The 72089-nt window shown below is 33.8% G+C and overlaps 1 protein-coding gene and 6 pseudogenes across 1 annotated transcript; 6 read left to right on the top strand and 1 right to left on the bottom strand.

The window, feature by feature from the left end:
* Positions 1–13519: 13519 nt before the first annotated feature.
* On the top strand, positions 13520–14419 carry LOC120216997 (annotated as a pseudogene).
* A 570-nt stretch (positions 14420–14989) lies between these two features.
* Positions 14990–16489, top strand: LOC120216824 (annotated as a pseudogene).
* Positions 16490–35354: 18865 nt separating this feature from the next.
* Positions 35355–43961, top strand: LOC120216996 (annotated as a pseudogene).
* Positions 43962–45128: 1167 nt separating this feature from the next.
* Positions 45129–46039, bottom strand: LOC120216892 (17.4 kDa class III heat shock protein-like). The gene is made up of 2 exons (XM_039214169.1): positions 45764–46039; positions 45129–45670 (listed from the first exon to the last, which is right to left on the bottom strand). The coding sequence occupies exons 1-2, from the start codon at positions 45962–45964 to the stop codon at positions 45413–45415; spliced, it is 459 nt and encodes a 152-aa protein (XP_039070100.1). The 5' UTR covers positions 45965–46039; the 3' UTR covers positions 45129–45412.
* Positions 46040–51853: 5814 nt separating this feature from the next.
* On the top strand, positions 51854–53035 carry LOC120216994 (annotated as a pseudogene).
* A 9518-nt stretch (positions 53036–62553) lies between these two features.
* On the top strand, positions 62554–63078 carry LOC120216993 (annotated as a pseudogene).
* A 1299-nt stretch (positions 63079–64377) lies between these two features.
* Positions 64378–67024, top strand: LOC120216818 (annotated as a pseudogene).
* The last annotated feature ends 5065 nt before the right edge of the window (positions 67025–72089 follow it).

Raw genomic sequence — 72089 nt, 5'->3', positions numbered from 1 at the left:
TGGGTGTCACGTCTTCTAATAATTAGGAAACTTAAGGAAAATAAAAGAAATACACGATATACAATTATGCCGACGTCTTTTAACGCCGTTCACTTGAAGAATCAACGAGATGAATCATTTGCGTTGGGCAATGGACAAGCTAACTTTATCCTGTATGGTGGGAGGTCGATAAGTTAGTGTTTATTTTAGATTGAGTTTAAAGGTATTCATAAATAAGTGCGCAAATGAATGAATTATTACTTATGATTGCAGGTGTTTATCCCTGTTTTGGAACGTAAACATTGGCTTCTCGTTGAGCTTCAGATCCCATCCCTTAAGGCAATAGTATATGACAGCATGATAAATTACATATCATTGGCTGATTTAAGAGATATTATTAAGGGATGGAGCTCTTATTTGGCTAAATTCTTGGATGCGATAAATTATTGGACTCGTTCTGGAAACAAGAAGCCAAAGAAGCTCAATATTACAGTTAGCAGAGACGAGACCGCACCACAACAAACGAAAGGACCCATAGGGGATTGTGGTCCTCTCGTATGCTTGGCGTTGGACCGTTTGATCACAGGAAGTATAAAGTATCTACCTCCCACCGATAGAGATAGAGCTGCAGTAGGCTTGTAGTTTCGGCATTATATGGGTAGATCGATATATACGAGACGCTGCCTACCTGCATCCGCGTTATAAAAATGTCCATAAACAATTGGTATGTTTATAGGCTTGTGGTTTGAAAATGTTTGGTTAAGTACCTAGAATTCAATAATTTTGCTGTTTGTAGGTTTTAGATGTGTAGAAAGTGTTGTTTGAGCAAATGTTTGGTTTATGCAGGTTAATCTCAGAAGTGAGCTGCATGAAAATGATGTATGGCTGCAAAAGTTGATTCAATAGTAGATGAGGAAATAAGAATTATTGCTTATTTTTTGATTGTTTAATTGATTTGTAAAAGGTGATTTGTAAAAAGTTGATTTGTTTAATTGATGTTAACATAATATTTGTGCTTGTTTAATTGATTGAAATGTAATGGTTGATTTTGTTGATTTCAATTTGCATTATGTTAAAGGCAAAAATTACTATCGCAATGCGAAATGAAGATCGCAACGAGAGAATCGCAACGCGAAATGAAAATCGCAACGCGAAATTAAATTCGCGTTGCGATTTTCATTTCGCATTGCGATTCCCTCGTTGCGATTTTCATTTCGCATTACGAAATTCGCGTTGCGATTTTCATTTCGTATTGCGATTCTCTCGTTGCGATAGTAATTTCCGCGTTGCGATAGACATTAAGATGATTGCCTATTAAGTAATAACAACTGAACAGATCATAGCAATTTTCAAACTCAAGTTACTAATACATGCCTAACTGAAAATGTTAAAAGTTCACACATAAAATCTACATAATACAACGTTTGCATTTAAAAATCACCTAAGTTAACAGTCCCAAAAGGTGAAGCCAGTTGTGATTGGGATTTTAAAGATGATTGCGATTTTGATTGCCTTTTTCTTGACACCATATGAGCTTTGGATTTTAATGATGATCCATATTTTGGTAGAGGAAAAGATGATTGTGATGGCACTGGTGATCCACATGTCAACCTTGTATGACCACTTTCCTTGCACCGACTACATGTTGATCTCTTCTTCTCTTCACCCTTATACGGTATACGATCGTGACTTTTTGGTCGGCCAGGTAGCCTTCTGTCCATGGCTGGTGGCAAAACTGTTTGTAAGTCATCTGGTATGTCCCACTCAGAAGGATGTGGAATAGGGTAGACAATCTCGGCATAAGTCTGTCGATATACTTCTGTAGTGTAGCAATCCATAGCGTATGTGCTTGAATCATCTTGGTTTAGATGAAGAGCAACTTTTATAACATGGCCACACGGATAACCAGATGTTTTCCATTTCATACAACTACACGTCCTTGCATTTAGATCGACAAGCCCATTTAAGTTATTATCCAGTACTTCAAACAAAGTGTTTGAACATGGTTCAACTCTCCATTACGTTGACTTCACAACACGTTTCGTTATCTTTTTTTCAGTCCATGGTGTAACACGATGTTCCAATGTTCCTGTAAATTTAAATAAATAATACTTAGTAAAATATATGATAAGTTACGAATTCAAAGAAATAATACCTGCATGGTTTCTTTTCTTGTAGTACCATTGTTGAATAGAGGCTCGAAAAAACTCCATTAACATAGTAATGGGTAATTTTCGGGAATGACGACTTAGAGCGTTGATTGATTCTGCACTATTAGACGTCATGAAACCATATCTTGCTCCAAGTTGATGTACTCTTGACCATCTTTCAAACCCGACATCTTCTAGTGTTTGAGCACACTGAGGCAAAACACGTCTTAAACAGTTTATATGCTTATTGAAATCCACTTCCCGATAAGCTTTTACAGCCTTCCAGTATGTCCATTTATGCTTTTTTATACCAGCAGACCTTGATTTTAGATTTCTATACAAATGAACACCACAAAGTCCATGAAAAGCATCTGGGAAACACCTTCTAACAGCATTGTCAATTGAGTTTGCCCTATCGGATATGATTGTCAGATTGCTAATAGAACCTATGCAATCCATAAGATGCCCCATAAACCATGTCCATGAATCAGAGGTTTCAGATTTGCCAACCCCGTAAGCTATTGGCAATATCCCATTGTTAGCATCCATGGCTACTGCTAATAAGTTTACTCCAAGGTATCGACCTTTCAAATGTGCTCCGTCAACTATAATAACTGGGCGCATGCAAGTAATAAACGAACAAATCTACAAAATAATATATACAAGAAATATAATCATTTAAATGTGAAATGCATGTAACTAACAGAAATGAGTCAACAGAATTATATTGATTTACTAACCGTAGCACCAATGGCGATAAACAGCAACTCAAAGCGTCCATCTCTATCTGTTTTGATATGAGTTACCGACCCAGGATTTTTCAGCTTTAAATTGTGACAATAAGCCGGCAGTTGGGCAAACGATGCTTCTGGCGACCCCCTCAACAATTCCAAGGCATAACATTTGGCTCTCCAAGCTTGAGAATATGATATACTAATCTTGAACCGAGCATTCATGTCAGTCATAATTTCATGTCCCTGATATACCATGCCATTCAAAAACATTAACTCAGCCAGAAAACCACCCAACACCTTTTTGTTTGCCTGTCTATGGTGAGGAAAAACTTGGGTTCTTGAACATGTATGTTTATCAATAAAAGTCCTAACTTGAAACATTTCACAATCTTTTATCCTCTTTGCAATCATACAGTTTTTGTCAATCATACACCTTGTTTCGAAACGATCTTTGCTTGATTTGTTAACTTTTAGTTGATAGACATCTTCCACACATTTCGTATACAAAGCTATCTTCAAGTCTTCATTTGTATCAAAACAATCATCTTTCTTGATACGAATAACTTTTGTGTAACAATCAACTGCTTTCTTTACCAACTCTTCTTCTGGTATCTGAAGTAATTCTGGCATATTCCAGTTATACTCCCGTGGCATTTTCTTTTCTTCGGGGACTTTTTCTTCTTCTTTTTCTTCTTCTTTTTCTTCTTCAGGATTATATGAATTACAGAATGGATGTTCAACATGTTCATTCACAGCCTCCACTTCATCCTCATTATCATCAACAACATCTTCCTCAGCAACGGTTGTTTCATCATCAAAATTCGGGTATTGACCAATATCAAAATCATTACACGCAGGGTCTGTTTCTTCTTCTGAAACATCATCAAAATCCGAGTATTGACCAATATCAAAGTCCGGGTATTGACCAAGATCAAATTTCGAATACTGACTAGTACTCACAATTTTTTCTGTTGGCTCATCATTGTCTAATTGGTCAATACGAAAACCGGAATTTGGTGCTGAAAGTTGATTGGGATTTGGATTAGAGAAAGGTTGTGGGTTTTGAGAGAAAAACTTAGTTGATTACTACCCGCTACTGACCCAACAATACTACTTCTAGGTTCAACAACATACAATGTAACATCATCACTTGAAACACTAATATAAGCAATGAATCGTTTAACATCTTCATTGTCGGTTAACAAATAAACTTTACCATTCCTCTGATAAGATAGCCTAAATCCACTTAGGGGCTCTAAATTCAATTTCTTTGAAACACGTAACATTAGAGTTTCATAAGTTAACTTTTTTAATGACAGTTTTAGTTGAAGATTCATGGGTAAAGGCATATATTGTAAAACACCATGAACATTCTCCCATGACCCTCCAAAACACAAATCTATCCAAACATGATCAACATAAGATGATTTCATGGTTACAAATTAATTTACTAAACAAACGAGCTGCGAAACTAAGACCTGTTGCCGGATGGGGAAGGATGTAGGAACGGATATAGGAACGGATGTCGCCGGAGAGAGTGATAGATGGAGATGGAATGAGTTGCGATTTAGGGATTTAGGTTATGAGTTGTTGCTTCTGCGTAGATATATACACAAAAAATTTGTGTTGCGAAACTAAAACCTGTTGCGAACTTTGAAAATCGCATTGCGATTCTGTATTATCTCGTTGCGAAAGTAAGTATCGCGTTGCGATTTTCCTAATTCGCAATGCGAATAAGTAAATCGCAATGCGAATTTGGAAAATCGCAATGCGATACTGACTATCGCAACGAGATAATACAAAAAATCGCAACGAGATTCTGACTTTCGCAACGAGATTCTAAAAATCGCAATCATCTTCAAAATCCTAATCACAACCGGCTTCACCTTTTGGGACTGTTAACTTAGGTGATTTTTAAATGCAAACGTTGTATTATGTGTATTTTATGTGTGCACTTTTAACATTTTCAGTTAGGCATGTATTAGTAACTTGAGTTTGAACATTGCTATGATCTGTTCAGTTGTTATCACTTATTAGACATTCATTTGACTATCGCAACGGGGAAATCGCAACGCGAAAATGGCTATCGCAATTTGAAATGAAAATCCGCAACGCGAAAATGGCTATCGCAACTAGAAAATCGCAATGCGAAATAAAAATCGCATTGCGATTTTCTCGTTGCGATTTTCATTTCGCATTGCGATTTTCTCATTGCGATAGTCAGTTTCGTGTTGCGATAGTCTGTTTTGCCTTCAACATAATACATATTGAAAATCAACAAATCAATTATTACATTTCAATCAATTAAACAAGCACAAATAAGAATTATGTACACACCAATTAAACAAATCAACATTTACAAATCATTTTTTACAAATCAATTAAAACAATCAAAAAATAATAATAATTCTTATTTCCTCATCAATTATTGAATCAATGAATCAACTTTTGCACCCGTACATCCATTTCACGCAGCTCACTTAAGGATTAACCTACAAAAACCAAACATTTGCTCAAACAAGACTTCCTACACATCTAAAACCTACAAACAGCAAATTATTGAATTATAGGTACTTAAACAAACATTTTCAAACCAAAAGGAGTATATATGTTAACAAAACTTGCATTTGACTTACCAATTAACAATGGATACTTTCATAACGCGGATGCATGTAGGCAGCGTCTAGAATATATCGCTCTAGCCATATAATGCCGAAACCACAAGCCTACTGCAGCTCTATCTCTATCGGTGGGAGGTAGAAACTCTGTGCTTCCCATCGTCAAACGCGCCAAGCACATGCATACGAGAGGACCATAATCCCCTCTGCCTCCCGACGATTGTTGTGGCACGGTCTCGTCTCTGACAACTGTGACATTGAACTTCTTTGGCTTCTTGTGTCCATAATGAGTCCAATAATTAATCCCATCCAAGAATTTAGCCAAATGAGAGCTCCATCCCTTGATAATATCTCTCAAATCAGACAGTGATATGTAATTTATCATGCTGTCATATACTATTATCTTCAGGGATGGGAGCTGAAGTTGGACGAGAAGCCAATGACGACGTTCCAAAACAGGGATAAACACCTGCAATCATAAGTAATAATTCATTTATTTGCGCACTTATTTATGAACACCTTTAAAAAATTTAAAAAATAAACACTAACCTTATCGACCTCCCACCATGCAGGATGAAGTTTAGCTTGTCCGTTGTCCAACGAAAATGATTCATCTCGTTGATTCTTCAAGTGAACTGCGTGAAAAGCTGCCGGCATTATTGTATATCGCGAATTTTTTTTATTTTTCCTAAGCTTCCTTATTATTAGAAGACGTGACACCCACGCATCGATATGCTGTTTTAAAAAAAAAGACATATATTAGTGAATTACATTAATTTTTTAAAAAATTAATCAAAATCATATATAAGTCAAATATAAGACTTACCTCCCCATCGAAATAGCCACTGTCTTCAACCCCTAATAGCACACCCCACCAAGACCGATCAAGCAACAAAAATATTTCATCGTTGAGTTTGCTTATGTCAGTGTAACACCCTTGGCTCCGCTTATGTAGATAAAAATCAACTGCGGTCTTAGCCCAAAGGGTATTATCCACAATTGTTTCCGGTAGTTGTCTCCTCTCCACTTCAGATACTTCAATATATTACCCCATGTGAATCGGGCTCTTGAATGGTGGGAGGGACCTCTTCAACGATGACAGTGGCCTCTTGAACGGTGGGGGGGACTCTTGAGGGAGGATAGGGGCCTCTTGAACGATTGGAGGGGACTCTTGAGGGATGACAGGTGAGTCGGGCTTCTTCTTGCGGAGTCTTCGCACCATTGGGGTGAACGGAGACGTAATAGCACGTCCACGCCGTCTGATGCGTGAACTCCGTCGTGCAAGGAAAACCCGACGTAAAGCATCCACCTTATCGGGCCGCTAAAAAAAATTAATACATAAATCAGTAAATAAACAGACATGATATTAAACAAAGACAAATATGTTTCAAACTAGCATTGTATTCACCCAAGTCATTATTCTATCATAGTTCACAAAATGCTCAGATAACATTCCAGAAGTAAGCACTTATATAAACATTTAAAAGGACAACATATATAAACATTCCAGAAGAAGAATAGTTTACTTTCGCAACACGAAACTTAAAATCGCAACGCGAAAATGACTATCGCAACGCGGAAATGGCTATCGCAATGCGAAATGAAAATCGCAACGACAAAATCGCAATGCGAAATGAAAATCACAACGACAAAATCGTAATGCGAAATGAAATCGCAATGACAAAATCGCAACGCGAAACACAAATCGCATTGCGATTTTCATTTCGCGTTGCGATTTTGTCGTTGCGATTTTCATTTCGCATTGCGATAGCCATTTCCGCGTTGTGATAGTCATTTTCGTGTTGCGAAAGTAAACTATTCTTCTTCTGCAAATTGAAACTTGAATGGATTCCATTACTTCAACCAAAAGACAAAAACAAAACCAAAAACAAATACTAACAAAAACAGTTTAGCAGTATTGGCAGCAACCGAATGAATTACGAGAATGAAAAATCTTAAACTTACCTCGTTGCGTAGAGTATGAACCTCATTCTGCAATGATGCTACCATCTTACGTAGAGCGGCTACCTCACCGTGTAATGTTGGCCTCCTAACAATATAAAAGCTCAAACAAAGTTAAACGTGTACTAGTAATAACTTGTTTATAAACATATGGTAGTATTTATGTTAACTTACATTATTTATTATCGTATACCGTAGTAAATCTTCCCATTGCAAGGTCCGTTTCTTCTTCCAGGAAATAGCCCTGGGAATATCATTTGAAGTTTTTATTGCATATGTCTTCATGGCGGGAAAGGCCTCAAATATCCAAATCTACAAACAATATAATAACAAACATTAGTAATTGTTAAATAATTACTTATAATTTTGGAAACATTATATAAAAATTCTTACCTTAAAGGCCCAAATAAAGCCTGTCAAAGTGTATTTTGAACCATCGCCATGCAAACTTTTTCGATCATCCAAGGCAGACGATAACTTATTCCATGTAGCTTTCCATAAATACGAGCCCCACGGAAATAGGTTCCACGCATTTAGGTCTTCTACCAATTTGATTAGATCATTTGGAATAGGTTGTCTGGCCTCTCTGCCTAAAAAGCCGGCATGCAAAAGAATTAGAAGGCATACTCGGACAACGTCGACGTCATCCATCCGAGTAAAACCATCTTTCTTATTCAACAATCTTGTCAGGTCTTCTACGTGTAGATTCGGCCTCTCCAGCTCAAGAAAAACCCGGGATAGCCATGATGGGCGGGTAATGTGTCTAGTGTACCGACCTACATCATCGTGTCCGAAGCGTAGACCGGTGATTAAGCAAAACTCCTCCCGCCCAAAACACGTATACGCCGGTGGAAAATTAAACCATATCTCTTCATCACGACGTTGTGTAGTCTCTGGTAGATCACTAGTCATGGTTTGAAGAAACAGGTGTGTCAACATCGCATCTCCACTGGGATGTTATACTTTCAGCCATGGCCCGAAGCATGTATCCTCAAACATTTTTCTTTGTGCAGGTGAAAGCTTCGACGCAATTATTTTGGCCATGCTGACTTTACTTCTTAAGGTCAATTGAGCCGAATAAAAGTTCTACAAAAACAATAAACATACTAAGTTAGATATACCAAAAACTACACTGTGAAGATATACCAAAAACAATAATAAACATAAAGAGTAGTAGTTTATTCTTCAAACTTAAATTTGCAACACTGTGAATTTCGTATTTGTCTTTGTTTTTTGGTTGAAGTAATGCAATTCATTCAAGTTTCAATTTGCAGAAGAAGAATAGTTTCTGAAAATGAAAATCGCAACACGAAAATGACTATCACAACGTGAATTTGACTATCGCAACGAGAGAGAATCGCAACGCGAAACTAAAATCGCGTTGCGATTTTCATTTCGCGTTGCGATTCTCGGTTGATTTAATAAGCAATCTAAGTGAAATGGTTAATCTATTATTGAAATTACCAGTAAACTTATCATCAATTTCAATATGAAAAACCTAATAATAATGCAAAATTTTCAAAAAGAAAATAATTAAAAAAACTAACCCTCGTTGGTTGATTTGGTTGATTTTCCATTTCTGATTGTGAGGGTGGCTCTGAGAGATGGAGATAGATGGATTTCGCCAGAGATGGGGACGGATTTCGTCGGAGATGGGTGAGAGAGTAGAGATGGAGATGGGACTGAGTTATGATTTTAGGGTTTAGGTTATGAGTTGCGATTACGGGATATACTATGGACAGTTCAGCGTTCCAATATATTAATATTTCATGTTTGGAATTTAAAAATAAAATACTTGGCCATGATACTAATGGCGCTTTGAAAATCGCATTGCGATTATGTATTATCGCGTTGCGAAAGTCAACATCGCGTTGCGAAAGTCAGTATCTCGTTGTGATTTTGTATTATCGCATTGCGATATTAAGTATCGCATTGCGATAGTCAGTATCGCATTGCGATTTTCCCAATTCGCGTTGCGATTTACTTATTCGCATTACGAATTGGGAAAATCGCAACGACACTGTAGACCATCGCAACGCGATTTTCAACTATCGCAACGCGAAATGCAACACGAATTTGCGATAATGGAGATCGCGTTGCGAATTAGCGATCGCATTGCGATTTTGTTGGTCATTTTGGCAAATCCGGAAAAAGTTGGTTAAAATCGTATATTATATGGGATTTTTGGTCACTGAGGTTATTTTCTCTTTTGCTAACTGCGCAGAGAAATAAGGTGGGTGTAATAAATTATCCCAAAAAAAAAGGTGGGTGTAATAACTAATAGATCTGACACATCATAAACTCATCTGGCGGAAAAACTGCTCAGATAATGCATGTGGGAAAGTTTATTTCCCAAAATAATGCATTCAGGCGATTATTTCCTCAAATGGGGTGAATACTATAGAAAACATGTATAGCTTAGGATCTCTCGGCGTCTTGTGACAAAGGGAACCGATTTCTCGACGTCTTTAGCTTTGCTGTGAATTCTCCAGTGTTGCATTCATTTAATGGATCTTTCGGCGTCTTCAACACAAAAATTTTCATGCAAACGTGGATCTCTCGGCGTCTTTCATGCATTTGTTTGGGGAATGCTAGGCGTCTTCAAGCATTCAAATATTATGGAGATTGCATTAAATTAACTAGATGCGTTAATTTCAGGGTTTGTTTGCTACTCCAGCTTTTACCAGTCCAAACTATAATAAAGAAAGAACAAAAATGTTAAGTGATATTAGTTCATTTATTTTATCATAGATATTTATAAGAAATGAGGAAACTATTCGATTCAAACAAATTTATATTATTTCGATTCAATTATTCGAATATATATATATTTATTACTTAAAGTTTAAAACGTCAATTTAACTTCTTGCTGAATGAATTTTTTTTACTAAAGGTTTCGAAATTTAATAAAAAACTCAATTTAATAGTAATGATATTCGATTTAATTACTTAATTTTGATACTAATAATTTAATAATGATTACTAATATGATTAGTAATAATGATTACTAATAATGATTTACTAATATTATTAATTTAATGATTTGATATTTAATGATTTAATAATTATATGATTTAGTAATATTACTATAATATTTTATTATTAATATTAATAATTACTAATAATGATTTTATAATTATTACTAATAATGATTTAATATTATTAAATAACATAAATTTATCTTTATATTTTAAAAAAATTTACTAAAGGTTTTGAACTTTAATAGTAAAAAACTCAATTTAATAGTAATGATATTCGATTTAATTACTTATATTTGATACTAATAATTTAATAATGGTTACTAATGCATAATATGATTAGTAATAATAATTACTAATAGTGATTTACTAATAATGATTACTAATATTGACGTTCTTGTATCTCAAGATGTGCAAGACGTCATTACTTGTAAATAATGCGTATACGACTGAAATAGGTGGATGCGCACGATGTTATTACAATCGTGGGCATGGCACAGAATTCCATGGTTAATACCGATTAACCGAATTGCAGTTGATTTTCCTCTTACCGGAAGATAATTTTTTCGATTTAAAATTTTTATCTTAAATTAATTAAAGAATATTTTGTAAAGGAAAAATAATTACAGAATTTTATTTTGGTTGATATACAGATGGAGTCGTAAAATAGAAAGAACGGGGTTGATGCACAATAACGTGAAAGAGTTTAGATTTAATATTGACATCAAATGCAAAGTTGAGGTATATATAAAATTAATTAGCGAATTTATTTTTTATTATGTTTATATTATAATATTGTTGTTTATTTATTTATTTGAATTTTATAATTATTTAATTAAATAAGAACTATATAATTTTGTTTTATAGTTAATTTGGAGGTTGTACGATGATGGATAAATTATGCCGTGCGTACCACAACATGTCTGGGAGGGTTGTCAATATTGGTGTGTTGTTACACCATTAATCCATTTCGCATTTGTGGAGTTCCAATTTTCCAATAGAGTGTTGAGGCAGTTCGACTTCCACCAACTTATTCCAGGAATTCTAGAGAATCATGACGCTCTCCATAAATTAGCTGCGGGATATGGCCGGTGAGGCATGCCAATCATATCAATCATTGGAACAATAGGGATTCATACTTGCCAACGCTCACTCCCATACAAGCGGACGACTTTGACTTCTAGAGTTCGGATTACCTAAATTATTTTGGGAACATGAAAGTCGTTCTTGACAACGAACAAAGAAATACGACAATTTATAGAGTATAAGAAAAAATTTGGTAAACCGAGAACCAATAAGGACTGTGAGTGAGAGTAAGAGTGGGAGTTCTTCTCACCGGAGCAGAACAAGAGGCAATGTATAATATCCTACCAGAATCTTTTGATCACACAAGATCATTTAATCAAGTGTTTGGTGATTTTGGTGTTACGCCCTACACTCCTCACCTTGTTCCTTATCAATCACCCATGTTCTCTCTCATTTGGGGCAACAAATGATTTTGATCAGATGACATCTGATGATATACGAGTATTTTTCCTCAATGGGAGCATAGTGGTGGTGGGTATATATACAACACCAAAACCTATGCCCTCGATAAAGCAGGTTGGTTGTGATGAACAAACTCCTGAACAAGTGCAACGACCACAATGAAACTGATGTGCGCCTCGACATTATTCAAAACACTGACACCGTCAAGAGTTGTAAACACTTTATATGTTTGAAATTATTATTAAATAAATGAATATATTTATATATTCATGGTATGCTTGATAATAATTATTATAATTGATAATAATTAGTAAATCATTACTAAACCATTAAATATCAAATTAATTAATAATAATTAGTAAATCATTATTACTAATCATTATTACTAATCATATTAGTAATCATTATTAAATTAGTATCAAATTTAAATAATTGAATCGAATATCATTACATCAAATTGAGTTTTACTATTAAAGTTCGAAACTTTAGTAAAAAAATTCATTTCAGTAAGAAGTTAATTAATGTTTTAAACTTTAACTAATATATATATATATTTGAATATAATCTGCAAATTTTTGAATCGAATTGTTTCCTCATTTCTTATAAATATCTATGATAAAATAAATGAACTAATATCATTTAACATTTCTGGTTCTTCTTTATTATATGTTTGGACTGGTAAAAGCTGGAGTATCAGACAGACCCTGGAATTGACGTATCTGGTTAATTTAATACAATCTCCATAATCTTTGAATGCTTGAAGACGCCTAGCATTCCCCAAACAATTACATGAAAGACGTCGAGGGATCCACGTTTGCATGGAATTTTTTTTGTTGAAGACGTCAAGAGATCCCTTGAACGAATGTAACATTGGAGAATTCACAAAACGAAAGACGTCGAGAAATCTGCTCCCTTTATCATAACCCTGAAGACACAAAATATCCCAAACTATGCATTTTTTTCTGTAGCATTTTACCCATTTGAGGAAATAATGAAATACATTATTTTAGGAAATAAACTTTCTCACATGCATTATCTGACCAGTTTTGCCCCCTCTGGTAAGCAATGATTTCAGGTAGGACCCATTTTCCCAAGAGCTTAAGGCTTTATAAGGTCTGTTTGGAACGGGGAAAACATTTTACGGAAAATGTTTTCCCCGTTTTCCTGTGTTTGGTTCCTGGAAAACACTCAGGTCAATGTATTTGGTTTTACGGTCAATGAAAAGTGAGAGGAAAACACGGTATTTCACTTACCGTTTGGAAAAGGGTAAGTTTTCCATTTTTTCGCTTCTCTCACACAGAAAATAACTTTGTTCTCCCGTCCCTTGCTCACACTGGAAATCGATCGACTGTTGGAATCTTTGTCACCGCGAGGCGGACGGTCGTCTTCTCAGGTATCTCTCTTTTCATCTTCTCCCTTTTTATCTTGCTTGACCTCTTTTCGTCACCGCGTTAGAGCTGCCATTAGTAACCTTCTGGCTCAGATTCTGGTCCCGGACTCGATGGTTACCACAATTCCTTTCTTTTCACCTTTGTGGGTATTTCCTGTTTGTTTGCTTTACAAGTATTTAGGTAGCTCTGAGGGTTCTGGGAATGGGAATTTGATTTCGGTTTCTGGCATTCATTAGTTTAACCAAATCATTTTTAGCTCTTGCGAAGATATCGTTTGAGAATTCTGCTTCTAAGAGGTCGGAGAAGCAATTTAGTGTGATTTTTGGTGTTTTAGGGTTTGTTATAGGATTATGATTTGTTCTGGAATAGGACCCTCGGTTTTCAATTTCCATTTCAATTCGATCGAAAGGTCTTGGAGGATTCTTATTGCCATCTTCATGGGACTGATTGTTGGGTTTCTGTATATGCCTGTTGGGAAAAATGCAAGGTTCTTTTGGCTTGGGACTGATCAGATTAGATGTAATTTGTCCATAATTTCTTGTGGATGGTTTGCTAGAATGATTCTATAAACCAATTACATGTTAACAGTTTTCATTGCTTTACTTTGGATCAATCCATTTGCTGAAATCCTTGTTAACAAGAATAGTTTCCATGGTGGATCAGCTGCGGAGGAACTTGTTAGAAATGTGGGGTTTTCGAATTCAGAATTCACCAGGTTTAGGCTTCTCTGCTTATTGCTTTCTGAAATTGCACAAATCATCGTAGTACGTTCGAACCTGTAGATGTTTTTGAACGAAGCAGTTTTGACTTGGTATCAAAGATTGCATGCTAGCAAGGTTCCAGATTTGGATTTCAGCCGAGCCAAGGTTTTCATGCACAATCACTACCTATGCCTTGCAGTTCTGCAATTCTTTGCACCATCACTGTTGGTACTTCTCTTCCTTGGCTTATCTCAAATAGACATTGATTCATTTGATAGATACAACCTCGTTTGTGGTTTACTGCCTTGCTCTGCTTTTGTTAAAGAAGTGGTCGTGTTCATGGCTTGGTGGATTGTATTCGTCTGGTCGGTTATCAAATCTGGTGTTCTACCGACGTGGTGTTTTGTATGTTTTCTGATAAAACTCAGTTTTTTGTACTTGCCTTTTGTTGTTAGCGTTGAATTTTTGCCTAATTTTGGATACATATTGTTTTGCTTGAAACAAATGATTGCATATGTTTTCTGAGATGTTGTAATGGAATACACATGCAGCAAGAAAACTCAAATGTTGTTTTGTTTCAGTTTAGTTAACTAATAGGTTCTATAATCATGCATGTCTAAAGATGTAGTTCGAGATTTTCAAAATGTACTTGTGTTCCGATCTCTGGATCAATCGATAACCGTTTTACAAAATATAATTATATATAAAAATGAACCTTTAAAAAATAATAAATTATAAAACTTTAAAAAAATAAAAAAAAACATATTCAATATGTACAGTTTTTTTTATTAAAAACATATTCTGAAAATAGTTTTCAGGAAATTTACACAAACAATGTAAAATATTTTACAATGTACCATCTAAATACTGAAAAATATTTTTTAAAAAATGATTTACATTTCTGTAAAATATTTTCTAAATTTGATTTTTCAAAAAATATTTTCAGAAAATCAAACGGACCCTAAGTTGCTTGTAAATATTCTCTCTCAAATCATCATCGTCCGCGTTACTACTCTCTCGGTTGAGGGCGTGGATTTTGGCTTTCATTACTCTCTCTTTCCTCTGGCAGCCACCAACAACCCATCAATGAAAATGTCTGCTTTGAGCCATAAAAAAAGTAGAGAAAGTGAGAGAGGGGGAGCCAGTTTTTGTCTTCAAAATGTCTCTCCTTGCTTCCTTCACATGATTAATCATGTCCACCAATAATCTCTTTCTCTTTCACCTTCCTGACATCCTCTGAACCAGACAATATCATTCAAATCCTACTGATCTATTCTCTAAATTTTCTCTCTATAAAGCCATATGGATATGTGGGTTAAATCGCCAGAGCAGCATCGGTACAAGAGAGAAAACCCATCTTTCTCTTCAACTCTTCTCGATTCTGTCTACCGTTCTATTGATGAACCCAACGGTGGTAAAGCAAAAGAAGAGCTGATTTTCTACAGAGAGGCTACCATGGCGAAGAAGCATTCCTTCAAGGAAGAAGAAATGACCAGCCTTCAACGTGCTTGCATGATCGAGAAATGGATGGAAGAAGGCTTATGATAATAATGTTCTCATTAGAAGAAAACCCGTGGCGGATTCTCAAAGAAACTTCCGAAATTACTTTGATCCCGTGTTTTTAAATTCCAGTTCCAGCTCTTCTGATTCTAGCTCCGGTGGTGGGTTTTCACCCCGAGACAGATTCATTTTACGGTGCAAAATCAAGGTCATCTTCTTCAGCATCAAGCCATTACACCTCTCGATGCCTAAGCCTATTCGGACCGGCGTCTCAGCTCGGCAGCCTGAAGTCGAAAACATTTTCCGCGGCGCCACACGGCAAAAGCAGAAGCAAGGTGGTTCCGTGAGAACAAAATCCAAGGCCTCGAAGATTTACAGTGACCTCAAAAAGGTCAAGCAGCCGATCTCTCCAGGTGGTAAACTTGCAAGCTTCCTCAACTTGCTTTCACCGCAGGGAATACGAAGAAGACAAATTTTCATCGTCAAATCCGACCAGGCAACATCGACGTGTTCTTCGGCTTCCTCGTTCTCAAGATCTTGTCTGAGCAAGACTCCATCTTCCAGAGGGAACGGAACCAAAGGTCGGTCAGGTTTTGTCCAGTTAACGAAGTCATTCTCGACGACGAGAACATCCTCCGTGAAAATGATCGTCAAATTCAATCGTTGGTCGGATCAAAACCGACAAGCAAAGAGTTTGAGTTCCGAATCATGGAAGAAAACCGCCGAGTTGTAGAAGCTGCAAAGGAGCTTTTAAATAGTTACCATAAAAGAAGGAAGAGTATGATATGGGAGATATCTGCAACGTCAATGTAGTATCTACCGATGACGACGAGGACGACGAAGACACCGCTAGTTATGCAAGTTCCGATCTCTTTGAATTGAATAATCTGTCAGCTATCGGTATCGAAAGGTATCGAGAAGAGCTGCCCGTCTACGAAACAACACGTTCGATACTAATCGAACCATTGCCAATGGTTTGTTTGTGTAAATTTAGCAGTAATTAACTAGTTGTATCACTGTTTGGGGGGTTTACATCAAAAATAATAATAATCATTAATTTTCTCTTCAGTTTGATTAAACGATTTGAACTGAACAAATGATGATCATTGTCTAAACATAAAGAAATCAAATAAAGCGTTTGAAGAATGTGAAACCGGTGGTTCACACGCGAGACAGAAAATGAAATGAATAATAAGTAAAGAGTAGTGAAAAGTAAAGGCAGATTTTCTACATTGATGACTTACCATCATCCAACTAAAGCTTTTTTTTTTCTTTTTGCTGTCAAATTTGTGGGTCCTTTTCTTATTCCTTCAAAATGACACAAGAAGCTTTAACCATTTTTTATGTAAAAATTTCATGTAAATAGTGCCGGTGATGGCATTGGTCGATAGAGTTTTGTTGTAGGGCTAAAAATGGAGGGGTATTGGAAAAGAAAGGGAAGATATATATGTAAATATGGTCTCAAAAGCAGTGGACAAAAGGGATCTAATCTTGATGTCAAATTTGGTTGGCTTCATTTCTCCTAAACTACTGCCCTTATTTTCAAGCCAAGATATCATCCGTATCTATTTATTTCGGCTCTTAACTTTTGCTAATTAATTAAATCTTCCCATTGAATTAAGCTCATGCAACTGCAGTTAGATGAATACGTGAGTAACGTGCTACTTTTTCAGACCTAGGAAGTTCAAATTTTATGAATTTGGCTAAAGAAGAGGACAATAGTTTCTTATATCATCTATTTTTTTTATATATGTTATCTATTTCATAAGAAATGGATGGAAGCTTTAGTAAATTTTGTGCCCCTAACATAAACATTTAGAAATATTATTATAAACCAACCAAGTAATTTCAGTGATTAAGGGAGTTGTTGTCCCTAGAAGTTCGGGTTTGAGTACATCGTCTATAGTGATGTTTAAGTATTTATTGTCAAATGTTAATGTAATAAGTTATTTATTAGAGAAAGGGTCTTCAAATTACATATAAATAGTAAAATTATTTCTAAAATACTTGTGTATTAATTTAAAAAAATAAAAATCTAAAGTTAAGTTTTTAACATATCAATAGTTTCATATACATTTTCATGTTTAATTATTTAATTATTATTTATTATTAGGGTAAAGTATAGTAATGGTCACTGAACTTTCCTAAAGCTTTCATTTAGGTCCCCAACTTTTAAAACTTGCAATACAATCCCCCAACATTTAGTCCGTTTGCAATATGATCCCCAACGTAACCGGTCGTTTGACGCCGTTACACTATCGTTAGTACGTTTGCAATATGGTCACTGAACTTTTCAAGCCCTTACATTTAAGTCCCCCAACTTTTAAAACTTGCAACACCCAAAATTCATTCTAAACCCCAAATTCCTTTTCGATCTCAAATTTTCTTTTTCGATTCTCTCTTCTCATTTCCAAGGTAACTTTTCAGTCGGGATGTATGGGAAATTCTAATCGAACTTTGAATTATGTGGATGTGTTGACTTGAATAATGGTCCATTGAGAGAAGACCCGAAGACCCGACCAAGGGACTATTGGGACCATCAACGATTCAAGGTGTAATGTTAGATACATGTCATCTCAGGTGAAGCATAGATGTTCGATGAAATGCTTGTGAGAAAAAACGAGGTTAGAAATGCAGAGTTGACAAATACTACTAAGATGAATTAAGTATCATTGTTGAAAGTCACCAACAAAGCTAGAATTATTTTGTATAAATGGCATATAATAATTTCTTCGTTTAATCCTTGTGGTTAAAGATTTACCAACATATGATCAAATATAATGAAATCCCAAACAGCGCATTCACCTCTCAGTCTCTTTCGCTCACAAGTCTTTGATTGGCTCATGGACAAAGGGTTTTCGTCTTCAATTTTCCACCATGTACAATTTACATGAGAACCTAGTGAACCTAAAAGAGACTAGTGAACCTAAAAGAAATTTAATCTCACAAGTCTTTGATTGACTCATGGACAAAGGGGGTTGTATATTTCCGTATAGTTTTTAATTTATTATATTTATTTTAACCTTGGACTTTGTTTTATGTTTCAATTAAGGTATTTATCAGTTAAATTGTCAATAGCTTGATGATCCGATTATTTCTTCTTCCATTTTTTAAAAAGAATTATTAAATCCTTAAATCTTCGTTTCCCATCATTGATCGTCATTCGCAGCAAGATTAATATCAAAATGTTTATCACTCCTCTTTCTTTCTCATCAGATTTATTTTTGATAAAATCCACTCAAAATCGATGAAAATTGAAGAAGAAAAATCAAATGAGAGTGCATGTGAGCGAAAGAGACTAGGAGGTGAATGAGTTGTTTGAGATTTCATTATATTTGATCATCAGTTGGAAAATCTTTAAGCACAAGGATTAAACGAAGAAATTATTATATGCTATTTATACAAAATAATTCCAGCTTTGTTGGTAACTTTTAACAATGATACTTAGTTCATCTTAGTAATATTTGTCAACTCTGCATTTCTAACCCCATTTTTTTCTCTTCATCGAACATCTATGCTTCATCTGAGATGACATGTATCTAACATTACACCTTGAATCGTTGATGGTCTCGATAGTCCCTTGGTTGGGTCTTCTCTCAATGGACCCTTATTCAAGTCAACACCTACACATAATTCAAAGTTATATTAGAATTTCTCATGCATCCCCGAATGAAAAATTACGTTGGAAATGAGAAGAGAGAAGCAGAAAAGGAAATTCGAGATCGAAAAGGAATTTGGGGTTTAGAATGAAATTTAGGACTGTGTTACAAGTTTTAAAAGTTGGGGGACCTAAATGCAAGCGCCTGAAAAGTTCAGTGACCATATTGCAAACGTACTAACGGCAGTGTAACAGCGTCAGACGGCCGGTTACATTGGGGACCATATTGCAAATAGACTAAATGTTGGGGGACCATATTACAAACGAATTAAATATTAGGGGACTGTATTGCAAGTTTTAATAATTGGGGGACCTAAATGAAAATTTTTAAAAAGTTCAATGACCATTACTATACTTTACCCTTATTATTATTATTATTATTTTAATATAATACATTAAATTTTATATTGTATTAATTTCGTTTTGGATTCTACCACAATTAACCCAAAAATGTTAAAAAATTAATAAAACCGTAACATCAGTTTAAAAAAATTAAACTATCATAATCAAGAGTCGAAAAGAGATTTCAGCCGTATAATGCAATGGAGAATAATAATAAACAATAATGGTATTTTCTAGGACAAGACTCTCGTTTCAGTGCTCAAGAAATGACATTGTCAGTGCAACCAACGATACGCTGGATATTCAAAGAACATCAATTAATTACTCTCCTCGCATAGTTTCACACTTTAAGATTATTAATCATCTAATCAATATTTAATAATTTTCTATAAATTATCTAACCAACGTTAATCACTTTCCTCGTTCCTTTCAATTTTTTTTACATTTTTTTTACTATAATGAATCTGTTGTTCTCTTTTTGAGATTTTTTTAATCAAGAATCTTTTATTACGTTTAATGTCACGATTTCTTACCATTATCTTAACTAATTTCGTAACATGTCAAAAGTTAAATAATGGATTTTATTCCAGTTTTATAAAAATGTTGGAGTCCTAATTTAATTATTAACGATGAAGGTTTGAAAATTTTGAAATCGGAGTTTCAAGTCTCAATGATATTTTACGTTGATTAAAATAGTCAACTTTCTTTGTAAATGAAGAAGAAAAAAACAAAGTGTTTATAAAACCTCAAGGTCCAGGCAGAGCAAGGAGTATGAAATTTGAGAGATTCATAGGCGTTGATTGCAGTTTTTGATCCCGGGACAATGACTAATAAATAAAAGGAATTGTAAGTATCAACAGCTTAATTGCGAATCTAGACGATGCGTATACATGTCACTTAACAACCGTGCAAACCAGGACTGATTAAACGTACAGAAAACCCCCAACCAGATCATATCAGTTATGGATTAGGGTGTGAGCTCACCTCACCACAAATGCCTTCCAAATTGAGTCCACAATCTTTATATAGCTGTCCCTTCAGAAGGGTACATGCCGGGTCAACATAATATGTATGCATGAGTTGTGCAGATCAAACCTTTTGTCTACAGCCAAATATAGATACCTGATTTAACAATGGCAATAAGATGGGACGGATCGAGTCTCAACTTTAATTCGAATTTTATATGATTTAATTTGATCCCAATATGTTCCAAACTAAAGGGGTAAAAGTATTTTTCGATTCCAAATTGACTCAGTTATATATTTTTTCCCTAATTATTTATATTTTTGTAAACCAAACCAAGTCATTTAACCAGAATTAGATACGAGTATGGAGCATAAATTTGTCTTAAAAATTAAGTCTTTAGTACTTTTTTTCAAGAAGTTTTGTATGTTATTAATCAAGATCACATATAAAATAAGATACAAACATAAACCTCATTGAAAAATCTCCCTACATCTAATGGAGGAAAAAGAGTGCATCATATCGATGCCAAAGATGTAGCCAACCATTACACAAAGAACCATACACACAAATAACATTCCCATCAAAGAGTTGGTCCGAGCTTCAACTCTACCACACCACAAGACACTCATTAGAAAAATGAGAATCAAAATATAGTCAATAAACCCAAAACACAACGGACTCCAGACTAACAACAAGTATGGTTCCACGTACAACCCTCACAAGAAGTAATCCTGCAACATTTAAAACAACCCAACACCAGCTCGGAAAATATAGTTTAATGAGGAGTATTCGACAAGCGAAACGACACACTACTTCGAATAAGCTAACCTACAAGGCAGAAATGCAAGGGTGTAACGTCCCGATTTTCGGGTTAGTATTTTCAGGCTAATCTGAGAGAGTTGAGTGGACCATTTGGCTTGCAAGAAGTCTTTGTCAAATGATAGAATTACTTGGGCTTGATTTGAGCCCACTAAGGAGTAAAGAGAGCATTTTTTATTTGGGGTTACACTAGGGAGGACCAAAACTGTAAATTCCTCTCAAGGATTACAAAGATTGAATTTCCTTTATGGGAGGGTGAGGTCATGACAGAGAGAAACACAAAAGGGGAGGGGGTACTATTCCATATCTCTTTTTCCTCATCATTGTCTCTTTCCCTATCCAAATTTCCTTCTTCTTTCTTGGTTGCTATAATAAAAGGTGAAGAGTTTGCTAGCATCAATCCTTAGTTCAAAATTGTGAAAATAAATTTGAAACATCTCATCTAGAGCTTTAAATTAAGCTCTCCACCTTAAAGTTTGGCCATGGTATCCATGTAAGAGGTTTAGTGGGGGTTTTATGTTTTGGAGACCTTGGGTGATTCTAACTCGTTTTAATGTTTAGAATCATGTTCCCACCCTTCCTAAGTCTTAGAGACAAAATAATAATTCTTCCCCCTTATTGTTTTAATGAGAAAGGTGACTGAAAGCTCAAAGGTGAAGGGCAAGGAGAAAAAAGTCCTTGGGTGAGCTTGAGGTTGTTTTTACAACTTCTAAGTGTAAGGTAACACACTCCTAACCCTTCTTTACTGCTTGTAAATAAACATGTGTAGTCATGATGCATGCTTGAGTATATGAGCCATTTGTGTGCACTTGGGGGGTTTAAAGCATGAAAATGGAGGTTTATTGTTATTCATGTGTAAAGTAATGACTTTTCATGCTCCTCAGGCACTAAATAAGCTTTAAAAAAAATTTGGGGGCTTTGAGGGCACTATAGGAGCATTTTAGAATTTTTAGACGAGTGAAACAGAGTGTTCTAGCCAAAAGGTATTGGTGCTATAACAATAGTACAAAAACTGCCTATCGTGAAAGGGAAAAATCAAAGGGATTATGAGAAAGGTATCGACACTCCATCAAGAAGTATTGATACTGATGAGGTAGTATGGATACACAAGACCTAATATCGATACTTGAGGTTTCAATTAGATTCTCGTATTCTATTTTGATATTGGTACTCATAGAGTATCGATACTACCATATGGAAGTATCACTGCCGAGACATTTTTCTATACATCAAATCAAATTTTGGTACTGATACTCGGGAAGGTATCGATCCCACGCGAGGGGAGTATTAATACCCAATAAGGAGTATCGATACCCTCGTATAATTTTAGGCTATAAGTCTAGCTTGGATTAGAAGGACGAAACAGGGGTTTTGGTAATGGAAACCTTCTAATATGATTCAAAGTGAAACCTTAATAAATTGTGTAATAACATAAGATCTTAATGAGGTAATATTCCATAAGACTTATGCCTTGCTTGATGCTCGGGAAATATTGAGGACACTCGAGTTACTTGTGTATGATGTTGGTATAGTTGAGTAAAAGATTATCAATATATATCCAATTCAGTGCTTAGCAATATAAATACTAGTTGTATGGGGTGCCGATATTAAGTGACTTGCAGCTTGAGGCTTAGGGAAATGCTGATATTGTGTGACCCAAGTCTCACCTAAGGTTCTTTAATAGGTAAACAGGGGTGTGAGTTACGTGATGCTAAGTGACCTTGGGTTATACCATGATGCTTACTCTTGTTGTTGTGTTAATGTATGCAATGTTCATAACCATACTTATAGCATGCTTACTTGTTCGATCCATGTAGTATAGTAGGGTTATTAGTGTGGCACTGAGTTTGTAAAATCAGCGTATGAAATGTGTTTTCGTGCGCAGGTCCTTGGGCCAGTTCGAGGAGTACGTCACCAAATTCGGGATTTCTAGACTTGTTCATCTTATAGAGTATGCCTCGAGTATTATAGTGGGCATGTATTGTCATAGACCCTAGATATTTATTTGATTCGTAAACTCTATTTGTACTCATGTGTTATGGAGACTATTGTTGGGAGCTCCCCCATATTTTTGATACTTATATTTTGTAAATGTATTATATTTTGGGTATTTTATTTTATGTTCAAATGTTCAATTGGTCAAATGATTTCATAAAAATGGTTAGCCACTTAGGTGGTTCCTTGTGACATTCTAATAATCCAGACTTCGGGTTAGATTGACTTAGGGTGTTACAAAGGGCATTTCACAAAATCAAGTATCGAGGGATACGATAGGGGCCATAAGTTTTTACTCCAAAAACAAATCCTCAACGATGCCAATTCAAAATTTTGGTCTTTGTTACAGCTTTTATAATTAAACAGAGCATCATTTCTACACAATTAAATAGTCCAAATAATTCTGAAAAAAGCTAAATTCCAGACTGTCTTACATGAATTGAAACTCAAGAGCCGAAGCCAAACATATAAGAAAGCTTTTTTATTATCTGGAAAAACGAAATTAAGATTCCAAAGCAAACATCATCTTTGTCAAATACTCCAAACGAACTCGCAATGGCAAAACAAATGATTAGTTGTCTCCAAACAAACACCTAGACCTTTGGCGGTACTAAATTAGCCTAAACTATGTTTCATATAGGGTTTTTTATAGACTCGACACTAATTAACTTTGCACAACAAACACTCAACAAATATTTACCGTTAGGCGAACTAACCCATCTCAGATTATCCAATGCTAAGAAGCCCAACTGCTATATTTAAAGTGTTCATGAACTCATTCCATATGCTTAACTCTCATTCAAATAAGACCCTTCTAATGGCAATATTCCACACCCACCCTATTTATCTTAGATTCAAAATTAGAAACCTTACCTGATTTTCTTACAATCATACTATAGATCCCCGAAAAAAGATAATCTGAGTGAAGCAACCTCAGTCCAGTGATCTTCCTAAAAATCTTTTAAACTAACATCACCAACCACATAATATTACTCATAAAAATATCATCAAGCCTATTTAGTGGGGATGTAATATTTGACATACCTAAGAATTTTTTCTCAAACTAACTAGTTTTTATAACAATGTGAATTTTCATACTCGAATTTGATTATCATTATTTTTCTCCAAAATTTATTGGATTCATGCCCAAATATATAGATCTATTTGTTCAGTAGTGAATGTTTTTTTAATTTATGAATAAAAAAACTCAAACCTCTTGATAATTTTGGTTTACACATATTATCCCAACTCACCTAGTGGAATATCGCTATTCTATTAGTAGCTCCCATATAAAATTAAAATGTTTTTGTTTAACTTGGAAGAAACAATAGTGGACATTTGAATAATGATAGATAATAAATTGAGAGATTGATAAGAACAAATTTTGCTAATGTTAGTCTACAACCAAATAAGAGTAACTTACCCTTTCACCCATCAAGTCTAGATATAAAATTGTCCAAAACAACCTTTCATAAACCAATCGAATTCATCAACTATCCTAACGGAATACCAAGGTATTGATTAGTTCTTAAATTAGTTAATATTTTGTTGATAATTACACCTTGATTAGTAGATTTAAGTTGATGATTTAGGTGTTTTTGTTCATTTTCTATGCATGGTAGTAGATTTCAGAAATGGTTCTAAGAGAGATGAAATTCTATAGTTTTTACAATTTCTAAAATCAAGGCCGGCTTAGTGGGCATGACTTGGGGCATGATTGCGTCTGACATAGTGTCTAGTCATCATCTTTTAGAAGGTCAAGTCAGTATTTTCGTGAAGACGAGAGACTCAATCACGCATCCAATGTTTGAAATTAGGATTATCTCTTGTTTCTAGAAATTATCATTTATTTTAGGATTGAGTTTGAATATTTTTCAAGAATTATCTTTTTTCTTTCTTTCTAAGTTTTTTGGGTTTTAGGAGAGTATAAATACCTCATCGGGGTAAGCTCAAAAACATCATATCTCGAATTGTTTTGTTCATTTCTTTAGTTTTTATAAAATTTCTTTTCTTTTTTACTTTCACTTTTCTTTATTTTTCTTTATAAACTTTCTTTATTTTCTTTACAAGCTTTCTTTATTTTTAAAATGCTAAGTATGGTTTTTTACCATGCTTAGCTAAGTTTTTCATTAGCCAAAGGCTGAAGCGATGACTCAATTCTGATCGTGATAATTTAAAAACACCTCATACCTTTCGGATTATATTTTTCAGTTTTTTGGAATCAAGGATTTTTTAATCGGCCATCCTTTTATAATAAAATTGTTTTCTTTTCAAATGGTGCATGTTGGATTGATTATGATTTTGATTAATAGTTGGGAGAAAGGATCAACGCACATTCAACTTCCTATGAACACACTCAGCAATGGTCCGCTAAGGAAACTGGAATCATATTCAATTCTCATTGAGACACTATAATCCGAGTTAGGTATTTCTAAAACTAAAATGGAGTTGGGATTAACAATCGATTGTCGCGATTAGTCCACATAAGGATTGAGATCCAAAGATTGATTTTGGATGATCGGTAATTGAGAGAAAAAAAGTTACAAGGGTTGGGCCTTGTAAACTGTACAGACATGAATCCGAAGCTAAAATTCTATTCAAGGATCAGTTGGAATTGAGGCAAAAGCTTAAGCCTGAGGTTAATTTTTACCAATAGAATTTTCATATTTACTTTCTTTAAATCAATTTTTTGTTTTCTTTAGATTAAATCTTTTATTTTGTTTACAAAATTCTCATCAAACTCGTCCCTTTTATTTTCTTTGCAATTCACATCAGGATAAAAATCAAGAATTAGATTTTTGAAAATTTCCTTAGTCCCCGCGGATTGACCCTTACTCTCTCTATACTATCTTTTTCTATTTTATATCTTGAGATTAAAGAATAATTATTTCCCATTGTAACAACACAAGTCAAATTGGTGCCATTTCCAGGGACTTCGACAAAAGTTACTAATTTATTTTGTTTTTGATTTATGACCAGACAAAACCCATGAACATTAGAAGAATTTGATCTAGAAATTGAAGGACGAGCTAGAAAAATCCACGGGCAAACGGTTCGAGAGAAAAGAAGACGACAAGAATGAGAAAATCTCAAAGAACCGATTGACGCCACATCCCATTCAGAACCGACGCACATCTCAGAATCATCATCTTACGCTGAATTGTCCTCCACGCTAGACGTTGCACCCACCACCAATCTAATACCTAAATCTAATGTTGCATGTAACGCCCATCGCACACCATCATTGTAACACCCTTAACCGTATACGTCTCGATATATGAGTCAAAGATATCACATCAACTTGAAAACATTTACTGAACTGAAATTTCCCTAAAAATTTATTTCCTTTGAAAACTCTCTTATTCTAACTTTAAAAATCTATTTTAAAGTATATCTCAACTTATAATTTATTTCTTTGTTACATGAAAATAAATCATTTGTTAATCAGTAATTTTACTAAACCATGTCTTTTCGTAAAATCTTTTAAAACATAATAATGTAATAAATTATTGTCATGCATAGATACCGATAAAACAAAGTAAAATAAACTAAAATAGTTCTAGTTTACTATTACAAATTATTTAAAATAAATACGATAAATAGAAACTACTGACATAATTATACATGTCACTAAGTCAAAAGAAACATCATAGATGTCTTACTGATACTGATGATATATATGTCTTTCCAAAAAGATACTCTGATAGCTCCTTACTGATTGTACTTATACTTATTAGAACCTACGCATGAAAATCATCAAGCGCTAAGTATAACTTAGTGACGCAGTAATAATCTAAGGTGAGAAAAATATGAAAATACCATAAACATAAATAAAATAATTCAACTTAAATCATTAAACTGTCAAACCAACTTATCCAAGTCGATTTCTTCACTAAGACCTGAAATTTCGTTTTAAATCATGAACTTATGAAAAATCTAATAAATCATATCTGATAAAATAAGCATATCATGCTTTCTGTCAACTATAAATCATTCACAACTTGCATATTCATTTTCATAGCCCAATGCATATTTATGAGAACATAAAATACGTGAGTAAGGTGCGCACTATGCACAACATGGTGCAAATCATAACTGATACTGAGATATGATGCACTTCAGTGCCATCATAACCTGAATAAGCACCAACGGTGCTGGACATTGATACACGAATGTACCAAAGTTGATATGATAACATTGATACACTAATGTATCAAAGCTGATATGATAACATTGATACACGAATGTACCAAAGCTGATATGATAACATTGATACACGAATGTACCAAAGCTGATATGATAACATTGATACACAAATGTACCAAAGCTGATATGATAACATTGATACACGAATGTACCAAAGCTGATAATGGATAAATACTCAACTAATGGCATGCAAAGTGTACCAACATTTCTCAATATTACACACAATGAGCTGATGTATCATAATAATTCCATCATAAAAATATCATGCTCGGCTAATTCATACCCTAAACCATTCATAAAACTGATATAGAATATTATAAAAATATTCTTTATAAACTTTATAAATCATGCTGTAAATTGAAATGAGGTTGACTTATCGCAAGTCGTCCTAGATCAAAATAATTAAATAAATAATTGCACTCACCTTTGCCTCACTACAGAACTTGTATATAATAATCCTAGTCACGAGCTTTGTCATTTCCTTTCGAATCGTTCGGATTGCTAGATTTAACGTAGTCTGACAAAACCAAATTATAACACAAAAATTGTTCGAACTACATAGTAGTATCGTACTAATATAAGCTCATTTTAACATTTGAAAATCTATAAAATAAAATCGATAACTAAATCGATATCAACCAAACTCATAACTCCATTATAACTTCAAACTTATCGAAACACTTATGCAATTCCATAAATAATTATTCCCAACATAATTCTTCAACTTTTACCAATTATAAAATTAAACCACATATCTTAAATTATTTCTAGAATTCAACTCAACTTTTCCTTTAATTCATAATGGTCCTTTACCATTATGATAATTGTACATTAATTACTAAAATTATAGCACTTGAATAAAATACCCAAATAATACTTCTTCATTTAAGAACTTGCAAACAAGTCCCTAAAGTTTTGGAACCTTTCGAATTCCACCATCTAACCATTAATATGAATTCTTTTAGAATTCTTCTCAACATTTCCAATTTATTCAAAATTGTCTCTTGCCATTTAACTTTAATTCCAAGCATCCAAAAATATACTCAACATTTAAACATTACTCTTCATCTTCTAATCCATTTCAACTTAAATTCTAAAATTTCCATATTCAGACAACTTGCACTACCTTTAAAGATCAGTATTCTGTATTGATATACACACTGGAATTTAATTCCGTTTCTTCTGTTCAAAACTAGACTCGAATAAAAATCTATCAATATAAAGAATTCCTTCTAATTCATTATGTATAATTTATGGTGAATTTTCAAAGTTGACCAACAAAATCTGTTTTGTGCAGAATCTGCTGCCCCCTTTTTTGACATTTCCTCGGTTAAAAATTCATATCTTTTTATACACATTAAAATTGATCCCCGTTTGTTTAAAAAAAACTAGATTGATATACGAACACAATATATAAAATCACCTCCAAATAATTTTTATATAACTTCTGGTGAATTTTCAAACTCACTGGTAGATTCAAAATCTAAATTGTTTTCATTAACTTCATCATTAGGTTTTTCATCAATTCTTACAACCAATTCTTTAAAATCACTTAACTTTTCATAACCTCTAAAACACAAGAAATCAACATCCCCTTCATCAACTCAAGATGAACTTGAACATAAATCTTAGTGATATTCATGTCAAAACATAGCGAATTGAACGTAGAACATTTTTCCTAACTACACCGAAGTCTAATTCTCAAGAAAATAGCTTCAAAAATAAAAAATAAAAATCTTACCTTATTGTGTAGCCTTGGCAGTAGCTGAAGATGGAGAGAGAGTTCATGAGATTTCTTGAGAAAATCTCTCCCATTCTTTAATATATAATTAAAAAAATGAATTTTATATTCATTTTGGGCCAAAAACCCAAATTACCCTTAATAAATTCCCATAATTACCTCTATGCCACTCCTTCATCTCTATTTTAATATTATTAAAATAACTGTAAATTTCTCATCTCTCAAATTTTCTTTTTGACCCTTCAATTTTCCAAAATTTCATTTTAGTCACTAAATTTTCAAAACTTACATTTTAGTCACTAAACAAAATTTGGGGTATTACAATCACCAGTATTGATGGACGATCGCACTATTCACGAGTTGGTTGTGACTCTTACGGTTTAACAACCTCTCTGCATCGCCTTCCCTCAAGGAAAAACTCTGTTTTAACTAAAAACAGGGTTGATTCATCTTCTTCTTACCTCCAACACACTCCCAGTGAGAAACCGCATAAACATCTCAAAGAGTTTCATATGGTATGTTCTAGCATGAAACCACAGGGAGTATCGGAAGACCAAATTAAATTGAGATATTTCTCATTTTCTTTATCTGGTTTAACAAAAGAATTATTATTATTTTTTTTCTGAATTCAATTAATACATGGGCTGATTTAAATCGTATCTTTTTTGATAGATTTTTCCTAAAAGCAAAGATAAGTGGATTGAGAAGAAGCATCTTAGAATTAAAAAAGAAGATGGAGAATCATTTTATGACTATTGGAGCGATTCAAGAAGCTTTGTGCAAGTTGTTCGCAACATATATTAACCGAACAAACATTTCTCTACTATTTCTATGAAGGGTTGCTTCCTATGGAGATGAAAATGATCGATGTTGCTAGCGGATGAGATTTCATCACCAAACGTAACAAGGGAATTAATTTCGATAATGACATCCAACTCTCAACAGTTTGGATTTACAAGTGAAATCATCTGATGACTTCACGAGGTAAGTACAATTTCCCTTGAAAATAAAAATGACAAATTAACTAACGTGGTTAATGTCTTTGTCGCAGGTAAGATTGGACCAACAAGAGTATGTGGGATATGTAGGATGCAAGATCATCCAACAAACTGCTATACGATGGTACAAGAAGAAACTAGAGAACAAGTTAACACTGTGGGGAATTTTTCGGGACCTCCCAGAGGCCTTACAACCCTCACATACAACTCGGAGTGGAGAGATCATAAAAGAAGTTCCAGAATCTCATTGAGTCACACTTACAAGAACTAGACAAGCAGATTAGTCAACAACATTTAGATAGTTTTATAAGTGTTGCGAAACAACACTAAACTGCCTAATTATTGCTAAAACTGATTTTGATTTTAATGATAGATTATTATTTTATGACATTACTCGACTATCGAGATGAATATAATTTATTAATAATATGAGCTTTTAAAATGGATCAAAATTTTAAGAGTTTCAGTTCAAAGAAAGTAGAAATATTTGATGTGACATCTATAACCCGTATTTCGAGACGTATACAAATTATAGGTGTTACGCCTTCCCTGATCGCATGAATAACCAAATACTCCCATTAAATTTAGGGTTAGAAATTTAGGGATTTATGATGGAAACAAATATGATGCCCAATCAGTAGGTGGGTGATGGTAGAGGTGATAGTCAGAAATTGTTGTCGTGAAAAACTTAAAAGTAGGAACTTGAACAATGATATATTTGGTCAAGATGTGATTTGAAATGTTTTGTACCACTAATATAAGCATGACTATATATAGTCATAATGAATATAAACTCGTAATGACCAAATGATGAGTTATATAACAATAACTGCTTATAATCAATTGATTTTTAGTTGAAAAGTTCTATTTAAGGTGATTTTTAACTAAAAATAAAAGAACATAAGAAATTAAGATTCTCTATCATTTGAAATTATTATTATGCCAAATCTGATTTTTCATTCACTATAAAATAAGTTTTGATTTAAGGTGATATTTAATTGAAAATAAAAGGATGTGAATAGTTAAGATTCTCTATCATTTGAAATTATTATTGTACCAGATAAAAATTTTCATTCAATATGAAAGAAGTTTTGATTTGAGGTGATATTTTGCTTAAAAAATAACGTTAACAATTAAGATTCTCTGTCATTTGAAATTTTTATTATACCATATTTGATTTTTCATTCACTATGAAATAAGTTTTTCATTTAAGGTGGCATCTCACTGTAAAAAAATATGACATGAATAGTTAAGATTCTCTCTCATTTGAAATTATTATTGCACCAGATAAGATTTTTCATTCAATATGAAAGAAATTCTGATTTGAGGTGATATTTCTCTGAAAAGAAATGGACATGAATATCTAAGATTCTCTTTCATTTAAAATCATAATTGTATTGGATCTGATTTTTCATTCACTATGAAATAGTTTTTGATTTAAGGTGATATTTCACTGAAAATAACAGGACTTGAATAGTTAACATTCTTTGTCATTTGAATAATTATTGTATCAGATAAGATTTTTCATTCAATATGAAAGAAGTTCTAATTTTAGGGGATATTTCACTAAAAATAATATGACGTGAATAGTTAAGATTCTATGTCATTTTTAAAATATTATGAAAAGGTCTTCTGAATTAACTTATGTTTCTTGAAAGAAAAAACTTATACTTCTTACAGCTTGGTTGAATCTAATTTTTTTTATTTCAAACAATGAATAAAAAAATTCTTCATAGTTGTCCATTACAATGGTGAAATTCTACAAACTGATGTTGGTGAAGTCACACAAGCCCGTAAACATAATGTTCTCTCCAGATGTATCTCACCACCAACTGAAGAAAAATATTTAAAGAAAAACTGGAGCTTTTGTTTCATGTTTGAGTTGTCGACACATGATATCATCAAATCTAATCACATATGGAACAATCCAGCTTGATGACGACGACGATGTTATTGTTATGGTTTAACTGCATCAATCATTAAATAACGATATGATTAAGATTTATGTTGAAATGATAAATACTTCAGATGTTCTAACCTCCTCAGCAGCTACATCGATAATAGAAGAACCAAAAACATGTGTACCATATGCAAGTGGTATAGATGATAACCTTGTTGGCCGATTCGGTGAAAGCCTTGTTGAGTTTAGTAAGGATGATGAAATTATTGTTCAAATGATGAGATACGACGATACATCAATACTTGATGATTTTGATGTATTCCTTCAAAGAGACAAGGTTTGGATATTAAGGGAAATATATCAGAGGCAGTTGTTTTACAGGATCATGGATTATAGAATGCTCTAATTGTTTGGGCCAAACAATAACACAATCTTAACCTTAAATGCCTCAAAATAATTTGAAGTAAATTATGATATTTTGAGGAATCCTAAAATCCATGATATGTACGATATATATACTATCCACTGGGGTTATTCATATGAAGGATCAATTGAGTTGGTGATTGGGTCCCAATTTGAAACTAAAAAATATGCACAATTAGCTATAAAAGATAATTGCATCAAAATTCATCTCCAATTCTATGTCGCAGAGCCTAATCAAAAAACATATTTCATAAAGTGTATACACCATAATGTCGAGTGAAATTGGAGGATACGAGTTTCATACTTATAATGAAAGATGCTAAGTCATAAGGTTCAATGGCCAACACACATTCAATAAGCTCCTTGATACAAATTTAGATTCATTTATATTTTGTCTTACTAAAATTTGTGGATGATTAAACAGAAAATAATGATATTGTTGTATGGTGATTAAAACCAATCATATAATGAACTACCACCTCTACTGCAAGCAATGAAATTTTTATCCTTAAAACCATTATAAGATCTTATACTCTTCTTGTGACCATACTTCACGGAGAAGTTATCCTTGTAAAAAGAGCTTTAGTGGCTTATTATGGGCTTCCAAGTCATATATTTAAGGATTTCAATTTTGCAAACAATGGTTTAAGTCGATGAGACTTTTCTGTATGGGGTATACAAACACATCCTGATGATAGTTGTCCCTTGTCTTCACTATTGTTAAAAATGAATCGGATGCAGGTTGGAATTTCTTTCTCTCTCATTTATGTTTTCATGTTATCACTCAAGATGAGGTTTGCATAATATCATACCGTTCTTCTAAGTTGTTAGCGATAATTTCTAGACCAAAAAATAGATAGGCACATCCCCATACATATATAGATATTGTATATGTCATATTGACTCTAATGCTATGAAAAGGTTTAAGAACAAATAGATAAAAATAGATTATTAACATGGGTAACTAATACATTATTTTTTATTAATTATTTATGTTTCATTTATGTTTTCCTTTTATATATGTAAATCTATTTTTTTAGGGTATGATTTACTACAACCACACTTCCGTGCACGACTAAAAAAACTAAGATATAAATTCCCAGTTGAATCCCTAGGGAAAGATGGTCACAAGTATATGATGATTAGAGTCGACGTTATGACCATATGACAACCAAACTTGTCTAATGTATAAACTCAATGCTTAAGGAGACTCAATATTTTTCGAAAGTAATTATTGTTAGGAATACTTACTTCAAGTTGGATAAAATTTGGGCATATAAAAGTTTACAAATAGAAACCATGATCAATGAAGGAAAAAATTGAGATCTAGATTTGAAGAAGGCAATGCAAGAAATAAAGCACATGAAACATCAATGTTTGTTCATAATTTTGCTAGACTTGATTCTAATTACGTTGTCTAATCACCTATTTGACCACATGAGGGAGATAATTCTACCACATACATTAGTAATTTAAATATAAAATGGTGTGATTACGATCGATTTCAAGCTTTTAGATTATTATGTGCTTACGACGCTACATGTATGCATGTTAATGTTGAACCATACTTTTATGTTGATGATTGTTATAGCCTACACACTATGCATAACTTATACAATTGTGAGTTTAAGTATCTCTCAAACAATGCTTATTGACCTACACCAGTTATTTCTAAAGAATGGTTACCAAATCTAGAATCACACAAGAAGTTGAAGGATCGACCTGTATTAAGCCGAATTTGTACTAATATGGATGATCCTCTAAGAGAGCAAGGTCTACCAAAATTTCGTGGTTATTATAGAGGTGAAGGCCACAATAGAAAACAATGTCCGCATTTTCTTAAATATTGACATGGACGATAAAACTTTCATAATTGTGTTTGTTCATGTTTTTAGTTGTACTATTTTTAACTAAGTTTATTTACTTCTCTAAATTTTTATCTTTTAGTTCATATTTTTCGAATTGTACTTTTTTATGTGTTGTTTATGTATTTTCAACATCCACTTTAATTCATACATAATTACAAATTATTCATAAATAAATTTACTTAATACAATAATTACTTAATTAATAAAGACAAATTCATACATATATTTAAATCATAAAAATAAATATTTTTCATATTATTTTAATATTTTAACCCTTTATACAATTCATTTATTACATCGAATTGGTAAATCTTCATATTTGTCTTTCGTCATCTTCATCTTCTTCTCAAATTACATACTATTATTTTTTTTTCATTTCTCTCCAGAAATTGTTTGTTACGTCTGATTGGTAAGTCTTCATTCTTCTTCTTCTTCTTCTTCTTCTTCTCTATTTTCATCATCTTCTTATTCTCTTCTTCAACTTTCTTTCTCTGTTTATATTCCTCAACTATCAATATTATTGTCTATTTTAACATCCTCATTTGAAGAGGAGCTCGAATCCAAATCCTCACAGTTAGAGTCGTAAAACTCAAACATCGTTCGTCAAATTATACCCAAATTGTTCTCACTAATTCATGATTTGATTTTAATAACTTTTCTCACTTCTCATATAAACATTATTAACTCACTCCTTTATATATATAAAAAAACTCAACCTAAGCGTTGGAACTCGTCACTCCCACTTGATTTAAAATAATGTGTATTTCATAATAAAATATAAAACTAATGCCTATTTTCCAATATTTGAAAGATATGTGCCCAAAAGATATTTTTGTATATTTTAGTGACCGTTTTTGAGTTTACCTTTTCTATTTTATTAAATATTTTTTGTTTCATTCATTCAATCATATCTATGATTACTGGTTTACCGGGTTAGTTTTGGTGGTTGTTCTACTCTCTAATAGCTCTGCCTTCTCGATCTCTCTTCTTCTTGTCGACAAAGCATAATGTTTTCAGATTCATTTAGACTAGTTTAATTTAATTGATTATTTTCCTTTTTGTAGCTTTGTTTATTTCTGGTATCTCGTGGTTTCCATGATGAATCATTGAATTGTGACGCGTTTGTCCGTTTCAAAAATATTTACGTTTATATCACATATATTATTGTATATATGTGAATTTAATCTTGTAAGGCGGTAGAGTTTTTTTTTTGGTTTATCTTTGCTTTTCGAGGTTTATCGGCGATCTGTGTTTTGAGTGAACCCGAGCTTTTAGGCTTGGGGAACTGAGGATCCGAAACGCTAATGGCAGGTGAGAATGGCAGTGATGCTGGACTCCACTCGAATCCTTCTTATTTGCAGAAATTAAGACTCTACGAGACTCGCTCGGTACTCTTCATCTCTCATCGTATATAAATACCTGTATATATACAGCTATACACTTGACCTTACATGTATCACTTTGCGTGTTTATACTTTATACGGCTGTTGGTTAATTAATTTTGGCTTGTTTGCTTTGATCACTGTAGTTGCTTAATGTTTTTCCCTTTCTTATGGCGACTTTGTACTAAATTATTTATTTATTTTGGAAATTTTGAGCATAAAAGATGATTATGACTTGGGCCTTCAAAGCTTCTATGTGACATGGTCTGATTTTGGAATGGTTTGAACCCTTTTTTCCATTAAAATTTGAAATATTTAACAATGGGTATAAAATTTCTGTTTCAGAAGAAAGAATAGCCTATTAGTTCTTTGGGATGTAGATTGAGACTTTTGTCTTTTGAAATCGATTAGAACTGCTTGTAATTTGCAATACCAGGTTTAATTGAACAGTTTGACTTCCGTTGTCAAACTTTTGATTGTTATCAGCAGTGAGGTTTAGCATGCATTCGGAGTTCTTTACATATACCGTGATCAGAACCTTTTAACACTATTAATTGGCTTATTATAGTTGGAATTTCCTTTTGTAATCAGTTCTCTTTAATTGCAATCATCTCCTATTAAGGGTACCGTTTTTCTGAGTCTCATAAATTTGGTTCTTTTTTCCTGAGATTCTATATTATCAGACAACTTTTCACCCCCTTTTTCCGCTATATTGCTGATAGGAGGAATATGGCTGCCTTTTCCTTTTGCTCTTAAATTTCTTTGGGCTGATAATATGTGGTTGCCATCTCAATTTCAAAATATTGATACAACGTTCATGCATTCCTTCTGTGCAACAGAATTTCTATATGATTGGAAGAGACAAGAATAGAACTCTTTGGAGGGTACTAAAGATTGATCGATTGAACCCTTCCGAATTAACTGTTGTTGAAGATTCTACGGCATACTCGGAAATTGAATGCTGTGATCTGTTAAGAAGGATACACGAGGGAAACAGGTCCTCAGGTGGACTTAAATTTGTGACAGCTTGTTATGGAATTGTTGGTATGCGGTACCTATCAGGATCTACACCTTCCCTCTCTTTCATTCTTGGTATAAGCTAATTAATTTATCCCTTTTTAATTCAGGGTTTGTGAAATTTTGGAATCTTATTCCATGATGCTGATCACCAAAAGGAAGAAGATTGGTGCAATTTGTGGCCATACTATATATGCCATCTCCAAGAGCGAGATGATTCCAATTCCAAAATTTCCTATCCAATCCAATATGGCTTATTCTAAGAATGAGAAAAGGTCTTTTGTCAATTCTGCATGTAAATGTAATATGTCCTTGATACTTAGAAGGGGACCTGAGATTATCACTGAGAGTATTCATTTTCCATTTGTATTTAGATGGGATGGTTTTATGTGGTGGTTATTTATCTTTTCAATTAGTTATGTTTTCCGGGACAATAATTTGAGTTCTGGAGTTCTGTTTTAAAGTTAGAAGAGTTCCATGGTGTGGAGGTAATCTCTATTCCATTTTTGTTGATACACCCTTAATGCTATACCATTGACAAGGCCTTTTGCAATTGAAGCACTTTTTTGGTTAAGTATCTTCCATTTTTTTATTTTTTTATTTCATATTGGAACGGTTATGTCAGTTTTCACCTGTTTAATGTTGCATCGTCTTAGTTAATATCATTTATAGGGGCTACTGCAATAACATGTTGAATGAGACAAGGTATCATCAGGGTTTCTGGGGGAAATTGCAATCCCTTGCTTTTATTTCATTTTTAAATTTTAAGTGGTTGTCTTTATATCTATTCTTTCTCAATTCATCAAATATTAAATGCATTAACATGTTCCACCTTTTTTTTTCTTTTTTTCTTTCCCCTGTTGACGTAGGTACAAGAAGCTCCTTTCGACGGTAGATCTCACAAAGGACTTCTTTTTCAGCTACACCTACAATGTCATGCATAGTCTTCAAAAAAATTTACGTAGGAATGAAACAGGGCTTGTACACTATGAATCAATGTTTGTTTGGAATGAGTTCTTAACTAGAGAGATTCGCAATACTCTCAAGAACACTCTATGGAATGTCGCATTGGTGTATGGCTTCTTCAACCGGTATAATACACTTCAGTCTTTTTCTATTCATTTATTTTTTTGATAAATGATAATGGAAGTAAGATTTGCTGGAAGATTGTTAAGTTCTAGTAATTATATTATTTTCTTTCAGTTTCTATGTCTGTTTTTCCGCTTAAAAGATGTTGCTTTAGAGAAATATAGATGCTATTTATTTATTTTAATCCTCCTATTGAAAAACAACTATCAAATTTACAATTTCTTTGGTTACTGGAGTTCCTTTTCAATATTCTTAAGGAGCATAATTGATCATCAATGTGGTAACTAAAGATGAATTAGGTTTTTTCTGTCTCAACCTTTTACTCCACGAGTTTACTACAAATTGTTTCCATTTGTTGCTAAAGTTTAGATCTAATGTTTATTGTTTCCCTACTTTGATATCCAGTGAAACATTTTGTCTCTAGCTAGAGTTTTTTCTTGACTCTAATTGCAAGACATTCTCGTCATTATGCTGGGATAATGTTAGATGCTTTACAGCAACTGATTGAAATGCCTGATGGATCTATTGGAAGTTCTCTTAACCGTTTCATTTGGCTTACAGTACATCTGGAGTATTAACATCGTGTCGGTTTCGTTTGTCTTTGTGGTTTCACTTTGGTTTTTTTTTGGTGCTTATTTTGAGCTCCGGTTTGTGTTGCTCCTGTGAGATAATAAATAAATTGTTTTCTCACATACTCTCTTTTGATTGACACTCTCACTTTTCTTATTTTTCATCTATTGCATAGATACCTTAAACGTGGAGTGAATGAGAAAAGTAGAGTCGCAAATGATGTTGAGACAGAACAAATTGTGTTTGAAGATGTTAATGAAGGGTGCCCTTCACAAATAAGTTCTGTTGTCCAGAATAGAGGCTCTATCCCACTTTTCTGATCTCAGGAAACTTCACGCTTGAACTTGAAACCTGATATTATATGTATAAATTCTTTCTCGTTAAATAAAAGCACACAGAGAAATAAATATGCATTTCTACATAGTAACTACTGCAGATTTTTCTACTTTTGCCTTTTGCTTCCAGTATCAAAGAAGGATCCTAATTATGAGGCCACAAGACTACATTTCGAAGATACTGAAATGAGATACGGAAATCCAATAATCATCTTGAATTTGATAAAGGTAGCTTTGCACTGATCATTTTCCAGTTTCTATAAACTTTGTGACGTTCCTCTATCTGCAATGGTTTCCTGATTCATTATGCTTTATACTCTTGTGATTAACAGGGGAGTGAGATGAAACCTCGCGAAACTATTCTTCACGCGGAGTTTGCAACAGCCATCAAGAAACCTCGTGAAACTATTCTTCGCGCGGAGTTTGCAACAGCCATCAGACTTATTAATAAAAGCTTATCCAAAGAGAACCGTCTGAGGTTCCTTCACTGGGACCTAAAACCACTCCAGAAAGTAGTTAAATGCCCCACATCCCCATTTCTAAGAAAAATTCTTTCTTACTAATCTTTTCAAGGTTTGTTCATTTAATATAGGTTGACCTTTTTATGCAGAGCTACAAATGTACTGGCACTACTAGGCAGAGTGGCTGATTATGCATTAAACTTAACAGGCATATTTTACTGTCAAGTAACACCAAATTGTACACAAGATAGGTTGTTGACTTTGTCTTGCTTAGTGTAAGTTACATTAATGCTGTTTGGCTAAACCATATTTTATAAATATAAACATATGAAGATCCTTTTTCCTAATTATTTGTTTTCCTGATCATTCATGTTAACTATTTATGCTACTCCACAGGCAAAATTATGAGTCCCCGGCCAAGTCTTCTTCTAACAAAACTGATGATATTGATAAGTTTGAAACAGATGTTGCTAATGACAATGAGAAATGTAGTGAGACCGAAAACATCCCATGTTTCAAACTGGAGTACTCAGAACCAACTGCATTGACTGTCTTGATCGCACTAATGTTGCTCAATATGCCTATGGATTGGTTGCTCTTGGACGCCAGCTTCATGCTATGGGCTTGACTGAATCCCGAACTATGGATCAAAATATTCCTTTTACTGAGGATTTAATGGGAGTTTATGAAACAATGGGTGGAACACTTGCTTTACAGTACAGTGGTTCTGCAGCTCACAACAAGGTATCCTGATGACAGATTTAAGGAGCTTTTGTTATCATTCCAAAATAAATTGATGATGATAAACATTATATGATTTTCATGTTGAGTAAATGTCCCATACATGGTTAAGAAATTAACTTTTAGGATTTTAAGATGGCAGAGTATACTTTGGAACTTGTGTTAAGAATTTGGAATGGCTGAACCAGTACCATGACAATAATGCTTACTAGTCGGGTGTCAGAGTGCTTGAACTAAAACCTTTTGGTATAAGGCCCTGAGTACGATTCAGAGTGCTTGAACTAAAACCTTTTGGTATAAGGCCCTGAGTACGATTTCTTACTCTTCAGTTTCATGTTAAACAGATATTTTGCCAAAGGAGAGGCCAATGGAAAGCAACAACTCAATCCCAGGAGTTCCTTAGAACTTTGCAACGTTATTATAACAATGTATACAAGGATGCAGAGAAGCAAAGTGCCATCAATTTGTAAGATAAAAGCGATCCTCGTTCTTCATTTTGTAGTTCTTCACATATGGTACTTAGGGTGCGTTGGTAGGCATAGAAGGTCCAGCACAACCTCATGCTATCAAATACTCTTATACTTCTTAATGGTGGTGATGGTTAACCATTAGCCAATGCAGGTTTTTGGGTAACTTTCAGCAACAAGACGGTAAACCAGCGCTCTGGGAGTTGGATTCAGACCAACACTACTGTGTGGGAAGGCATGATCCTAATCTTTGTAATGAGAATGCTTGGGATATTGAGTTTCTGAATTCCAAATACCTTTTATACCAAATTTCCTGTGTCAAGTAATTCTTTTAGACTATATGCCACCATATAATTTTAATTCTAGATATAATATGAGGATGTCTTCCAATATTTTATTGTGCTGAAAGTTGTGTCTGTAAATCTAATCTCTGAATTGCAAATGCTAGTTATACCAAACTTCAGATTCCAAAGATTTCTTTTAACTACATGCTACCAATAATTCTAGTTCTAGATATAATATGCATGTTTTCAGCAATATTTTTATATACAATCTTGTATTTGTAAACCTACTCTGAATTGCAAATACCTTGTTTTCCAATTTTCCTTCTGACTATATGCTGCCAAATAATTCTAGTTCTAGACATAATCTGCAGAGGTTTAGCAACATGTTGATGGTTTTATGGACGATGTTGTGTTTTAAAATCTTTTAGGTTTTATGGTTTTACCACAATGATTGTTTTGAAAACTGCATTTTCTTTAAACGGTGCAAGTTTTTGGTGATACCAATATTCTTTCATCTGTTTGTTATAGATCGGTAAAATATATTTTTGACTTGATGTTTTAATGCCCCCGTTTATTATCCTTACCCAACCTTTCTTGCAAAAGTAGTTAATAAGATCATTTTCAAATATATCTGTTGGCCATCTTTTAAAAGATCACCGTCAGATGGCAACATTGTCGCTGAAACGGACTCTCCCTTGGGTGAATCAAATATTGGACACCATCAGCCTTTGTATGAAAATAGAGAAACTCTGCATGGTCTTTCTGAGTCCACGCCAGAAATCACAACGTCTGAAATTTCTTATTCCAGGTGCGTATATGTATATATTTTGTTCCAGTTATAGTATCTTACCGATTGTCTGTTGATATAATGAAAGAGAAGCTCTCAACTTAAAATTTCTTCTGTGACTATAGTTCTTGCATAGATTTAAAATGTTGGCATCTAAAGGTGCCAACATATAAAATTTAGAAATTTATTGGTGCCTGTACCTAGGAATTATGATGACAGACCATCTTTAAAATAATTTAACTCCAAGAATGTTTGCAGGCAACTTTCGGAGAAGAGGACCAGGTATATTATGATGAAAATGGCAATGAATGTAATTGCACTAATTTCGATCTGGAATGGCTTTCATCATCAGGAAATTCATGTGATGAGGATATATTTGACAGGTAAACAAATTCATCTTCAGTTTGATTACTTTAAAAATGCGGGATGCTTTTCAGATAACATTTTTCTTCTCTGAAATCAATTATACCAATCAGTCAAATTATGTGTTCTTTCCTTTCACGGCTAACACCGCACCATTAATTTGAGCAAAAGCCATCTTCTTTCTGTTGATTATTTAACAAAGGGAGGTAGATAATAACATATTTGTCATTGTGCTGTAGGCTAATGACATAGGAGAACTTTCTTATTTACTTTCTTTTAGGTGCTTGTACATTTGTTGAATAATTGCTTTCACTTCTGGAATGAACACATTTATAGTGTTTAAACTTGAATAGAAAAAAAAAACTATTTTAGACATCTCGACCAGAGATGGAAAATTTCTTTCAGAAAATGAATGAAGCTACAAATACGTAAGCATTTAGACCAGAATATAAAATCTGGAACACTTTTCAACATGTCCCTCTGGATTTTTATGTCTCCCTACACTCGCTGTCTGGCACCTTTCCAAATTTACTCTTATTTTTTTTAAATATATTCCTAATTTACTTGCACTTGAAAAATTTTCGTTAGACTTATGAAATCACATGAATCTGTATTATTGCTCACAGGTCTACGACGGGGCTATCTTCTGAAAATATTGGTGCTGAACTAAATGTTAGTATGACTACATCTCCAAGTGAGTCCGGTTCAAGCATAAAGGTCGGTAATAACACTTCTATAATTTGATTAACAACCATCACTTATATGAACTGAGTTGCTGGGCGTTTGCAATAATGCCCAAGAGAGGCTCATCATAATATATATATATATATATGGTTTAATATAAAATAAGTGATTGTCTCGAAAAACATTTTAGTACCTAAAGAATTTTTCGTTAAAAATAGATGTCTAACGTTTTCTCCATTATCATTTTAGGTGCCTAACGTTTTCTTCGTTACATTTTTAGGTGCCCGACGTCAACCATTCGTTAAAATCACTGTTAAGTGACATGTGTCACATTCTGATAATTTTAAGAATTTTTATTTAAAATAAAAAATATAATTTAAAAAAATAACTTTTTTCAAATCTTAAAAAAAAACTCAAAACTTTAAAAAAATTCATTTTAATCCCTTTGCCATTATCGGTCGCCACCAACATTGTCAATCGGCTGAACACCCAACAACTTGTGGTCGTCCAACCACCCACGACCAAAACCCCCATGCTTTAACAACCGATCGAAAGCCCACAAATGGTGTAATTGAAAATTTTTGTTTTAGGGTTTTGAAACCATAAAATTCCCTTAGATCGATCGTGGTAATCGGTCGTTTGCCATTTGGTCGTTTGTGGTAGTCAATCTTTGGCCGTCGCAAGGGAGGGGGAGAAGAAAAGCGGGGGAGAAACGCACATATGATGTTGTTAACAAAGAAAATGTTAGACATTAATTTTTAACGAAAAATTCTTTAGGCATTAAAACATTTTTCAATACATAATTCAATCTCTTATTAGCATATATATATATATATATATATACACACACCGTAAGCGAAGATTGTTTCCTTGGGGACTCGATATACAAATACATGATACAAATCAAAGTTGATAGTATAATTATAACATAACTTGAATATGATTATGATACGACAATATATATGTATACACACACGTGATACAAATTATCTACAAGCGAAAGCAATATTTTTGAATTTATTCATAGGCTTCTAGGTTTCCTATATATCCATGTGATATTTTCCTATGCCATTGGTTAACAAGCCTGCTTTATATGTTCAGGGAGGGTACCGAACTGCATCTGAACTCAATATTCTGGATGAATTTCTGGAGGGCTTTGTGACTTGGGGTAACTCATGGAGATATGCTTACTCCTCTAAATTTTACATCGAAGTAGCTCCAAGACAAAATATTTCCCAACCAAATTGAACCCATCCAAAGGATGCGAGTTCATTTCGGTTTAAATAAAAAATGAGATTCAACTGTGAAAGAAGTGAGAGTTGTGACTTGCGTTGAGGTTAACGCTGGTGAGACTGCCCTGAGAAGAAAAGAGTTGTGATTTCTTCCGATGAAAAAAGTTCAACTAGGGGTACCTGAACAACATGGTAAATTTCAACTAGGGATACAATCAAGCAGGCCGGAGATAGGTTTTGAAGGAAGCAGAACTGGTACATAGCTGTGATTTCTGTGGTTTCTTTTGGATCTTTGACCAACCTAGTCTGCAAAAGACTGTAAACGTTAAACGCCACAGGTTTCTTCCCGTAAATACTTAAAATAGATGATTCCTTCTTTTGACATTATTGGCATGCTTGTAGTACCTTGTACGTCATTAACTTTTTTACGGAAATACCGTATCTGCTTTCAAATTTTATCCCTTGTAGACTTCAGAATCTGGCAGCAACAGTTGGCAAAAGCCATAGATGGCCTGATTGGTATGCGACTAACAACCATAAGATCCTCCTTGAGAGTTTTCCCAAGGTAACCTATTTTTTTGTTATATTGAGGGAAAACGTATGTTCTAATAAAAACACACGAATTTCAAATCGTAGTTGCGATGTATTTTCGGTCATTTCGAGTCTTTTGTAATTGTGGCCGTTGCTATTGAACGCTATTACGGTTATAACGAGTTCATATTCTACATGGAACGAATAGAAGAACAATAGATGAACCTTAATCTAGCAGGGAGTCCGTGTATTTAGGGATGGATTTAATTACTTCATATTTAAAAAAAAATAATCTTATATTTCTATTGAAACTACAATAAAGCTAGTGGGATACCTTTCTTTTACCATCACATATGCCGCGTAGCTGAAGAGCCATCCGTGCTTTTCTTTGTTTAGCAGGAATACCGATGTCAATCTCACTGATGCATACGATAAATGGTTGGAATGTTTGACTGGCTCCACGTATTACATACTCAAAACTGTTTACTAACTCTAGATTATTCATAAAGTATGAACAATTTATTGTATATTGAAACATTATGGAACTCAACATTGGAGCAGTATCTTATAACATCTTGAATCTGTTAAGATAAAGAGTATTGGCGAATAATTTAAGAATGATAATCTAAAATTTTAATTTTCTTTTTTTTTTAATACATAAAAATTTTATTTTTTTTTCTTTTTTCCTTTCATTAAACTAAATTTAACCATTTTTATAACAACGGAGATACACTTTATCCCTACTGTGATTAGTGCCTCCGCCACTGATAAAGAGGTCAAGCCTCATTGACAGATTAATACTGAAGGTGGATAACGAATGTATCTGATAACTGAAGAGGCGCAAATCTACCCAATTACATTACATTGCAAACAAAAGTACCTACACGGATCAACATCCAAAGACAACAAACATGGTTTGATTCCCAAAGTCGAGAAACCTGGAAGCCTTCGACGGCTAAACATATCCATCCTCCTATTGCTGTTTTCATAGAATAACTTGATTTGTTAAAACAAAAACCATGGGCCACCGCCCTCACGCATTCATCATTATCTCAAGCAATTGCAACTTCAACGGTTTTAGGCTTTGGAGGCGGAGGAAGCTTCTCGACCACCACAGTCAAAACCCCATTCTCACATTTAGCCGTAATAGCCGAAAAGTTAGCATTCTCAGGCAACCGGAACTTCCTCATAAGCTTTTGGGCTGCTTTCCTCTCGAGCCTTAAGTATTTACACTCTTCCTCTTCTACTTCCTCACGTTTCCTCTTCCCACCGCTTTTGATAACCAGAGTATTCTCATCTTCAACAGTAACCTGAAAATCAGACCGAAAAGGATCAATGTCAGCCGAAAAAGAAAAAAAATCAAAACACCCTGATGACAGCTTTTTTGGTTTCATATCTATTACCTGGATATCAGATTTGGACAAGCCCGGAACATCTAAATAGAAAACGATCTCCTTGGGAGTGTCTAAAATGTCGGCCGGAATGCTACTGTTTACTTTGTTCCCGTTCTCACGACTGTCGTGAGTCCGCAAAGGGAACATTATTTTTCCGATGTTTTCTGGGAAATTAAACCAATGGGTTATTGTGTCTGCAACTGCGCTCATTTTTTTTGGCCGTTGTTGCAGGGAGAAATAAGAAGAAGAGCAAATCTTTAGTTGTCAATACAAAAAATACTTGTAAATGAGCAACTCTCTGCTTGAGGAGATCAATGTATATAGAAGTAGAAGAAAACTCTGGAAAAATCTCAAATAATTTGGAACCTTCTTGTTTGCTTACACGCGTCCCCCGATGACTGTGACGTGGTGCTTAGATGCTGCCACGTAACCTACTTAGCTATCGTTTCCTTTCCCATTTCGTGCTCTGGGTTGATCCATTCCCCCTTATTTGGGCTTCTCTCTCTTTTCCCTAATTATAGATCTGGGGCTTCGATAATCATCGCCGTAATAAACAAGTCCAAAACCCGAAACTAACAACGGCTACGGGTAATATAGAGTAGATTACGAATATTGAGAAATGCCTCACTTATTATAACCTAATTCGGGGCAAAGATAATCAGAAGCCAGAAAAACATTTGAGGGGCTAAAAGTGAAATTTTACTAATGGATAATTAGGGGGCCATGATACCGCCCTCGCCCCTGCCCAATGGATAATTAGGTTCCTAATCCATTTTTATTAGATTTGTTTTTATTTGACCCATCTATTGGGAGAAGTTTTCACACACTCCTCATGCATAGCCTTTTAAACAAGCATATATTCCTATTGCATATAGTTACTGAAACATATGAATGACTACTAGCTAATTAAATAAGGTAGTAATAACAATTGAAGATAAGAATGATTAGTATGGGTGCACAGGACATAGTTCCTGGAAATCTACGATTATGATATTCAAATATTTGTTCTAAAGCACATGATCCAGATGCTGAATCTTGTTTCACGTTTACCTACAGATTTCCAACCTCAATACCTGCAGTGCCAAACCCTACCAGGCCTATACGTGTAGAGAAGCTATGCTATATTACCACACCTATGTGGTTTTTTTTAATCATTCATCTCCTGTGGATGAATCCATTGCAGATTTTATTCTATTTCTAAGGATTTGGTTTGGGGGAAAAACAATGGTATCAAAAATTATATTTAATTATTTTTTATGAAGCTTAAATACTGTATGCTTCCTATTATAATTAATTAATTAATATGATACACATTTTGCAGTTAATCAGTTTTCATACCATATATATATACTTAATTCCAAAAAAGGCATTATAACACAATTTTACATTATTATTTTTATTTCCATTATAAAATTTATGCTAACAGTTTATAATTATTATTTTTAATATATTATCTACATGAAGACCTCAATGATAAAAAAATAAGTGTTGTTTTTTTTCTAGATATTTCGAGTTTGAGCAATTATGTTTGTAAGATGTATGCACATTATTAATAACTAAAAAAATTTTTAAACATATTATACGGAGTGTATGCATGTTATTAATAACTAAAAGAATAAACAAATGTTAACTTATTATCACCTTAAACTATTAAAAAATAAACAAAAATAATAATAATATCATCTATAAGATTTAAACTTATACATTTTTTGTAGGAACCGATCGATCTTACTAGTTAAGAAATTATTATTATCCATTGAAGTCTAAAATTCAATCATTAAATTTATTAAAAATAAAAACGTTGATTAAAATCTTTGACCTTATACTATAGTCACCCTATGTATAACCTACACCTTTTTCTCTATATAGTTTATAATACACGCAACACCGGTTAATAACAAATAATTAATTTATTGGGATGCTGAAAAGTTATTTTTCCCCCTTCGTAAATGCCAACAAAAAAGTTGTCATATAATTTCCAACGTATCTACAAAAGGATATAAAAGGTAACTATGTAATATGATTTTAAGGTTGGATTAATTATCGTCGGCTGTTCCTTTCATATATCAAACAATTATATTAGGTAAAATGAAAATTCTATGACGTTAAGTGAATGCCGATAGTATCATGAATTTAATTTATAAAAATTTAAAATTTTAAAAGATTCATCATATAACTATAAATTATTTAAAAATTTAAAGGTAAATTATTTAAAAATTTAAAGGTAAATTATTTAAAATAAAGGGTAAACTATACTAGTGACACCTAACTATTATCCATTTTTATTTTGACCACCATTTTCTAAATTTTGTCAATTAGGTCACTCGACTATTTCAACGCATTCAATTGAGCCACTTGTCGTTAATATTTAACGGAGAAGTTGATATGGCAGTAAAAATATTTGGTATAATTAACTACTTTGGCTCAATAGTTGAGTCTTGCTTCTTTAACCCAAGAACCCCATGTTTGTTTCCCCTAATATCATTTAAGTGTCCAAAAATTTCTTTCATCTAGAGGATAACACGTGTCATCCTCTGATTGGTGAGAAAAATATATTAAATTAAAAATAAATTAAAATAAATTTAATTGTCTAATCATAATATGATACATGTTCATTACTTGGCACTAATGACACATGGCACCATTTGATTTAAGGGTTAAGTTTGTTTTAATTTATTAAAATTATGACTAAATTGATATAATATATAAGTAATAGTGACCAAATGTGTAATTATATCAAATATTTTAACTAGGGCTGTAAATGAGACGAGACAGATCGCGAGCTACTCGAGATCGACTAGATCAAGGCTCAATAAATACTCGGATCGAATGGACTCGACTCGAGCTCGAGCTCGACTCGAATTCTTAACAAGCCGAAACGAGCTACTTGATACTCGACTCGAAAAGCTCGTGAGCAACTCGAAAATATAATATATTAAGATTTTATTTTTAAAAAAAATAAATTATTAATAATATTAACATTTATGTGTTGATTTTTTTAAAAAAAATACAGTAAGACTTTCATGTATTTAAGGTTTAGATTCGAGTTTGAGTTTGAGGCTTCAATCTAGTTAAGTTTAAGATTTTTATTTTCATTTCGAGCCTTTTCGAGCTGCTCACGAGCTTCAATTCAGGATTTCGAGTTCGAGTCGAGCTTAAAAATTTTAATCTCGCGAGTTTTCAAGTCGAGTCGAGCTGCATTTCAGAGTTTTCGACTCGAGTCGCATTTCAGAGTTTTCGAGTTGAGTCGAGCTCAGCGATACTCGAGCTCGACTCGGCTCGTTTACAACCCTAATTTTAACTACTACATCAACTTCTTCGTTAAAGAATAACGACAAGTAGCTTAATTGAATGCATTTAAATAGTTGAGTGGTCTGATTAACAAAATTTCAAAAAAGTGTTGGTCAAAATGAAAATTGGCAATAGTTAGGTGGCCATTTGTATAGTTTACCCTTTATTTTAAATAATTTAGGTAACACCTAAATTTGATCGAGCCTAAAGTTTCACATTGGGCTACCGAGGTAACCAATGATTTTTAAACCTGATCATTTTCATTTAAAACATGCTACGTGGTACTACAATACACATATATAACGGTTATAAAACATTTTATAAATCAGAGTTCCACGACTCATAATTTAAAACAAAAATAATACAACATAAGGTTTTTAACTCAAATACATAAGTGAGGTTCTATGAATACATATGCCCACTAAAGCTACGGTACAATACTATGAAGGAGATGCTGGAAGTCCTACTACGACGGTGCTCCACCAACGACTCAAGATATTGACCTGCGAATGGAAAACATTCGAATGCTAAGCTTACAAAGTCCAACATTATAATCGCTAATCTAGAGTAGCATTATGAGTCTCATAATGTAAAAACCCGAATCCTGGGTTAGTAGTTTTGGGTTAACCCGAGTGGGTTTAGATAAATCCACCAGCTTTGTAAGAAGACATGGACCAAGTTAGCCTTGAGTTGAGTTTAATTTTGGCCCAACATGTGATGAAAATGGGTGTTTTTAATTTGTAGTCAAAACTATGACGACCAAAAGAGTAGTTTAGCCTTTTTATTTTAAAGGCTAATTTCCCATTAAGGGTAATGACTTCACGTCTGAAACCCCCCTTCATATCTCATTTTCACCATTTCCTTTGTCTTCTTCCTCCATATTCAAACTCCATTACTTCCCTAGACTTTTGAGAAAAATATGCACACTTTGTAGCATTCCAAACCTTTTCTAGTAACATCAAGGTAAGAACTTCAATCTCCTCAGTCTAAGTTTCAATTCAAGCTATCAATGGCAAGTTTTAGTTAAGGATATCAAATATGAGGTTAGTGGGGGTTTTAAAAACCTAAGAGAAATCAGGTCATTTTTTTAGATTCAAGCCTCAAGAAACGTTATAAACTCCTTTTTAAACTTCCCAGCAATGTTAGTAATCCTTCTGTTTAATTCTTCATTTAGTGAGAGAGGTTAGAGAAAGCTCCAAGTATAAGGGAAAGGAGAAGCTCACCCTTGGTTGAGTTGGAGAAGCTCTCAGCACTTTAAGACTTAAGGTAACTCATTTCTAACTCATCTCTACTGCATGTAGATCACTAGGTGAGTTTGTTAGCTTGCATGAGTCATGAAGCATGTTCATGGTAGATTTCAATGTTTGGGTGTTTATAGCATGTTTACAGACTTATTATAACCCCAATTATCAAACATAGCACTTTAATAATATTTAGGGATCTCAATAGGACATTTGAGAGTGTTGGAGAGGCATTTTCGTGCCAAAAATAGGGTATTTATGGGTATGAGTATCAATATTAGAATAACAATACCGATATTTTTAGAAGTATCGATGCCCATACAATGGTATTGATACTGTAAGTGAGGTATCGATATTCGTAGGGTGGTATCGATATTCATGGGGTATCGATACCAAGGGTAGAGTATCGATACAACCCAACAGGGGTATCGATACCAAGGGTAGAGTATCGATACAACCCAACAGGGGTATCAACACTTAAGTATTTTTCAAATCATTGAAGCAAAATCTGGTATCGATACTCATGAAAGTATCGATACAACAGACCAAAGTATTGATACTTAAACTAGAGTATCGATACCAACCTTTTATTATCAACCTTCAATAAGTCATTAGTATTAATACCCAGTAGCTAGTATCGATACTGAGAGGCTTAATATTTGTACCCATGAACAGTTTTGAAAAAGAAACCCAAGGATTTTAAGGGATAGTTTTGAGGGACCCAATTACACTATAATACCATGAAATAAATCTAAAAGTGAGAATAGTAATAATCTCAGAATAGTTAGAAACAATAACAACTATGGTGACATAAAACTAACCTTGTTTGACCCTCGGGACACAATTAGGACACCCGAGTTACTTTAGTAGATACAATCATACAGTTGGATATCCCAATCAGTGTCTAGAACTTTAGTTTCCAGTTGGGCGCATATACCCCCAAGACTCCACAGAGTATGTTGGTCAGATGTACATTTCTGATGCAGTTTCGGTTCTCACCCCAGATACTCAAGGGTATATAAGAAAGCTAGAGGGGTGTATGAGCTCTGAGATACAAAACTTTAAGCCACACCATGATATCTACCTCAACATGTTAAATCAATATTTCTATGTCTTTATATATATGCTACTAGCATGCGTATTTATCGAATGCATGTAGTATAGTACAGTTATGGCATAATGCAACAAAATAACCTTAATGTTTGACAGTTGAGCCAAATTTGTCCGTATTATTTTTTTGGAACATTTGACCCCTTAACGTTTCATTTTGATTCAAAAGTCACTCATGTTGGATGAAAATCGTTAGTCAACTTACAGTCAACGCCTCCAGCTAACTAAACAAGCACACGTGGACACAAATGATGATGTGGTGTGTCCACATTACTGATGTATGCTGACGTGAAATTGACACGTTAGATTTTTTGTTAAAAAATAATATTTTTTTTAGAATTTTGTACCAATGAGAGAGTGAAGCGTGTCATTCTCCTATTGGTGCGAATTTACCTTTCAATTCATATACCTTGTCCCTGATTTCCTCTTTGGTCCCAACTCTCTTGCTCATCTCCTTTGTTTCTCTCACTCTTGAAACCCTTAATTTCCTCTCTAGCTCCCTCTCTCTCTGAACCGCACTGCTCGTATGTTCTTCCCAGTTTAACCTATGGAATAAACTTTCTGCTTAAAGAATCAACGAAAAATATTAGCTTTATTCTTCAACCTCAGCCTCAGCTACCTAAGTTGTCCCCATTTTCTCCACCTCTTGCTCCTCAAGTTACCGTTGAATAAGCCAAAGCAAGCAGCCCCCGAGCCAGTCTCTACTCAGAGACGAAGCAGCAGGGGTCTCGATTGATTCACCCAAGATCGAATTAGCTCCCCCACCTCTAAAAGCTTTACTCGACTGTGCTAAACTCACTGAATCGAAACTTGAACGAGTGATTAAATCATTGGAGGGAATCAGAGAATTGGTGTCAAAATGTGGAGATCCAACTCAAAGAGTGGCTTTGTACTTTGCCGAAGCTCTGTATAGTAGAGTCTAGGTTCGAGCAGATAAAAGGAGTTCAATGGCTGCTATTTTGCAAGCCTTAGCGACTAGGTCAGTTGGAAAACCGACCCGGATTCGTATTTCTGGTATACCTGCCCCTATTTTGGGATCATCTCCGACTCTTTCCCTTTATGCTACTGTAGTTATCTACTTGACGTTGCGAAGCTTCTAGATTTGAATTTTGAATTCGAACCGATTCTAAATCTGATTAAGGAATGCAACGAGTCTTGTTTTCAGGTTAACGATGATGAGGTATTGGTCGTAAATTTCATGCTTCAATTGTATACTTTGTTAGATGCTACTCCGGTTGCTGTAGAGGAAATTCTCTATTTGGCTAAATCTTTAAACCTTAAAATCGTGACATTGGGTGAGTACGAAGTGAGTTTAAATCGAGTTGGGTTCCCAAACTGGTTCAAGAATGCTCTACGATATTACTCAGCCGTGTTCAAATCATTGGAAACGAACTTGCCTCGCGAATCACCTGAGAGAATACAAGTTGAAAGCTTATTATTGGTTCAGAAAATAGCGTGGATTATTGGATCGAAAGATGCTGGAAACCAACGGGAGTAGATGGAATATGAAGAGTAATGTAAGGGTTTAATGGAAAATAATGGTTTTGAAGCGGTAACCCTTAGCCACTACACGATAAGTCAAGCAAAAATTCTGCTATGGAATCATAGTTTCTTCTTGGCATTGACGATGATTTCATAGGCCATCAATGTTGTAAATTTTTCCACCTGGTTATTTTTCTCTCCTTTAACATTTTCTGGTATATTCTATTTTTAACAGTTTCAACATTACACGAATTGTAATATAAATTAATGGGGATTATACATAACATTTCCAAATCCTGAATAATTCCAGGATCTGGTGGATGGTAGCCTGGTTAGAGGCAGAGGAAATTATTTGGTTAGTGACAGAGAATATACAACCCTTATTATGCAAATCCTTTATTTTTTTTTATGAAATTCAAACTAAAGAATCTATTAAATATAATTTGTTTCATTCATTACTCGAGTAAGTAACTTAGTTGGTGGTAAAACAAGGAGCAATTCACCCGAGATACCCAGGTTCGAGTCCCTTTTCATGCATTTCACCATTTTCATTATGCACCAATCAGATAGTGGTCACTCTCTGATTGGTGCGAATTAATAATATAAAAATATAAATAATAAATTTTAAAAAATGATGTGGCAGTTTCACGTCAGCGATCTCGATGACTTGGACATCCACGTCAACTTTCCCCTCCACGCGTGCGCGCTTCGTCAGCACCTGACATTGACTGACGGTTTTCATTCAACGTGGGTTATTTTTTACCCAAAAATAAACATTTAGTGCCCAAATATTTTAAAACCCAATACGGGTAAATTTGACACTATTGTCAAATGTTAGGGGTTATTTTATTGCATTATGCCTACAATTATTAGTGAGGCATTAAGTTCTTAAGCTTAGTGTTCGGAGTGTGTTTACATGCGTAGGTTCTTAGGAGCTTGTCCGAGGAGTATTATTGTCACCAGATATTTCAGCACTGTCGAGGCACCAGAGTACGTCTTGATTTGTTTTAGAGGGCATGTACTTATTGTATACCCCTTTTGTATTCAATCATAACTCTATTTTGGTTTAAACTCAGTGTATTTATATGGATGATTTGGGAGCTTCCCCGTATTTTGTAAACTTAATTATTACGATTATCTCATTTTCCTTAAATGAATTTTTATAAGATGTTTTACAGTTGTTTTAAAAGAAAATTTTTGGGTTAGCCACTTTAGTGGACCTATGTGACATCGTAATCCATAGATCTCTCGATCAGATTGGATTAACGTTTTACATTTAATGGTATCAGAGTTCCAGGTTTAGTCACTCCTATGACCCGCATGTTAGAGTTAGTCACTATCTATACATGTACATGCCTATAGAGAGTCAAGAGTACTATAAAGACTAGAATAACGATAATAACCTCTATTTTTTCTAATTTCAAAGAAATCCCATGGTAGATGATCTAGCTTGTAGTCAGGATGATATGGACGATAGTCATGTATCCCTAATAGTCGATATCGGTGACGAGTTCATCTTAGTTATGGAGAAGTAAGATATATTAGTAAATATAGGGATCGATGAGGTGACATTCTTTAAGAATCTGACTTTAGCACTCAAACAGATAGTAAGAGTCATATCAGTGCCTCGGTGTTACCACCTCATCTACCATCACCACTAGTCTAACCTACAATAGTGTTCAAGACTCCCCTGTAGAGAGGTTCTGCAGATACAAGACCACCAACTTCCATAGTTCAAGAGATGACGATCCCATAGCAGTAGATCATTAGCTTAGGGAGACTTTTCTCACTCTCCGACAATTTCTTATTACCCTAGATGGTAAGCTCAATGTGTCTCTACCCTGCTTAAGAGCGACATCATTAACTGGAAGGAGACGATAGAGCTGGCACTAGAGCTAGAGAGATTTTCATGTGAGATGTTCTCATCTAATTTCAAATATAAATAAACCGGAAAAGCTCACACCGATGATATGAGGGAAGAGTTATTGCATTTATCCTAGAAGAATCTCTATGTACTGGAGTACAAGCAAGAGTTTCACAGATTGAGTAGGTACGTACCAGAGTTAGTTTCAATAGAGAAGTACTGTAGTCATAGATTTAGAGAGGGTCTACACCTCAATATTCTGTCACAGCTTACAACCAACCCTCCCAAAGTCTTCGCTGAGTTATCCCATCAAGTAAAGACAGTTGATAGGGTCATGAGTAGGAGGAACCAACAATCAAGCAAGGTGATGGGACAATCTAGGATAGCCACTAATAGAGGTGGCAATCAGGTGTAAGAAACCGAAAACTGTGGGGATCCGAACTAACGAAGATGAAGAATAACCAAAATCTTCACCCACTGGGATGAGGATGAGGGAAGTTTTATCCCCAAAGCTCAAATAGAGATGAGGACGGGGATTACTATATCCAAACCATGAGGATAATCAAACCGTACTTGTATGAATAACCGTGGGGATCCCCAAAAATATATATAGAAATCCCTGATATTTTAAAAATATTTAAAAAATACATTTATAATCATTTACTTATATACCCTTAATATATATTTTAATAAAAATTATATATGACAAGATTATGAGATTACGTGTTGTCACTGTTACATCTCAAAGAAACTAAAATTGAAGTTTAGATTTTTTTTCTCATTTAATATACATTGATTTGTTGAGATTGAAAATGATTAAGATTGTACATATACATTGGGTGTTAGATGAATATTGACGTTTGAAACTTTCACATTGTAAATAGAGACCAAATTGATACAATCTAATATATCTTACAAGTTTTAGGTGTTGCATTGATTTCAAAAATATTTGTTTATTTTTTTAGGATGTGGATTAACCCGAAACCCGTAGGGATCCGTAAGGGATGGGTATGGGGGAAATTTCCCCAAAACATATAATGAGGATTCCATAAAACCATACCCGTGAGTGTTGGGGATGGATTGGGTAATGCAAAATCGTCCTCGCCTCGTCCCCATTGCTACACTTATCTACTGAGCCAACCAAACCATCACAGACTGTGGCCAAAAGGGCTAGAGATAGTCAGGGTTTATGGAGACCCCCAGTAATATAGTTTGGAAGAATGGGACAGAGTATGGATCGATGAGGTAGATCTGAGTCTAGGAGGAGACCCTTGACTTTAGTCTTCAGAGGTAGCGCCAGTAATTCAGTGAGAGTCTTTACTCATCCTATTTGTGCTCAGTGTGGGATGAGGCACCCAGGGACATACCATAAGGTTTTGAGGGGTTGTTTTAATTGCGACTCCTTAGATCATTTCATTCAAAATTGTTCAGGGACTTAGGGAGTGACTCCAGCATTAACCTAGAGGTTAGCACCGTTTGTACAAAGGGACCAAGGGCCAACAAAGGGTGGTAGCATTGCATCTGGGTAGCGGAACATAGAGACATCCAGATCAGTGGATGGTGTAAAGTTGAGGTAACCTCTAGATAGTATGCGGTGAGAGCCTGGGAGGAGTGTGATACAACAAATGTGGTATCAGGTAGATTCACAATATTTTTTTATCCTAGTTACTACTTTGATAGATATTGGTTTCACCCACTCTTACATCTGCTTTGACCTAGTTTAAGAGATATAAATCCCAATAGAAGACTTAGAGGTAGGAGTTCGAGTACCGAGCCCTCTAGGTCTAAATGTCTATTAGATAAGATTCACCAACTATGCTTAATAAAAATTCAAGGTCAGGCATTCCTAGCGAACTTAATAGAGTTAATTTTCTAAGAGTTCGACATGATCTTAGGTATGGATTGGTTAACTAAGCATGACGTTAGTTTAAAATACAAAGTCAGACAACTGAAGCTCATGACAGACAATGGTATCAAGTTAGTGATGACTAGTGAGAAGTCAAACCGGTCGAGGATCGTATTAGCTATAAAATCTTAGTGGATGATCGACTGGGGATGTGAGACCTTTTTGGCTCATGTGGTCGATACTTGAATTTTAGCTCCAACACTCGAGGATATCCGAGCAATGTGAGATTTCCCTGATGTGTTCCCAGAAGGGTTGCCAGGTTTACCACCTGATCGTGAACTAGAGTTTAGTATCAAGGTAATGTCGAGTTCAGCTCTGATGTCTATTACTCCTTATCATATGACACCAATAGAGTTAAAGGAGTTAAAGACTCATATCTAGGAGTTGTTAGAGAATGACTGCATCCGACCGAGTATCTCTCCGTGGGGAGCGTCAGTCTTGTTTGTCAAGAAGAATGATAGGTATATGAGGCTATGCATCGACTACAGATAGTTGAACAAGTTAATAATCAAGTATTGTTACCCACTTCCAATGATAGATAATCTCTTCGACCAATCTAGGGGAACGTGTGTGTTCTCCAAAATCGAATTACAGTCAGGTTATTACCAATTGAAAGTCAAGGATGTTGATGTGGTGAAGATAATTTTTAGGATGAGATACAATCATTATAAGTTCCTAGTAATGTCGTTTGGACTAACCAATACCCTGACGACATTCATGGACATGATGAACTTAGTCTTTCACCCTTACTTAGATCATATCGTAGTGGTGTTTATTGAAGATATCATAGTGTACTCCTAATCACAGGATAAGCATGATCGGCATCTCCGCATTATCTTTTAGACACTCCAAGATCGATATTTATATGCCAAGTTTGGGAAGTGTGAGTTTTGGTTTCCAAAGGTTTCATTTTTAAGTCATATCGTATCAACAGATGGCATCCGAGTTGAACCTCAAAAGATTCAGGCCATAATTGAGTAGAAACCACCTAAGAATATATCTGAGATACGTAGTTTCATAAGTTTAACTAGGTACAATCATCGATTCATTCAGGGCTTCTTGATGATAGCTGCCTCGCTGACCAAATTGCTTTAGAAGGGAGTCCCTTTATGGGATAAGAAGCGACAAAAGAGCTTCGAGCAGTTAAAGACATCTTAACTCAGACCTTAGTGTTAACCCAGCCAGAGTAGGGTAAGGACTTCAAAGTTTTCAGTGACACTTTGTTGAATGGTATGTGATGTGTCTTGATGCATGAAGGCAGGGTCGTAGCTTATGTATCCCACTAAATTAAACTTCATGAGCACAATTACCCCACCCACGACCTTGATCTAGCAGCAATTGTGTTTGCCTTAAAGATTTGGTGACACTAACGTTTTGGTGGGAAATGTCATATCTTCATCGATTACAAGAGTCTAAAGTGTATACTTACTTAAAAATTGTTGAACTTGAGGTAGAATAAGTGGGTTGAGTTGCTTAAGGACTATGGTGATGTTTGTTTTTTGTAGAGGTAAAAGGTCTGCAGTCTGCGGACCACATCTGCAGGCATCTGCGGCAGAAGAGGTGGACCAAAAGTCTGCAGTCTGCAAGAAGAAGACTGTTTGTTTTTTAACGTCTGCAGACTGCTAAAATGAACTGAAATATAAATAAACTGATTTTTTAAACTTAAAAGAGTTTTGCAATACTTAGATTTAAATAATTTTAGTTTTACAATACTAAAATTTAAATAATCCATACAACTACAATAATCAATTATTTAAAATAAATCAATCCATATTTTAAAATAAATCAATCCATACTCATAAATTATTTAAAATAAATCAATCTTACAACTACAATAATAAATCAATCCATATTTTAAAATAAATCAATCTATACAAATAAATTATTTAAAATAAATCAATCCATACTAATAAATTATTTAAAATAAATCAATCTGTATTTTAAAATAAATCAATCCATACTAATAAATTATTTAAAATAAGTCAATCTATATTTTAAAATAAATCAACTCATACTAATAAATTATTTAAAATAAATCAATCCATACAACTACAATAATAAATCAATCCATATTTCAAAATAAATCAATCCATACTAATAAATTATTTAAAATAAATCAATCCATACAACTACAATAATAAATCAATCCATATTTTCAAATAAATTAATCCATACAAATAAATTATTTAAAATAAATCAATCCATACTAATAAATTATTTAAAATAAATTAATCCATATTTTAAAATAAATCAATTCATAGTAATAAATTATTTAAAATAAATCAATTCATACAACTACAATAATAAATCAATCAATATTTTAAAATAAATCAATCCATACAACTACAATAATAAATCAATCCATATTTTAAAATAAATCAATCCATACAAATATATTATTTAAAATAAATCAATCCATACTAATAAATTATTTAAAATAAATCAATCCATATTTTAAAATAAATCAATCCATACTAATAAATTATTTAAAATAAATCAATCCATATTTTAAAATAAATCAATCCATACTAATAAATTATTTAAAATAAATTATTTTAAAATAAATCAATCCATATTTATAATAATTTATTTTAAAATAAATTATTTTATAATAAATTATTTTATAATAAATTATTTTAAAATAAATTATTTTATAATAAATTATTTTAAAATAAATTATTTTAAAATTAATAACCTTATTAAATTATTTTAATAAATAACTATATTTTATCATTGTTCTTGAAGAGGTTTGAAGACCTTTGAAGACATAAAACCAAGTCTGCACCAAGAAGAGCTCGCGCAGACGTTTGAAGAGCTTCTGTCTTCTAAAAAACAAACAGTCTGCGAAGCCTAATGTATGCGCGTGGTCTGCGCGACGCAGACATAAGTGGTTTGAAGAGCTTGCACAGTGAAAACAAACACCACCTATGACTATGTGATATACTAGCATCCAAGTAAAGTAAATGTTGTGGCAAACGCCTTGAGCAGAAAGTCAATGTTAGAGTTGCAAGTTCTTCTAGCACAATTGAGCTTGTCTAGTGAAGGTGGGTTGTTAGTAGAGTTACGAGTTGAGCCTGAGTTAGTAGGCGAGACCAAAATGTTACAGAGTTCAGATGAAAAACTAAAGGTTTGGGTTGAATAGGTTCACCAAGGCGAAACACCAGGTTTTGAGTTATACGATGGGGGTGCTTTGTACTTCAGAGGTTAGTTGTGCGTGCCCACATACACTCAGTTGCTTAGTAAGATCCTTCATAAGGCTCGAGATAATAACTACTACGGTGATATAAAACTAGCCTTGTTTAACGCTAAGGACACAGTCATGACATCCAATTTACTTTAGTAGATACGATTGTACAGTTGGATATCCCAATCAATGCCAAGGCACTAACTTTGATATATCAAGAGATTTCTCAAACAATTGGATAATCGTCACATACTCACACACAAGTAACTCAGGTGTCCTCATCATTTTCCCAAGTGGAAAACAATGCACTCGTCTTATGAAATATTACCTTATAAGGTTCTTATATTTATCACACCTATATTATTTTTACCACATTGTTATCTTGTGTTTATTACTAAGCTCTCCTATATAGCTAGCGTATCGTCTAAAATGTTATACAAGGGTTCATTGGTCTTTTAATATTTTATGCCATTAAGGCAAATAATACTCGTCGCTACCCACTTGGCATTACTATTAGTATAACACTCATCTCAGGGTTAGTTTATTGATAACGACTCCATAGTCACACTCATCACACTTCCCTTCGGTTCACCTTTGAACCGATAGGGTAACTTGCTCGTCTTTGATTGTAGGTGTTCATGTGGTATTCAATTTCCTCTATCTCGCTCGTTAGGTTATTCATCATATGACTCACTGGCACATCTTTCAGAATGATCCATTGTTCGCATTTACTTGTTATGTGTTCGATTGAAGCTACTTGGAATTATTACATTTAATTTGGTTACTTCGGTTGTAACCCACTTCTAAGCATCTTTCTAGGCACCTTTAACCATTTAAGTCCCTCTCAGACTAAATCTCACCATTACATGTCATCCTTAGCACTTATGGGCCTTAATGAGGTCAAATGTCAAATCTAACCATCCAAAATGGGTAGTATCAATACTCTACTTGCAGTATCGATACCCCTATGAGTTTCGGTACCAAAAATGACTTTTATTGCTGAAATTGTGGTCTAGCATGGATACTCCATACCCTGAGTATCGATACTTTTGGGGCAATATCAATACTCTCCCCTACAGTATTGATACTCCCAGTTGGAATATCTAATTTTTGTCCCAATTCATCTAATATCGTTACCATTCATCCAATATCGATACTTGAACCAAAAATGTCTTATTTAAGCTTGGGAATACTAAAAAATCATTCAAAATGTCCGAGTTTGGTTCTTAATCATGTACTAAAGCTTTAGGAAGTTACTTAGGGTCTTAAAGTGACATAAAAAATCTAAAACGTTATTTAATCATGAAATCAAGTTTAAACCCTAAAATGTTTATCTACACAAATCTTAGCAATCCTTCAAATTTATGAAAGCCTTAACACTCCAAAGGATTAAAAATACACGACCTTGGTTAAAGAATCTTGAAATGAAGCTCCTTGCTTAGCCAAACTTTTCCTCTAAGATTTGGATAAAACCCCCACTTTCTCTTTAGCTATGAATAACCCAAGGCCTTGAAATATTAATATGATGTTCCTGGAGGGAAATATGAACTAAATTGAAGTATGAAAGAGGCTCAAGAACTTACATTTGAGTTATGGTACTTTGGTGGAAGAATGGAGAATAAAAGGTGGAAAAAAGAAGAAGATGAAATGAGTGATATAAAAGCTCTCATCCTTTAAAATGGGGTAATTATGCTTTTGGTCCTTTCTCATCTTCTTATCATTCAAAAATATATTTTTTATAGCTAATTAGGCTTAATTCCAATCCAATTAAACCCAACGACTTAAATTACAAATTCCACGAGGTCCACATACCTCTTAGGTAAATATAAAACCACTACTCTAGAATTTGAGGTGTTACAATTTAACTTTAAATTTTTAACTAATTTATAATTATACGTTGAGTCTTTTAGAATATTAAATTTTTATAAATTAAATTAATGATGCTCATCGAGCGTGGCAAACTCATCCCAAGGGAAATCCCAAATTTAGAACCTAAATCATATGTTCTTATGTTAATAATTTCTAGAGTATGTCATTAAAAGTTTTTAGTTGATATAAATTTTTTTCTTCAAAATATAGATTCAATATTCATTATAATTAAATTCATAATCCTTTTGAAAATTATTCAAAAAAGTTCATATATTCTTATCCGTTCTATAATGAAAAATCAAATGAAAATAGGAATCGAACCTAAGATAGAAAAAAAAAGTTCAGAAAATTTCATATTGAAAAACTAAATCGATTTGGCATTATTTTGCTACATTGATTGTGCTTTTTTATATATACTCTATAAAAAGTTATGTAAAGTAGAACTGAAAAAATAATATCAACCAAAACTAAAATAATATCAATTATCATTTACCAATATACTATAAACTTAATTATATTATAACTGTGTTTTAAAATATTGATAATTTTATAAAATAATATATTACATGCCAATAACCTATTCCAAGTCCTTCATATATTCGTATGTTTTTACATCTAAAATGTATTTTTAGTGATTTTTATTATATATATATATATATAACCACAGCAAATGCCAAAAAGTGGCAACTGGTTTTTGCATCAGATATCTCATTCTTAGATGGTGAAATAAAAGATGAGGCAGTGGGCCAGTATCGTATTTGCTATTTGCAATGTTTTTCTCACACCTCCCGGTTCTTGTCGGGTCAGCTGGCTAAGTCGTCCTCGTCCCTTCTTTTATATACGAACCACCTTCACCTCCCTGATCCTCACCAAGTAAAACCCTTTTCTTCTTCTTCAGCAGCAGTCTCTTCTCTTTTTACACTCCAAAAACCCAATAACAAAGATATAGGTAGAGCCCATGGCAAAATTTGGGAAGCTAACGAAGCTGAAGTCCGCAATAAAAAGATGGCCATCTTTAACCAAGCTGACCCGTAGCAGCAGCTCTATAGCGGCTGCCGAATCCCAAGACAAGCCGGTCCCCAAAGGTCTTCACGCAGGTACCTGGTGGGTTCCGACGTCATCTGTCATCCACTGTTGCAAGAGCTGATCGATCGCTCCTCTAGTGCTGGTAATGCTATGGATGATGATGATCATGACGATGATGATCATGTCGATGATAATGATAATAATGGTGGCGGTCATGAAGTTGTGGTTTGTTGTGAGGTTGTTTTGTTTGAACACTAGCTTTGGATGATTGAGAACGACGGGGCTCAGTTGGGGTCCATGGAAGAGCTGGTCGATTTCTACACTTGCTTTTTAGTTTTCCGTTTGATATAATCACAAACCAAAATGGTTGAGAAATGGAAATTAATTTGGCTCTTATTCCATCTTCTTTACTCTTTCCTTGTGTCATTTTCATTGTTAACATGCATGTTGCTTTCAATGTCATGGAACCCTAAATAAATAATTATGCCAGTAGCTAGCTAGTTTTGGTGACAGTCCAATTGTACTGAAAAGGATTGAATGCCGCTTTGTGCTGAAAATTTCACCCAAGTGGGGTTTCGATCAAGCTCGCAGTGAAGAACTTGTTATAGTCTTGGGTGGATCCTTATGGCGATTGGTGAGGAAAGTTTTGCCCATTTATGACAAATCCATGTCCTTGGGGCTTATTTATTTAGTTCAAATCTTGTCCAAGATTTGCTCATAAATAGAATCTTTTGATGAGTTATATATAAGTATATGTCAACATTAACAGGCAGTTTTCTAGAGGCCGGCTTCTTTTACCAGTATTGTTGGCAGATATGTACTGTTATTTTAGTAGCCATACCAATCTGCAGTGAAAATCTGGTTTTCTTCCGGCATGGCCATGGCGTGAAAATCATGTAATTTCATCTTTATTACACTAAACGCTTCAATACGACTAATACTAATACGGTGGTAACTGCCCTGATTAGAAAAAGCAAGGGTTAACTATATTCATGTTTCAAGTAGAGGCAAACAGAAGAGGTAGCGCCCGCCAAGTTAAGGATCAGACACCCAAAGCCGATCCTTGCGTACCTTCTTTTCTTTTAGTTATTTAAATATCATCACTCATGACATCATTTTTACATACTTGCAATCCAAGTCAACATTGTTGTACTCTGTTTGATTGTACCCACATTGGGCAGATTCATGATGTGATTTTTGGTCAAAAATAAATATAAATCTCCCCCAACCGCTTTACAAATCAGTTTGGTCACAATTTATGTATGTAACTGTGAATTAAGATGTAATTTGTAAAATGATAAAATATATTAGGCTATTCATTTTACCCTCTTTAATCTTTATTATATTACTTTTTTAGTGAAGAAACTCTCATTAATGGTAAAATATTCAGTAGTGAGTATATAATGGCCTTATTAAAAAAATAGTAATAATAGTTGGGCCTTGAATCTCCTATAAAGTGTGAAACCATTACAAAGGCTCAGAATAGAAGCCGGTTTCTTCAACAAAATATCTTGTAGTCGGCCCAAAATAGGAGGGAAAGGGAAAGATGTTTCTGACTTCTTTGTTAGCAACTCTGGCTGTGAACGGTCACCGACTCCCACTACTGCAACGGTTTTTAGCTGCTGCTATTTGGCTTAATTCTATTCAAATTATTCTAGATTTTCAGTTTTTGTTTTTTGAAATTTTGAAGTTTTTTGGAGAATTTAGGAAGAAATGTCAAGGTTTAGCGGGATATGGCAAGCTTCCCTGAATGCAACCAAGAAAGGTACAAACATTAGATTATTAATTTCATTAATCTGTTTATTCATCATTTCTTCTATCTGAAAAACTGATCCCTTGCCTTTGTTTCCCCCTTGCTAATTGATCTGAATTTGGTTAATAACAATTGAAGCTCTGACATGGAACGTTGAAGATTGGGTCCCTCCGGCTGAGAAATACATATTCAATTTTCAGTTCAAGAGAGGAGCTCAAAAAATGGCATCTTTATTCTGATGCTGAATATGGAGGTAACTCAAAGTGCTCCCAATATTTTTTTCTTAACATGGTTTGTTTAATGAATTTTTTCGCGGCATTTTTTTTTAATAATTTTACTTTTCAGGGATGTCATCCGCTTCTTTGGAGATCAAAGAGGATCCAAATAAATCAAGTGGTAATTGTCAATATAAGTTTAGTGTTAATTTTTTGTTTATCTGGTGTGTGATTGTGAGTCAATTAGGGTTCATTGAAAAGACACACTTGAGATGATTTTGTGCAGTTAATTTAGTCTGGAATCCATGATATCGATGCACTTTTCACCATGGCAACTTCATGTTCCTTGTTTTAGTTACTTATTATGTTTTTGATTATGCATAACATTTTTTTGTTAGGAAAGTGCATCGACAACTTCATGTTCCTTGTTTTAGTTACTTATTATGTTTTTGATTATGCATAACATATTTTTGTTAGGAGTTTTCTCTGGGAATCTTTCCCTGGATGTAACGAAGGCACAAAATGGAAAATAACTAGGAGCGGCTTTTGCGGAATGCGGTCCAAGAAGGTGAGCAATAACTCCATTTTTCTTATTAAGGCCCTGCTCGGTGTGATCGATGGAAAGGCATGAGAAAGGACAATTTGTTAATCTAGTTAAGTTATTTGTCATGAATCTTAATCATTTGATTATGTAAATCTTCTCACTTCTTTCCATCCTTCATAGTACATAGCAAGTAGAGCCTAAATTCTAGAGTGTCCTGACTATAATGGTTAGTTACTCTTATCTCATCAATTTTAGATGGCATTAATTTTTTGTGCCATCATCAAGTCTTTACTGGTGACTTTAGATAGGCGGAATGGTTTTCCCCAAAAACTGAAAGGTATTACTGAAAGGTTTTCCTTTAATCACCGAAATTATGTGCAACTATTGATGAATCTTGAAAGACTGTTTAGCTCTATGATTGTTGTATAAAAGCCCGTTTTCAAACGTACTCTTTCAAATGCACATTTTGAAGTGATAGTAGTCTGCTCCTAGGTGTGTGATATGTCTCATAAAGACACTAATTCTGGCCTACCCCTTCGCTAGCTGTCTTTAGAATGTCAATTTTGGAACTCGGGCCTCTGTTTTCCCTTTCTTTAGGTGCTTCATGGAGTTAAACGTCTATCTTTCTTTTTGGTATGGAGAGGCTTTATTAGTTCCATTTTGTCTTAAGTTAATATCATTCCAACTTTAGGCTTATTTGTAAGATTTCAAATGTGGAAAGTGGAAATGTACCTTCTTCAGTCTTCATACGTAAAACTGAATGTTTTTTCCTTTTGGATTAAGCATAGAGCAGAAAATTTTCACTTTACGTACAAGGAGCGTAAATTATTATGGTTCTTTTGCAATAAATATTTGCATTTAGTGACCCCAGTTTCTTTCATTCATATGTCTGTAGTTTGATGGCTTCATTGATTTGGAAGCATATGATACAATAGCATTAAGGCTTAAAGGAGACGGGAGATGTTATATATCTACGGTGAGTTGTTTTCATCGTATTGAACAAAAGTAGTAAATAGATGTTGAGGCTTTTACTTATGATTCTTTCTATCTTTTTGAATCTTGTACACTTCTATTCAGATTTATACAGAGAATTGGGTGAATTCTCCTGGACAGATGGAAGATAATTCATGGCAATCTTTTGTTTTTGTTCCCAAAGACAACTGGTATATCGCCGAGGTACAACTATCATACCCCTCAATCTCAGATTCTTAGCCTTTGATGCTATCGCTTTCTACTATTGGGATGTATTTCAAAATATAACTGAACACTTGAACATGCGATTTAAATTCATAATGGGCATAGGGAAATTCTGCACGAAGTTACTAGTTATTTACTGTTATATTCTACTTAATGAGGGTCCAGTTTCGCCAGTCGAATGTTATTATTGTTTAGAGAAGGTGATCGACTCCTGTGTCTGACACATATCGAAACATGGGGCATGATAGTAAGATTTGTCAAATATATATACATGAAAAAAAGTTGAAAATAGAAGTTGATTCGTTCTAGATATAAATGAAAATTTTGGAATTTGGTGGAGAATCGCAGATACCTTTGGATCAGTATTTGGCAACATGGAGAGGGAACGTGATAGAAGCAAAGTTGGAGATGAATCCGTCTCGTATACTTGGGATGTCTCTCTCGGTTAACGCAGATGGTGGAGTGCCTGGTGCTAAATCTGGGCCTGGTGATTTCAAACTTGAAATTGATTGGGTTAAAGCCCTTCGTACACTATGAATGTTTGTGCCCCATTTCCTCACTTTGTTTTCACATCTGACGTTACAATTTCTCATTCCCGATTATTCTCTCTTTTTCCATCGCCAAGTTTTGGTTATAAACCGTCTCTCTTTTATGTTCAAATCTTGGTCACCATTTTTAAACATGAATGCTAAAAATATATTATATTTTTTATAAAAAAAATCCAATTTTTTTATGTAGGTTAGGTTAGAAAGCTAAAAACAAACACTTGCACATTTCTTAAACGCAATTTATATATATATAACGGAATTTCATTAGTTAATCGGATCGATGAAATCTAAAATTAACGTTCTTTTCAGTTAAGTGACGTTAACTCAATTTTTTAGCAAATTAATAAAAACATTTCACCCAACAATTTTATTTCACTTCGTCCAACACAATATCAGTGATTATAATTAATGAGATGGTACCACCTATCAATATCACGCTACCAAACGAAATGAGCTTTTTCCTTTTTAATTAATAATAATAATAATATGATATTCGATGTTATACATTACTTAAAACTGGATTCATTTTGGGTGATGTATAATAATAATAATAATAATAATAATAATAATAATAATAATAATAATAATAATAATGGGAGTGACGTGGAAAAATATATTTCAAATGTAGTATTAGCACAAGCACATGCGAAATGCAAGAGCATGATATTTCTGATGGACAAAACTCATGGTTATTTTTAAATCCAGAATCCATGCAAATTGCAAGAAAGAGATGATCAGACGATGGCAATTATAATAGGTTGACTTTGGTTGGGGGCGTGCTTCTACAGTGTCAGAGAAAGAAGAGTCACGTGATTCCGAACAAAATTCACGTGGTCATTTCTTACATTATTCATAATTTTGGAGTTTGGACCGCAGTACTTTCCAGACGTTGCCGCTTCTCACACCGACAAGCCTCTTCTTCTTTGCATGAGATTAATCCGATCCAGACATCTAAATACAGATAAGATCTAATTATGTAAGTCTTTTTTAGTTTTATATCGTTTAAGATCATTCATTCAAAAGTTTTATATTATTTAAATGGATTCTTACCCCCTTAAAATTAGTTAGTCAATTAGATGTAACCTCACGACATGGCAAATTAGTTAGTTTTGGGATGGAAATAACCCTCTCCCAACCACGAAATAAATTTATGGGTGAGCTTGTCGCCCCCAAAAAATCTTGAGGTTTAATTATTATACTAAGTCATTTAATTTGAGGATTGAATTACGTTTTTTTTAAATAATAGGTTAGTTTTCAAGTTGCTAAGAAAGTTTAGTGACTTAAACCATGATTTTACTCATATTGTTTGGCTGTTAAAAATAAAAACATATGTGTGGCCAAGAAGAATTGAATCCACATCAAACAATATTACCACCCATGCTCCTACCATTTAGGCTAATATATTGGTTTGTTATATTTTATTAAAAATATCTTTTGAAATTTTAGATCAGATTATAAGATCCAAACCCATTCTTTACCCAGCTGGAGAATCATCACCAACGTTTCTAATCTTCACAATCCCCATAAATTTGTCACCACTGTTAAACTCGATTGACCACCCTCCAACCAGCCATACCTGTCACCGCACCCGCCACATGCTTGTAGTCCCAATTCGATCAAAGCCCCTCTAGCCCTTTATCGTGAAACATTGTCATTCGTCGTGAATCAACCTTCGAAACATCGTCGGAACCCAAATCGACCGCTATTGATTTTTGTATTTTCTGGCCGATTTCATCATCATTTGACCTCACCGCCCTCACCGTAGTAATCCTCACTTAGTTCCGATCAAAACCCGATCGGGTTCATTGTCTCATCGTCATTCTTTCAACAACCGTCATGGTAAGCGCCCCGGTCTTCTTCTCCGTTCATTTTATGTTGTTTTGACTGAAATATTGAGCTATTTTGAGTTGATGTTGTTTAATTGATGTATCTCGATCAATCAAAATGTCTCCACTAGTTGTTTTATCGGTGCACGCGCTGCCACTGTGCGTGGGTGACAAACGTCGAATTTGTCAAATAAATAAATTCTCTAATCTCAAAATAAATAGTAAAGATAGTATAGAAAAGTAGATGTCGATACACAAGGACGAAGGAAGTCTGAATAATTTACTTGTTTTCGATCCTTGGGTTTTAATTGCAAAAGTAAAAAAAAAGGAGTTTAAAATTTATGAAGATAACAAAGGAAAAATAATGAGAAAATAAATAAAGTAGATAAAGTAGAATAATTTAATATTGATGATATAACATTAGATTTTGTTTAACCTCGACTTCGATCAATCATCGAAATAAAATTTTTCCTTCGTGATGTACGTCAGTTGCAGTCAACAAGGCCCAACCACTGCAACTAACTCTTCTCTCCGGTTAACAGAAAATTTCAAGTCTATCTTAGAAATTTGGTCCTTTTTTGTCTAGCCACATCTATCTATGTTAGATCCAAAATAGCTTTAAGTTTTGAAAAAGTCTGACTCGAGTTATAACGTCGCACCGAGAATCGAACTCGATCTTGATTTCCCTTAACGGACTGGCGCTAAGTTTATTCACATGAAGCCGAATTACAACCAATCAATCCGACTTCCAAACTTCAAGCAAAACAGTCTTCAAATCAACGTGCACCTTTTAAATTGATGATGTAATAACTTTTAAGGGAATGATCGATTGTCACTCCAGTTTCTAGAGAATCGAAGAATACAATCTAAAGTTATGAAGATCAAGACTCAATTCTCATGATTAGAATTGAGTTTCACAAAAAACCTTTGGCTAAGTGGAAGTTTAGCTAAGGATAGATTGAATCATACTTAACATTGTGAATAGAAAATAAATAAAGAAAAGTGGAGATGAAATAAAAGCAGAGCTTCAATAAATAACCAAGGGAATATAATTCCAATATGTTTTTCAACTGTTGAACATAATGGGCATTTATAACTCTAGAGTTATAAGTAAATAAAATAACTAATTCCTAAATAAAAGTTAATAATATAATAAACTAAAAATCCTACTATAAGTTCTAAATAAATAAAATAACTAATTTCTAAATAAAATAATAATAAAATAATTAAACTAAAATTTCTAAATCTACAAGGTTTATCACAAAATATAAAATTAAATATTTAAGTCTTGTAGTCCTTGTTGAATTCTACTTCATCTTATGGATAACTTTGTCCCAGGAAAATTCCAAATTAAATATTCAAGATAATTTCACTATTCTTCTAAAAGATGTCGAATGGCTCGTCGAAATTTGTTAATTTTTTGGCTAATTAATCTAATGAAGCTCATATCCAAAATAAACCCAAAATAAAGATAAATCAGTAATATTCAATCAAAAAATAATGAGTAAATAACAACAAATATATGCAATATTAAACACTTATCAAATTCCTTCTCATTTATTTAATGTTTGTCCTCAAGCATGCCTCAATTCAACATACTAAGTTCTCTGTTTACCTTCCATCATCTCACTTTACATCTCAAAATACCAATAAAGTCAAGTCCACCTCAAATATTCGAACCAAAATACAATTAAGTAGAAGATCATGAATAGGATAAATTTATGAAAAAATCAGAACACCCCATTAATCCATTAATTTCAAATGTGACAAGACTTAACACTCTCGCATGGATTCATTCAACACTCTCAAAGTGTAGGGAGTAATCAACTCTCAAAGTCAGAAGATAACACATATTATCATATACTTGCAAGTAAATCAAATCTCCACTACTGTATATGAATACGATGCTAAAATAAAAGGTTGTAATGGAGCTTAGGTAAGGGTATGGAAAAAGGAAAAAGTATCAGCTCAATAGTCAAGACAAGAGATGCTCATAAGATCAAATCCACAAAATAATATCAAACAAACAAAAGAATTTCAACTTTCAAGAAAAAAAAACTTCAAAAAAAATCTTTTTCACATTTTTCTCTTTTTTTGTTTTTTTTCGAGCGCCCTTTTTTCTTGGAAAATTTATTCTATTGTCTCGACAAAGGTAGAAAAAAAAGATAAAATCAAAGGTTTCGGGTTTAAAGTGTGGTAAAACAAAGAAAAGTGAAAATGACTCAAAGTGGCTAACAAAGGGAAAATAAATGGGTAGACATTTTTGTGAAGGTATTAGAAATGATTTAATCCTAATTGCCTCTATCATTTTAAAGCATCAAATCCAACTTGTAGTCTCAACATGTATTCACAAGCAAGTTCTAGAATATATACGCTAAGTTCGACACACTCAAGACAATAAAAATGAGTAAGAATATAATGAATTGCTCGATAGACTCAAAATTTACCAAAAAGGTGTATTTAGCACTAAGTGAAGTGCATTTTCAAAGAACGAACTCATGAGATGTTATCATAATATTTCAAAAACACTAACCACACTATCCACTTTCATGTATTTCAATCCAAACAAAATGAGTTCAAAACTTTCATTTCATTCTAAGATATTCAACGAAACTCAGGATATTCAATAGAAAATTCAGCATATTCGAACTAATGCATACCAAAATTCAAACATATAAACAAACAAGGGAAAATTTGTTTCGATTCCACTTCCCCTCACTTAAAAAGTATTGTCCCAATACGAAATAAATAAAGTAAAGGAGAAGGGATATAAATACTCTTCATTTCTAGTGTTAGTGGGTTGTCTGTTGTATATAAACATTGACCTTTATTCGAATCAATGACATGTCCATAATTCTAATCCCTATCAGAAAACACCTGGTGTGCCTAAAAATATAAAAAATAACCAAAAAATAAATAAATAAAATAATAATAAAATGGATTGTCCCATTAGAGTGCTTTTGTTTAATGTCATTAGCTCGACGACCTTGTTCAGACTACTGGTTCCGTGAGAGAGACTTCTTTCACTTCATTAAATTTTTTTCCAACTGAGAGTTTCCTTATGAGAAATTCTATGATTCTTATAGGCATTTTTCGGAGCTTTTCCAACTTGTTCGAAATAATAACCAATAATGTATCTTCTTCACCCAAAATTGTGTACTTTAAATATTATGGCAATGGTTTTAACTATAATTTTGGTGCATGCAAAATAGATGACAAAATTTTAGATTGAAAAGGCTTTAAGCTCAAATCTAAATCAATGTTAGAAATATTTTCTAA

Source organism: Hibiscus syriacus, unplaced genomic scaffold (assembly GCF_006381635.1).
Source record: "Hibiscus syriacus cultivar Baekdansim isolate YM2019G1 unplaced genomic scaffold, ASM638163v2 tig00110174_pilon, whole genome shotgun sequence".
In the NCBI taxonomy this organism is placed as follows: Eukaryota; Viridiplantae; Streptophyta; class Magnoliopsida; order Malvales; family Malvaceae; genus Hibiscus; species Hibiscus syriacus.
Note: the sequence above shows the minus strand (reverse complement) of the source record. Positions and strands in the feature narration are given on the sequence as shown.

What these genes read in the sequence shown, in the direction of transcription:
- LOC120216892 (XM_039214169.1), bottom strand. Translation starts at nt 45,964, where the DNA reads ATGAGCGCAGTTGCAGACACAATAACCCATTGGTTTAATTTCCCAGAA. An exon ending in TGTCCAAATCTGATATCCAG is followed by an intron (nt 45,671 to 45,763) that starts GTAATAGATATG and finishes TCTGATTTTCAG; the next exon opens with GTTACTGTTGAAGATGAGAA.